The sequence below is a fragment of the Bos indicus x Bos taurus genome, chromosome 16 (genome assembly GCF_003369695.1).
Source record: "Bos indicus x Bos taurus breed Angus x Brahman F1 hybrid chromosome 16, Bos_hybrid_MaternalHap_v2.0, whole genome shotgun sequence".
Classification (NCBI taxonomy): Eukaryota; Metazoa; Chordata; class Mammalia; order Artiodactyla; family Bovidae; genus Bos; species Bos indicus x Bos taurus.
In genome coordinates, this window is record NC_040091.1 from 17,814,229 (window position 1) to 17,886,317 (window position 72,089).

Consider the following 72,089-nt stretch of genomic DNA (forward strand, 5'->3'; position numbering starts at 1 on the left):
AAAGAAATATGTGGGTATATGAGCAGCATCTATTATTAGGTACCGGGATCTGTGAACATCAAATACGAATAACTGGACCCTATGTTTCTAAGTGTAGAACAGAAACTTGTTAAGTCTTCTATTCTTCAAATCTGTGGTAATTCTAGAAACTTGGGACAGAGCAATCCTGAAAGCAGAGAATCCCACAGGGAAGAGGATGACAGATGATCCATTCTCACTATTTTTACCTTACTCAGAAAACAAGCTTATTTTCCTCTCTCCTCTACCTGCTACCCCAATTTTAACTGCATCAATCAACCGAACTTCAAACAAAGTAGGGTTATTTCTAAACTCTGTTTTAGATATTGTGTCAGCTTGTTTCAGTCAGATTATTTAAATCAAAATTAGCACTTATGCTGTTTATTCTGTCCTTCTTTATTTTGTGACTGCTTATTCAAGGGGCAGAAACTGTGATAGGGGCCAAGCATAACAGGAACTGCCTTTACCCTTAAGAATCAATTCAGTGGAGGGGCAGATGATGGGTTTCAGAGCCAGAGAACCCTGAAGTCAAAGGCTTACTCTACTGTTTGATATTCTGGAGTGATGAGGAAGCCACTTAATCTCTACCCACTGCTTTTCTTAAAAGCTAAATAAGTCTCTTTTCCTGGGAGTTATTTAGCTTAAATAACAATAACAATTTTACTATCCTGAAACTTTATTTTCAGATATGTTTTAATAAAGATACTATCTTCTTTTATATCATTCATAATTCTCCCAAAGAGCAGAACACGGAGCAGAGAGCATTCAGTTCTCTATTTAGATAAGAAAAAATATATACATATGTGTATTCAAAATTAAAATTGACATACGTATTAATAAATTTATAAATTTCACACTAGAGCTTGCCAGACTTTTTAAAATGCTTATAAAGTGACTTACAATATCTTCTGATATTTACTTTCTTGTCAATGCACAGAAATGTTTGGCATATGTACATCCCTATATATGTATATACTTTGAAAAAATACGAATGTTAACACTCCTGTTTCTTAATTAGCAAAATAACTACCATGTTTGGACACATCCTCAAATCAATCCAGGCAAAAGGATGGTTGTCATCACTAAAGCTAAATTGCTCTACTTTTCTTAGTTCTCTGTGGTGTCTGACTCTGTGACCCCATGCTCTGCAGCCTGCCAGGCTCCTCTGTCCCTGAGATTTCCCAGGCAAGAATACTAGAGTGGGTTGCCATTTCCATCTCCAGGGGATCTTCCAGACCCAGGGATCAAACCCAGGTCTCCTGCTTGGCAGGTGGATTCCTTACCACTGTGCCACTCAGGAAGCCCAAAATTGTGCTTCTACTTAGGTCTTTTTTTTTTTTTAACTTTACAATATTGTATTAGTTTTGCCAAATATCGAAATGAATCTTCCACAGGTATACCTGTGTTCCCCTACTTAGGTCTTAATTATTGCATTCAAAACAAAAACTATGAACTTTACTTTGCAAATGAAATAAAGTTACCTGCCATCTGATCACCTGATCCAACTACCTAACCCATAAGTTCTTTGTTTTTTTTGCATGATTATATACATTTATATATTGTTCAAAATGATGAAATGATCTATTCTTACTGGAGACACTTCAACCTTCTTGTCTTTCTGACATCGCTATAGCACTAAAATTTCACTTGGGAGATAGACCATTACCTAATAACCATCCCTTCTAAATTTTTCCTTTTCTGTTGTCTTCTGTTTACACTTCCTTGGGCAAATATTTATTGAGGTACTCTGGTTAATGCATTCCACTGTCCTGTGAACAAAGTATGCTGTAGAAGAAGGAGCAGTTCATGACAGTGAGGTTTGAACATGCCATATCATGTTAATGTCTTCTAAAAAATCTTGTTACTAAAAATGTAACTCCATGGACCCTTCAATCAGCATTACCATGGAAATTCATTGATCTAAATGGACCTATGATCCCTAAACTCTATAACCCTACACTGTACCTACTGCCTACTACTACCTACAGTAGTACCTACTGTCCCAACAGAAAGTGCATCTCCACAAAGTTTTAGTCGCTATTTACACAGATAAGTTATAACCACTGTGTAACAGTGAAGGTGTTATGCCCTAGACAGATTTTCTCCAGATGTACTGCATGAAATTGACATTTTCAAGTTTCTTCAGCAGGATATAAAGATTTTTATATAAATGGAAATTTTCTATTTCATAAGTGACATTCTAAAACGCTATAACTGGCTTATACAGATACCAGAAGAAAACATGCATTCTTACTCAAAATACATGCAAGGAATTATGTTGTAATAAAACTTCTAATTTTGGAGGTTTTGTCTATTCATTAAAAAGAATCCTTTTTTGATTAAATATGAAAATATCTAAATTTACAAACATTCTTCTATCTCTTTATTTCCTGTCCCCTTTTCCCAGTCATCAGAATAGTGTAACAAACTAAATTAACTGGATGAGGCTCAAGTCAGAAACTTGAGCAAATAGCATAAGAAAAGCATCAAAGAAGAAATTTCTGGTATGATTTGCTAGCAATGTATATGCTTTCTTTTAGAGCATTTAGCAACTGTTCCTAGTTATTTTGCAAATAGTATTAATAGGAAACAATTCATAGAATGAACTCTTCATTTTATGATGAACTAACTAAAAAGCCTCTTGATGAAAGTGAAAGTGGAGAGTGAAAAAGTTGGCTTAAAGCTCAACATTCAGAAAACGAAGATCATGGCATCCGGTCCCATCACTTCATGGGAGATAGATGGGGAAACAGTGGAAACAGTGTCAGACTTTATTTTTGGGGGCTCCAAAATCACTGCAGATGGTGACTGCAGCCATGAAATTAAGAGACGCTTACTCCTTGGAAGGAAAGTTATGTCCAACCTAGATAGCATATTCAAAAGCAGAGACATTACTTTGCCAACAAAGGTCTGTCTAGTCAAGGCTATGGTTTTTCCTGTGGTCATGTATGGATGTGAGAGTTGGACTGTGAAGAAGGCTGAGCGCCGAAGAATTGATGCTTTTGAACTGTGGTGTTGGACAAGACTCTTGAGAGTCCCTTGGACTGCAAGGAGATCCAACCAGTCCATCCTAAAGGAGCTCTGTCCTGGGTGTTCTTTGGAAGGAATGATGCTAAAGCTGAAACTCCAGTACTTTGGCCACCTCATGCGAAGAGTTGACTTTGGAAAAGACTCTGATGCTGGGAGGGATTGGGGGCAGGAGGAGAAGGGGATGACAAGGATGAGATGGCTGGATGGCATCACTGACTCGATGGACGTGAATCTGAATGAACTCCGCAAGTTGGTGATGGACAGGGTGGCCTGGCGTGCTGCGATTCATGGGGTCGTAAAGAGTCGGACATGACTGAGCGACTGAACTGAACTGAACTGAACACACCACTGTTTCTCTTCCAGTGAGCCCCCTTCTCTGGGGAGGCTCTGATATACAAGGCCTGTTGGTGCCAGTGGTCCTTCCCCTCTGATCATAGCATAGCTGGTTCATCCAGGAGTACATGCTGGTCCAAGCCAGGAAAATCATGTTCTTTTTCTTTGATATGTGAATCTTGAAAAAGAGAGGAAAAAGACTGATAAAACAGGATCTCAGAACATTAAAGGCCACATAATTTAAGTTGGCTCCATGCATCCCCATTCCAGAGACACGCAGGGCTACCCTAGTACTGCTGTACATGCAGCATTACATCAGGTCTCCCCTACAATTGATGCCCTAACTCCCAGAAGCCATTTCATATTGATTTTTACTCAAATTGTTTAACATACTAAGAATAAATTCCCACTGCCAGCTACCAAAAAAGAATATTTAGCCTTTAAACATCAAGCACAAAAATATTTCATTTTAAACCACTATTTGTTTTTCATTAGGGGCTTAATACTGCCAAAAGATGTCTACAGGAAGACAGAAACCACACAATGCCTAGGTACCATTTTGTAGGATCTGGCATCATCTGAATGCTCCTTTTAATAGCACTCTATAGTCTACATATAAATACAAAATTTTCAGTCATTTAAACCCAAAACATATTTCCCTGTGAACCTACTGGGTTTTCCTTCTTGTCACTGTAATTGACTTTTTTTCTTGATTTCACATCAAGAAAAGTGTTAGTTTCTCAGTCATGTCTGATTCTTTGCAACCCCATGGACTCAGCACCCCAGGCTCCTCTGCCCATGGGATTCTCCAGGCAAGAATACTGGAATGGGTTACCATTCCCTTCTCCAGGGGCTCTTCCCAACCCAGAGACTGAACTTGGATCCCCTGCACTACAGGCAGATTCTTTACCGTCTGAGCCACAGGGAAGTCTAGGACCTATACTATTATTATTTTACACAAATTTCCTGATTTTCATGGAGTATGGCTGAGCTGGAATCATCTCATTTTAGCATGATTTCTGGATATAAGACATTGTCACAGGAAAATCCAAACAAACATTTTGGCCAACAAATAACCTAGGCATTACTGTTTTAACAATATATATTTATTTAACATGATAAAGGAGAAGGCAATGGCACCCCACTCCAGTACTCTTGCCTGGAAAATACCATGGATGGAGGAGCCTGGTAGGCTGCAGTCCATGGGGTCGCTGAGGGTCGGACACAACTGAGCGACTTCACTTTCACTTTTCACTTTCATGAATTGGAGAAGGAAATGGCAACCCACTCCAGTGTTCTTGCCTGGAGAATCCCAGGGACGGGGGAGCCTGGTGGGCTGCCGTCTAGGTGGTCGCACAGAGTCGGACATGACTGAGTGACTTAGCAGCAGCAGTAATAGTATTACTAAAATTATTAACATGGGAAGCAAGCAATAACCCTTTCTCCAGATCACTAAGCTTAGCTGATATTTACTCTCTCTCTCCTTCCCTTTGTTCAACTCTTCTTTAATTTGGTTTATTTCTAAAGACTCAGAAAATAACTTCATCACTGGCAAACAAAATCTTTCTATGCTCATATCTCGATTTCTGCCTTTTTCTTGCCAGAATATCTCTTCCAGAAATCTCTGAAGACTTATGCACTAAATCTTCAGACAACTTTTATTATAGTATCTCTCAAAATTCAGAGTTGTGGGATTTAGCGTATTGAATTCTTAAAATCATCTTGGATTATGAAAGTGATAGAGGATCACTGTAAAACATCTAAAAAAATGGAAAGATGACAAAATATATAAATGGATGAAGTCCAGATAAATCATAGAAAATAAGAAGTACACAGGGTTCCCCCACCAGAGGGAAAAATTATTAATATTTCATGTGATTTCTATTCACAGTAACTCAATATTTTTCTTTATGATGACATACTATCATCCAGATTTCCACCAACTTCTTATCCACTTTCTTTAGTAACAGAATTCCCATATTTTAGCTGGTCAGATGACCATCTACCTAAAGATTGCAAGATCCTTACAACTGGGTAGCCAGGCTTCAATAGTAGGTGAATAGTGAACTTCCAGATGATCAAGCTTGATTTAGAAAAGGCAGAGGAACCAGAGAGCAAATTGCCAGCATCTGTTGAATCATTGAAAAAGCAAGAGAGTTCCAGAAAAACATCTACTTCTGCTTTATTGACTATGCCAAAGCCTTTGACTGCGTGGATCACAGCAAACTGTGGAAAATTCTTAAAGAGGTGGAAATACCAGACCACCTGACTTGCCTCCTGAGAAATCTGTATGCAGGTCAGGAAGCAACAGTTAGAACTGGACATGGAACAACAGACTGGTTCCAAATAGGAAAAGCAGTACATCAAGGCTGTATATTGTCACCCTGCTTATTTAATTTATACGCAGAGCACATCATGAGAAACGCTGGGCTGGAAGAAGCACAAGCTGGAATCAAGACTCCCAGGAGAAATATCAATAACCCCAGATATGCAGATGATGCCACCCTTATGGCAGAAAATGAAGAAGAACTAAAGAGCCTCTTGATGAAAGTCAAAGAGGAGAGTAAAAACGTTGGCTTAAAACTCAACATTCAGAAAACTAAGATCATGGCATCAAGTCCCATCACTTCATGGCAAATAGATGGGGAAACAGTGGAAACAGTGCTAGACTTTATTTTGGGGGGCTCCAAAATCACTGCAGATAGTGACTGTGGCCATGAATTAAAAGACAATTGCTCCTTGGAGAAAAGTTATGACCAACCTAGACGGCATATTAAAAAGGAGAGACATTACTTTGCCAATAAAGGTTCATCTAGTCAAAGCTATTGTTTTTCTAGCAGTTATGTATGGATGTAAGAGTCAGCCTGTAAAGAAAGCTAAGTGCTGAGGAATTGATGCTTTTGAACTGTGGTGTTGGAGAAGACTCTTGAGAGTCCCTTGGGCTGCAAGGAGATCCAACCAGTCCATCCTAAAGGAAATCGGTCCTGAATATTCATTGGAAGGACTGATCCTGAAGCTGAAACTCCAATACTTTGGCCACCTGATGTGAAGAACTGACTCATTGGAAAAGCCCCTGATGCTGGGAAAGATTGAAGGCAGGAGGAGAAGGGGATGACAGAGGATGAGATGGTTGGATGGCATCACCTACTCAACAGACATGAGTTTGTGTAAACTCTGGGAATTGATGATGGACAGGGAAGCCTGGTGTGCTGCAGTACATGGGATCACAAAGAGTCAGACACCACTGAGTGACTGAACTGAACTACAGTTGTGTGGGATCATGTGACTACTGTGGTGGGAGCAGAAGTGCTCCTTTTTTCCCTTGCAAGGTGGCATTTTATTCTCTCTTGTTTTCAATACCTAGCACAGGCTCCTTGCACACAGTGGGCCCTCAGCTAATATTTGGTGAGCTGAGCATTATTCTTAAGATCCATAAGGGCGTCTATATGACTGCTTTTCAATAGCAGAGCACAGAGAGACCCTGATCTTACCCCAAGAAAAGCTCAGAAGTGCTTCTTCTAAGACATCCCTAAAAAAGAACAAGTACACCCTCTTCCTGTAGCCTTTCCCTCACTGCCCTACTGCTAAGAGTCACTGAGAACTGGTTCAAACACACTGATCCACAAAAATAATGTGGAAGATGGAAAAACTGCTCTAAGAACTCTGGATTAACTCCTTCTGGACTATTTATTTGAAACAGGAAAAAAAAAATCTACCTTACATTGTTATATTAAAGTCACTATATTATTTTAAAAACTACACTCTATTCTACCTAATATAGAAATTCATACTAGAAGTGGTATATTGCTCTCACAAAACACTAAAATCTATGGCACTGGCTTGGCAGAGGAAACACAAGTTATTGTGTTGGAAGTCAGTCGTGATAATGTGGGGAAGCTGACTGTCTGCCAACCAAGTCAATCACACCAGACCAAGCCTAGTCTCCCACATGGACCCAAGGACACTGTACCAAAGTATTGGAGAAATGGAGAAACGGAGCACAGAGACCAATAAATGAGAGGCTTCAGGTTTGAGAACTGTATCAAGAGGGGATGGGGAGATGCTGGCAAAGGGCACAAACTTCCAATTAGAAGGTAAACAAGGTCTGGGGATGTGGTGGACGGCATGGTGATTATACTTCACAACTCTGTATTATATACTAGAAAGTTGCTAGGAGGGTAAACCTTACATGTTCTCACCACAAAAAAGAAATGGCAATTAAAGAGGTGATGGAGGTGTTAACCTCTAGCCAACACGACCGTGATAATCATTTCACAATATATAAGTGTATCAACTCAATGTGTGTACACCTTTACTTTACAAAATATCATGTGTCAATCAAATCTCAGTAAAGCTGGGAAAAAAAGAACAAGGATCCTGTTTGTCAAGGATAACACATTACTCAAATCCACTTTTTCAAACAGAATAAAAATAGAATTTGATAACATATCACGAGTCTAACAGTTCAACTATGAGACAATTAGACCACTAGACAACTCAGTTAATGACAATTACAGTCTTAAAGAATTGATATGTGGGAGGGATAAATTGGGAGACTGGGATTGATACATACAGTCCAGTATAGAAAAAAAAATATATACTAAGGACCTACTGTACAGCACATGGAACTCGTCTCAATATTCTGTAATAACGTATACTGGAAAAGAATCTAAAAAAGAGTGGATATGTGTATATGTATAATGGATCTACTTTGTGCGCAGCAGAAACAAATGCTTTGTAAATAGACTATATGCCATAAAAATTTTAAAACATTAACATGAACACAAAATAATTATCTAGATATAATGGGCACTGATGACTATTTTCAAATGCATCTGACAAGAAAGCAACTGAAATGCATCGCTAAGTAATGGAGGGCTTTTTATTGCCAGGGAAAGCACAGCCTGGCTTGAAATGCCTATAATTGTTTGACTCCTACAACTCTGCAGCCCCCAAACAGTACAAGCTACGCAGCCCTCAAAGAAGGCACATTTCCCAGTGCACACTTCATGGTCATAGAGGGAAATGGACAAAGGGGCTCCTCTGGAGAGCAGAACAAGAACTCAGCAAGCACACTGAGCAGTGCCAGCACTCGCCCAGGCTCTGACTATTGCTATGGGCGAGGGACTGCTCTGCCTTTCCCTTTATCTCTTTTCTGAATGTTAGTTTTAATTGAAGTTACATTGTTCTTTCTCCATGATAGTTTAATGTGTATAGGAAGGGAGCAGCTAATTTATGCACTAGTTTATAAGTCATCAAAACACCAGGAATCACACAGTGACATTGAAGAGAATCAGTCACCATCGAGAGATCTAGCACTCTAATATGGATAACGGAATCACTTTTCTGTCCACCTGAAAATAATATAACACTGAAGATCAACTATACTCCAATATCAAATGCTTCATTTTTTTTCATTAAAAAAGAGCTGCGACAAAGTTAAAAAATAAAAAAGCTAGAGACCTCGATGTAGAAAATAAATGTATGGACACCAAGGGGGTAAAGAGGGAATGAGAAGAATTGGGAAATTGGGATTGCCATATATATACTGTTGATACTATATGTAAAATAGGTAACTAATGAAAATCTACTCTATAACTCAGGGAACTATAGCCAGTGCTCTATGCTGACCAAAATGGAAGGGAAATCCAAAAATAAGGGGATATACATATATATATATATTGCTATTGCTAAGTCACTTCAGTCGTGTCCGACTCTGTGCGACCCCATAGACGGCAGCCCACCAGGCTCCCCCGTCCCTGGGATTCTCCAGGCAAGAACACTGGAGTGGGTTGCCATTTCCTCCTCCAATGCATGAAAGTGAAAAGTGAAAGTGAAGTCGCTCAGTCGTGTCCAACTCTTAGTGACCCTATGGACTGCAGCCTACCAGGCTCCTCCATCCATGGGATTTTTTATATATATATATATATATATATATATATCTGATTCATTTTACCATGCAGTAGAAACTAACACAACATACTGAAGCAACTAACTCCAATAAAAATTACTTAAGAAATGAACTCAAAGAAATAAAAAAATAAAAGAGATATATCAAAGATATAAATAAATAAAGGTATTAACCAGATGTGGCTTTGTCATCCATGGAGGTAACTCTGTGGGTTCTATGTATGGCAAGCAAGACACAGATGGATATAAACTGGCCACAAGGATCGATTAAGATATAGACTGCTAATTGTCCCCTGATATGTATCCATCCCTTCTTTAATAATGAGCCTCCCAAGTTTCAGCTGAGTTCATAACCACACACAGTTTACACTCAGAATACCTTGCAGCTTTGTGTGGACAGGTAACAAAGTTCTAACCATTAGGGTGTAAGCAAAACGGATGATGCTACTTCCTGACCATACCTCTCACACTGAATTTATGCCTACCGTTCTGGCCCCTTTTCATTTCTTCTGACTGGGTGTGGTGCAACGTATCAGCCACTTGAGATTCTGAGACAGAAGTCTTACACCGAGTACGGCAAGGCATTTATCTACTGGTCTGGAGTACTTACCGCCAAACTGTGATATGAGACAGAAATACCATTTAAGCCACTCTCTTGCTTATAACATATTAACCTATAATATTATAGGTTAACATTATTAACCTATAATATTAGTTTAGAATTCTCTTTTTATCATCAATTATTTTCCAAATCAACACACAAAAATATGGGCAATAATAACAGGGAAACAAAGGATTCTTTCTCATTAGAAGATGAGGAGGAACAAAGACAGGAGTATTTATGGATTTTTGGTTTTGCTTCCATCACAAACGCAGTTAATATTATGTTAATGTATAGTTTTGTGCTCTTTTTTTCACTCTACAGTTTTCCAAGTTACTAATAAAATGCATTCAATACCTTCATTCTGCATGACAAATTACTCCAGAGTAGTGACACTCACTGGATAGAAGCTGAATTTTGCAGACACATTTTCTAGGTAGTGAGAAGATGCCTGTACCAACCATTGGTTGGTAGATCAGAGTCTTTGGGCCAAGGGATGAACAGTATGGAAGAAGCAGGAAATGCCTTTTTTAATTGAAGGGTAGTTGCTGTACAATATTATGTAAGTTACAAATGTACAATATAGTAATCCACAATTTTAAAGGTTATATCCCATTTGTAGGTGTTACACAACATTGGCCTTGTGCCACACAATATATCTTTGAAACAACTGGTATGCCTAATACCTAATAGTTTGTACCTCTTACCCTACACCTATCTTGCCCCTTCCTCCTTCCCTTTCTCCTCTGGTTACCATTAGTTTGTTCTCTATAAGTCTGCTTCTTTTTTTGTTATAGTCATTTGCTATATTTTATAGCATATAAAACTGTATATATTTATAGTATATATAACATATGCTATAATTATATATGATTTATATATATAATTTATAGCATATATAATTATATAATTTATATATATAAATAATTATATATATAATTTACAAGCATATATAATTTATAGCATATATAACTGTATATATTTTATATATACAGTTTGCTGTATTTTTTAGATCCCACATATAAATGATATCATACAGTATTTGTCTTTCTCTGATTAACTTCACTTAGCTTAATACCCTCCAAGTTCATGCAAGATTTTGCAAAGGGCAGCATTTCATTCTTTTTTCATGGCTGAATAATAGTCCATTGTGTAAAATAATAATATATATTACATCTTCTTTATCTGTTTACCTGTTGATGACACTTAGGTTGCTTCCATACCTTGACAACTGTAAATAATGCTTCTATGAACATCTGGATGCATGTATTTTTTTTTTTTGAATTAGAGTTTCAGTTTTTTCCAGATATATACTCAGGAGTAGAATTGCTAGGTCATATAGTAGTTCTATTTTTAGCTTTCTGAGAGACCTCCATACTGTTTTCCACAGTGGCTGAACCAATGAACATTTCCACTGATGGCACACATTTCCACATCCTCACCATTTGTTACTTGTGGTTTTTTTTTAATGACAGTCATTCTGACAGGTGTGAGATAATATCTCACAATGGTTGTTATTTGCATTTCCCTAATGATTAGCAATGTTGAACATCTTTTCAGAGGCAGGAATCTCTCTTCTGCCTATAAGCAGTCAAGCTTGCTATTTCATGAGGTAAAGCATTAGTTAACAAGCCTTTTTCTCTTTCTATCAAACTTAAAATTAATTAAATTTCTTCTGAAACTGGTTCCCTTGCAGTCTTCATGTTCCACGTTATGAGGCTCCATTGTTTTCCCATCATTTCATGGTATTTGAATGGGAACTGGGAGCTATATACTTATTTTGTTTATTGTCTGTCTCTCCTGCTAAAGCAGAAGATCCACTGAGGAGGAAATTCTTGTCTGCTTTGTTTTTAAGATCATCAAATCCTGGAACAGAACCTGGCATGGGATAAGTCCTCAATAAATATGTACTTGCTAAATAAATGAATCAATCAATCAGATAACTTAGGAACCATTAGCTTGATGTCATTTGAAGCAAGACATCCCTTCTCTAAATTTTTACCTTGGATTGCCATCTCATATAATGTGAACAAAGTTAGATGAGAAATACTAATTACCCAGACAATTGTGGTATGGAGAGAGAGTAATGTGACAATTACAAAGAATGAAGACAGATTTATCTGAAACATCAAAAAAAGAAAAACTATCCACATTTTACCATATTTAGTGGACAATCACTCATGTTTTTCTGTACTGAATTTCCACTAAACATTTTACACAGAATATTGGATAAGAGTATTCCCAACCTTGCAAAACCAACATAATTTCACAGATTTCAGGTTTGATATATTCATTTTTTTCCCTTCTGCTACAGTAAAAATTCTTGAGCATGAACTCAAAAATGACCTTACACTGATTCACGCTGAATCAGTCAGTACAGCCCAACATGAAACACTTTCAAACAAACTTGGTCCCTACCTGTCTCATAAGTCACTTGCACAGACGGAAGTACGAGGGAACAAACAGTCCTTCCAGGAATGCACTCTGGGTTAACAGATGCTGGCTTTATCAAATGGATAAGAGGAAGTAAGTTTAAAGCTAATGGATCTTCAAAGAAGTATCTTCCTTTCTACTGCTCCTTAGAAAAAAACATCTAAAACATTAGGGAGAATGACAGACTGCAACTCAGGCTGTAGCCTATGTAACCAGAGGAAGGAAAGAAGTGAAGACAGTGTTTCTTAATCAGGAGCTCCTTGATTAAAATCATCATACACATCCAGATACAGTCACCCCTAAGACATAGTGATAAAGTATTGCACGCCTGCACGCTCAGTCGTGTTCGACTCTTTGTAGCCCCATGGACTGTAAACCTCCAAGCATCTCTGTCAATGGGATTTTCCAGGCAAGAATACTGGCCTGGGCTGCCATTTCCTTTTCCAGGGGATCTTCCTGACCCAGGGATTGAATCCACGTCTCTTGCATCTACTCATTGGCAGGTGGGTTCTTTACCAGCTGACTCACGGGGGATGCCCTCCTAGTCCACACTAAACATGAAAATGCATCAGTCTATTACATTAATAATCACCTTTTGTTTTCAATTTCCCAAAACACTTTGGCATTTCTTCATCAACTCTCTCTACTCAAATTCTGCTCCATTTACCAAAATAAAAGAGTTAAAAGACAAACTAACATAAACCTATTTCTAAATATAAAAAAATATTAAGCCCTGGATTGGATTGAAGAATTTGGGATTCAAAATGGACGGCTGCCTAGATTTGGGGCCTGGAATGTCTCATGTAATTATTGGTAGCCCATAAATTCCAGTTTTATACTGAAAATGCGACTTTTCAAGCATCACGTTGATAGGAGTAGGAGAAAAGCCTCTTCAGCAGCAGTGTTCTCCGTATAACCTTGTGTCCGCTCAGCGGACAGCTCACAGTGGTGTCCGCCGGTCTTCACGCAGCACTGACCCCAGGACCAATCACCCTGCTGGCTGAGTGTCTGGACACCCCGGCAGCTCCTCTGTCTGTCCTGAGTCTCATTTCCCCGTTAGCCTCAGGCCCTCAGTATGCACAATTTGTCTATCAAAACCAGCTCTCTGGAAATGATGAGAAGCACATTCACACAGGATATTTGACAAATAGCAGTTTCGCATGTGAGGTCTTTCCAGTTGTCTCTGAACCTAAATGCATCAAAGTCAAAAACACAGAGTCTCTACAGAAATCTCAACCAAAAATTTCAGTTTAAAAAAATTCACCCTCACCCCCTGGTGCCACAGTCCCTCTCTGCTCCTCCATCTGCCCATCCCCTCAATGCGGGGAGAAGCAAGTGTTCATGTTTGTGTTTGGAAATTGTGAAGGTGTGGTGTGCCTGTGGACAGCTGTGTGTGCACATGTATTTAATACCCTCTGGCATAAAGGGAGGAATTTGGGACACTTAGAATCGTGCCATGTAGAGCCTCTACCTTTGTCTTCCATACCACTGCAGTTTTCATAGTTGCCTGAAAAACAGTAAAGAAAATATTTGGGTAATATTCCACCTTAGGGAAGATATTGAAAGGTGATGTGAAAGTATTAATTGCTCAGTCGTGCTCGACTCTTTGCAACCCCATGGACCATAGCCTGCTAGGCTTCTCTGTCCATGGAATTATCCAGGCAAGAATACAGGAGTGAGTAAGCCATTCCCTTCTCCAGGGGATCTTCCCAACCCAGGGATCAAACCTGGGTCTCCCACATTGCTGGCAGATTCTCTACCATCTGTGCAACCAGGGAAGCTCATTGAAAGATAATGCTTATAGGTAAATGCTTATAATTCTCAAAGGGTATGCTGTTCAAATTTCCTTGCAACTTCTTTTCCACCTCTTACATTCCCTGGATTATTTTACGTCATCGGGTCTATATCTTATGTAATACATAACAATTTGGTTATCTAGTGTTTTCATTGAAATTTAAACTCACTTCTTGCAGTTGATAGCAGCTCTATTCACAACAGTCAAGACATATAAACAACCTAAATGTCCATAGATGCATGAATGGATAATGAATATGTGGTACATACATATGAAATACTATTCAGCATTAAAAAGAACTAAATAATTCTATTTGCAGAAACATGGATGAACCTACAGATCATACTCAGTGCAGTAAGTCAGAAAGAGAAAGACAAATATGCTATGACCTCATGTACATGTGGAGTCTGAAATATGAGAGAAATGAACTTATCTATGAACCAGACTCACAGACACGGAGGACCGACTTGTGGTTCCCAAGGTGGAGGGTGTTGGAGATGGGTGGATTGGGAATTTGGGGTTAGCATACGCAAACAATTACATATAGAATGGATAAACACCATAGTCCTACTGCTTAGCACAGAGAGCTATATTTAATGTCCTATGATGGACCATGATGGAAAAGAATGTTTTAAAAAATATAAACTCACTTCTCTCAGTAACAAGGTCTTGGGAAACCTAGCTTGCTCCACACATTTTAGGGGGAAAGCTGGCTTCACGTGCTATCCCCTTGACCTGTGGGGTAGTGGAGTGGTCGTCAGGACGCCATCCTTTCCATCTAGAACTCCATCCTCTGCCGAGCACCCTCATGTGGTACCTGTTTTCAAGGAGTTTTATCAGTGCAGGCAGCAGAGGAAACGCTGACATGCTGACAGAGGGAATGGGAATGCCGCAGAAATTTTAAGAAGCTAAGTGAAGGACTGGCAGCTCTGTCAGCCCAGTAGTTACCTCAGAATCTAAGAAGAGGCTCAATCTGCAGTCATGTTTATGATTCTCTGATTAGGTATCACAGGCAACCCAATCCCTTCTAGAATACAGGTACAATACTGAGAGGTAGGTATTAAAATTGTAACCAGTAACAGTTGAGGTAAATGTATATATATACACACATATAGGCATGGGCTTTCCTGATTACTCAGATGGTAAAGAATTTGCCAGTAATGCAGGAGACCCAGGTTCGATTCCTGGGTTGGGAAGATCCCATGGGAAAGGGGATGGCTACCCACTCCAATAGTCATGGCTGGAGAATTCCATGGTCAGAGGAGCCTGGTGGGCTATAGTCCATGGGGTCATAAAGAGTCAGGCACAACTGCGAGACTTAACACTTTCACTTTCATATTTAGGCAGAGCAGAAAAGACACAGGCAAAGGAGTTTGGGAAGAAAACCAACTTGGATGTAAATTTGTGGTCTTCCACTTGCAGGGTGAATGACCTTATGAAAATTACCCAATTTCTATAGGGCTTAATTTCCTTATCTGGAAAATGGGCATAAAATATTTACTTCATAGAGCAGTTGTGAAACATACTTGAGGAATTATTGCAAAGAACAAACCCAAACATTTACAAGCTCTCAATGAATTGCTGCTGCTGCTGCTGCTGCTAAGTCGCTTCTGTCGTGTCCAACTCTGTGCGACCCCATAGACGGCAGCCCACCAGGCTCCCCCGTCCCTGGGATTCTCCAGGCAAGAACACTGGAGTGGGTTGCCATTTCCTTCTCCAGTGCATGAAAGTGAAAAGTGAAAGTGAAGTCGCTCAGTCATGTCCATGGACTGCAGCCCACCAGGCTCCTCCGTCCATGGGATTTTCCAGGCAAGAGTACTGGAGTGGGTTGCCCTTGCATTGCTGGGAAATAGTTATTTTTGGACCACCATCCAAGTCTGCTGTAAATACTCCACTTCATTGTCCCCATGGCACTGGTTCTAACGTCTATCATCATCACAGCTTTGGATGTGTGTGTGTGATCTGTTTCTTGTCTGTTTCTTAACTTCTGCGACTTACTCACATGTTTTTATACCCAGGCACTATGGTACGATCTTAAAAAGGTAAAATTAAAAAACAAGAGATACATTAATTGGATGTTTATTAATTGCCAGACATAAGTGCCTTTATATCTTTTTTTTTTCCTTAAATTTTCACAAGAATATGAAAAAGCAGTTACCATTGTTACCATCATTTAGATGAAGAGACATTCTCCAGGTTCTCGACTGTCACAAAGCTTAATAAATTTCAAAGCCTGGATTCCAAACATGAGCGTCTGGGTCCAACCCCGACTTTTGACCACCACAGTTACACTGCAGAAGCCAGAGTAAAGGAAGAAAAGAAAATCCGAAGAAGGTGGCAGAGTGCCACCCAGTGATAAAGCCTTTGAACAGCAGTGAATTAACCAGAAATCTGGGCAGATAGAAGCAAATCATTCTAAGACTAGAAGGAAGAAAGCTCCCGAAAGAGAGGGAGAGAGAGACAGTACTGCCTGTGGTTGAACTGCATTTTTCATCCACTAAGAAACGGAATAATCAGTGGGAGTTATATGTTTTCAAGCAATAGCTGATCTACTTCACTGGCTTACTTGGAACCTATACCTAGACCACTAATCAAAAGTAATTTTAAGAAGTAAAATATTTTAAGAGTTTCAACAGTAACAGAAAAAAAACGTTTAAATGTCAACCCACTCCAGTGTTCTTGCCTAGAAAATCCCATGGACAGAGGAGCTTGATGGGCTACAGGCCACGAGGTCACAAAGAGTTGGACACGACTGAAGCGACTTAGCATGCTGACAAAGAGATGTTCCAGGTATGACAAAGAGATGTTCCACACTGCAATCCTTCGCCCACGTCTGGGGCTGCAGGAGACACATAAAGGGACAGAGCTCGTTTTCTGATCAAAAGTTTCATGAACACTCTTGGCACTAAACTCTGAGAGGAGTTAAATACATATTGATTAATAATTAATGGATAGACGTGTGAGTGGATCAGTGAAAATGAGGCCTATCTGACAATGCTATGAAGTGACTGAACGCTGATATCCGCCACTGCTGCTGTAAGCAGAGAAGAATCTTGCTGCTGTCTAGTGAGGGGGTTGTCTTCTACTCAGGTATAATCGGGAAGTTATTCTTTCAGACAAAAGGCCAGAGGCTTATAAAACTCTTCTAAGCACTATGGTCTTTTTTTAATATATTAATTTATTTTTAATTGGAAGATAATTACTTTACAATCCTGTGTTGGCTTCTGCCACACATCAACATGAATCAGTCATAGGTATACACATGTCCCCTCCCTCTTGAACCTCCCTCACACCTCCCGCCCGATCCCACTCCTCTATGTTGGCACAGAGTGCCAGATTTGAGCTCTCTGCATCGTAACAATAAACTCCCACCCCCCTCTCTATTTTATATATGTTAATATATATGTTTTGAGAAGGAAATGGCAATGCATTCCAGTATTCTTGCCTGGAAAATCCCATAGATTGGGGAGCCTGGTGGGCTACAGTCGATGGGGTTGCAGAGTCAGACATGACTTAGAAACTAAACAACAACAACATATATGTGTCAACACTACTCTCCCTATTCATTCCATCCTCAAAACTGAGGTACATATATGCAATGGAATATTACTCGGCCGTAAAAAGAACACATTTGAGTCAGTTCCAATGAGGTGGATGAACCTAGAGCCTATTGTACAGAGTGAGGTAAATCAGAAAGAGAAAAACAAATATTGTATATTGACACATATATATGGAACCTAGAAAGATGCAGGGAAGTAATGAACACAGAGATGTGATGAACAAGACTTTTGGACACCATCTCTTTTTTAAAAAAGTGTTTATTTATTAATTCAGTTTGGCTGTGCCAGGTCTTAGCTGTGGTATTCGGGATCTTAGTTGTAGCATGCAGGATCTATTTGGTAGTGGCATGTAGTATGTAGTTCCCTGACCAGGGGTTAAACCCAGGCCCCCTGCATTGGGAGTGCAGCCCCTGGATCAACTGGGAAGTCCCTAAGCACCATGGTCTTAGGACAGGCCACAATGAGCATGGGGAATGTGAGCACGAAAGAGCCGGCACAACATCAAAACCAAAACTAGAGAAGGACCTCCTAGACAATGTGTAACTAATGGCAAGCATTTAAGAAAAAGCAGTGTTCCTGAGAAATCTAGTGAAATGGAGAAAATATGTACAGCTACATATTCACTTTAGTACAGCTGTCATAGGACCACAATACCAGGAAACCGTCTGAAGAAGGGAAGCCAAGCCCAAAGGCTCTAACTGCATCACAACAGTCTATTTCCTTCCCTGCCCCCCAGTGTGTTCACTTACACTCCATGATCCACATGTCCTGCATCTAAGCAGGCTTTTCTTCACTGCACCAGTGTGTATGCAGGATGGAATCACGGACATTCCCAAGTCTAATCATTATCAGTTCATCTTTCCAGTGGCTCATAAGAAGCATAATTAGGGAGAACCTGAATCCATGTGGATGGACCCTAGATGATGATCAAGGCTTGCACGCCCAGGCGAGGTAAGTGATGTGTCTTAGAGATCTCTGCCCTAGTCAGGTCATCCTTGTCAGTAACAGTCAGTTCTCAAGAATGCAGCACTTACTGTGTGTCTGGAAGTGCTTTCCCCAAATAGTTCTCATTTTATACAACATAAACCTTTTCACTTAATTACTAAAGAGAAAGAAACCAAAGCTCAGAGTTGGGAGGTAACTTGAGCTTTGGTGAGCTGAGGCACCCAGCTAGTAAATGTGAAAGTCTCAAAGACACCAACTGAATAGGCATTTATCAAACAGGGAGTTAGTAAATGCAGAAGGTAAGATACAAGGGCCAGGGGAATTCCCTGATGGTCCAGTGGCCAAGACTCCATGGTTCCAGTTCAGGGGGCCTGGGTTTGATCCCTGGCTAAGGAACTAGATCCCGCATGCCCCAACTAAAATTTAGCGTTGGATTCTGCGTACTCCAACTAAGACCCAGTGCAGCCAAATAAATAAATAAATAATACTTTAAAAATACAAGGACAGAACATACAGACTCTAAAGGGGAAGACAAAGAAGGAAAGGGAGTGTGAAATGATATATCACAGACTGTTTGCTGATAAACTAAGCACAGGAGTAGAATACCGGGAAGCTACAGAAAGAAATAACCAACATGTCCAGAAATCCCATCATTGAAATATCTAAGATTTCAAGTAATTTAAAAAAAAAAAAACAAACTGGACTACCATCCAATGAGGATACATTCTCCAAGGATAATCTTAATTATGATACTTTAAAGGGGGAAAAATGTTAAGCTAAGCAGTGCAGCTACAAATTCAACTCTTGAACTAGCTAAATAAAAAAAATCAAACAAAAAAAGAAAGGTAACTGGTAAATAGTGTTCGTCAGTCGTATTGGACTCTTTGCGATCCCAAGGAATGTAGCCTGCCAGAGTCCTCTGTCCATGGGATTCTGATGCAAGAATACTGGACTGGGCTGTGATTTCCTTCTCCAGAGGATCTTCCCAACCCAGGGATTGAACCCGGGTCTCCTGCATTGCAGGCAGATTCTCCATCTATCGCAGAAGTGATAAGCCATTTATTTGCAAGGTTATTTGATTAATGATCACATTATCTATTCTCCTATATATTCCAAGGTTATTGGAACCAGTTGACTTCTTATTACAGTTTCTTCTGTTTTGTTTGACAAGTCACTGTACCAGGTACCCACAGATGTGCTTGGCACATAATTGGAGCTTCATAATTATTTATTGAACTAATGATTGACAGAGCTACACAAACCTTTTGAAGAAAGAACACTTACAACCTCAACCACTTCAATATGCCTATTTCAAGGTGAGGTTTTATGTGTTCTTTTGCCAAAAGGTTTGTGATGTTCATCTGACTTTTTTTGTGAGTTTATCAGCTGATGGTACTGGTTTAAAAAAAAAAAAAAAAAATGAGAGCCAACAGACCTACAATGGAGTCACTTGGACTAATCCTGTATCATCAAACTGAGACTCAATCCCCAAACTAATTGTAGTTTCAACCTTCCCCAGAAATGTAATTGTAAGTGGTTTTCTAAAATTTCCTGGCCAGCATTAGTGAAGAAACCTACCTGACAGACCTATCCGTCTGCCAAAGAAAGATGAGGCAACCCACTCTTTTCTTGTCCCCTCCTTCTGCTGTCTGAAAAATTCTGTTACTTCGTACAGCTCCCAGGGTTCCTTTCTAACTGCCAGATGAGATGTGGCCCAATTGATTAATCAATAATTAAATAAAGCCAATAAGCTCTAACATTTACTCAGTTGAAAAGACCCTGATACTGGGAAAGACTGAAGGCAGGAGGAGAAGGGGACGACAGAGGACGAGATGGCTGGATGGCATCACTGACTCAACGGACATGAGTTTGAGTAAACTCCAGAAGTTGGTGATGGACAGGGAAGCCTGGCGTGCTGCAGTACATGTGGTTGCAAAGAGTCGGACACGACTGAGCAACTGAACGACAACAGCTGAATTTGGGGTTTTTAATAGTATTTCTTTCCTACATCTATCAATTCAAAACTCTTTGTGAAAAAATAGATCATATGTTATTATATATCTTTTTTTAGTATCATACTTATAATTAGAACATACTTATAAGGCAATAAACAAACTTATTTTGCCTTTTATGAATATGTCTCTCCCCCTCCCTGCCCCCACTCAAGTTGGTTTGTAAGAGAACGGAACCTTTATGTACTGCAGTATTTCCATCAAATCACCATTGAATCTAACCTCTACATTCAATATTTAATAATCACCCCAATCTTCATGTGATTGTCTCTGCAAATGCTTCTGCAAACTAGTTTTTTTGTTTTGTTTTGTTTTGTTTGGGGTTTTTTGTTTGTTTGCTTTTTAGCTGCACTAGGTCTTCACTGCTTTTGCACAGGCTTTCTTTAGTTGTAGAGCTTGGGCTTCTCACAGCAGTGGCTTCTCTTGTAAGCATGGGCTCCAGGCATGTGGGCTTCAGTAGTTATAGCGCATGGATCTGGCATAGTTGCTCTGCAGCATGTGGGATCTTCCTGGACCAGGGATTGAACCCGTGTTCCCTCTACTGGCAGGCAGATTCTTATTCCCTGCACTACCTGGGAAATCCAAACAGCTTTGTTTACAATGGTGTCATGAGTGATTCGTTTGCTGTCTTTGTGCTCTATTTTTAGGTGGGTGGCGGGGGCGGATTTTGGAGAGTCAAACCTTTCTGTACTCACCATCTTCTCAGATTTCCCATATGTGTTTAAATTTTGGCATGGCACCCCACTCCAGTACTCTCGCCTGGAAAATCCCATGGATGGAGGAGCCTGGTAGGCTGCAGTCCATGGGGTCACTAAGCGTCAGACACGACTGAGCGACTTCACTTTCACTTTTCACTTTCATGCATTGGAGAAGGAAATGGCAACCCACTCCAGTGTTCTTGCCTGGAGAATCCCAGGGACGGGAGAGCCTGGTGGGCTGCCATCTATGGGGTCGCACAGAGTCAGGAACGACTGAAGCGACTTAGCAGTAGCAGTAGCAGTCTAATATTCAGCCCTATTTCTCCATATATCCTATGTTATATATCCCATCTTACATAGACTTAAAAAGTAGTCAGTGAAAAATTTTTAAACAATAACAATAGCCATCTTTGTTATCTAGTAGTTTACCTGTATTAAGTGCTTACCATGTGACAGTCTGTTAAGTGTCTTCCATGCATTAACTCAGGTCTATATCAAGAGGGCCATAAAAAGGCAAAATGTAACAGAGCATTCTAAAGCAATTAGCTTGGAACAAAGAAAAGTCATTTAGAAAACACAGATACTGGGCTTAGAGGGAAGTATGCCAAGACTTTGGTTCACAGAGAAAGAGAAATAGGGCAAGTGAATGACTTTAAGTACATTCTGCACTTGGATTTCAAGCGAGGTTTCAAGATGGTTAATGTTTGGCCTCTAACATTAATATTCTTTAATAGATACTTTGGACACGGGTATTGAATGATGAAAATAAACAGATACTTCTCCGATATCTCTATCTTTAGAATAAAGCTCCCATAACTAAAACTTCTGCCAGGTAGGTTAAAAAGTATTGTACAAAGGATATTGCAACTCCCTCTGATGCAGCCCCAAGACTGAATCAAATCTTTCTCCACCAGAAATTGAGAATCTCCTCAAGGACCTTGAAGTGCTCTCTTCAAATGTGAAAATCCTTGAGAGGAAGGTGTAATCTGTACACTTAGAAAGGGAATCCTGACAATAACATGAACAGAATCAATTTGCAAATCTATCTGTATACAAACACTCTGATGAAATATTGAATAAACTTATTTGTGACACATTTTTCAAGGATATGCTATGAATATTACTCAATAACTTGACTTACCATATAACCATCTGAGCTTTCCCTTGCTATTACTAAATGCCCAAAGTTTTACTAGCTCACGATCTTTTCCTTCTTGATGAGCGCCTCAGGAACTACTCATTTTGAGGTTCTGGTCAGATAAGTTTTACTCAAAACCTAACTGTGACACAAGTGAGCAACTGAACTGATAACTCCTTTTATTGGTTTCGTGCTGAAGGAGAGATGTAAAAAACGAAATCTGCATTAGATATTGATCTCACAGGTAATTAACTTCTGTCCTGAAGTTAGTATTTCCCTAATTGATGATGTACATCATTGTAAAGAAAGATGTTTTCTGTAATAGATGCTTATTTGATTCTTTACCTTTTTACTCTAAGGGAAGACTGTGTAAATGTTAAATTCCTTTTCTCTAGCTTTCAAAGATTACCCCTAATGTCATTCCTCATGTCAATTTTAAAAGTTAACAACTTATTTCTTCACTTAAGTCTGAACATTTTCAGTGGGCTACATATCAAGATATGTAGAGACCAAGATCTTCTGGTCTTTACATAACAAATTCTTTTTCCTTCTAAGGGTTACCTGGATTCCTACCCTATTTTTCTGAAACTTAATGTGATTCATAAAAACACATTATAATTCACTTTTTTCTGTCTTCTCAAGAGCTTAAGTTATTAATGTTTCAAACCTGTTACTCATAGACTTAATGAGGAAAAACATCACTCACTTTTTAATAACTCCATTACTTATGAAAATGTCCCAAACTATTTGTATTTCTGAGACAGTCAACAAAATATTTAGGTTGAAAAATCCCAATAATTTTAAATAGTGACTCTCAATGGACTATAAGTGTTATTTACTGCTTTTGGCAGCCAAAAAAAGAAAAGAGAAAGAGATTAAGTCTTTTTAAGATACTTGTTTTGTTTGTTTTTTGAGTTCAACAGGCTATGAAACCCCTGAATCAGTCTCAAGATATGGAATCTTATCACACCTGCATTTTTTAATAATGAACATCATTGACTACTGTGGATTAAAGGTGTATTCACAATATCAAAGTGATACAGAAAATGAACATGGTAAATTGTCTCCAACTATGTAATACCAAGGACAGCCTGAGGAGTCAGATGACTTCAGACTTCAAAATGAATTTGCTTACTTTCTGTAATTATTTAGTGCATATGTAACTTGAAACATTCACATGATTTCTAGATAAACAATATTTTGGGGGAGATCTCACTTATCAAATTTTGCCTATTCAGGATACCAGAATTTTAAAGGACTTGTAGGCTACTTCACAGCTGTTTATCAATTGACAATGCCAGAAACTCCAGTACTTTGGCCACCTGATGCTAAAAGCCCACTCATTGAAAGACTCTGACGCTGGGAAAGATTGAGGGCAGGAGAAGGGTACAGCAGAGGATGAGATGGTTGGATGACATCACTGACTCAATGGACATGGGTTTGGGTGGACTCCGGGAGCTGATGATGGACAGGGAAGCCTGGCGTGCTGCAGTTCATGGGGTCGCAAAGAGTCGGACACGACTGAGTGACTGAACTGAACTGAATGGGTTGTGAACCAGCACAGTGAAATTAGTCAGAAAGCATACTACCTGTTAGTTCATACAGCACTGTATTTCAGAACTACAGATAACCTACAGGAGTTATGATCTGAATTGTTGTATTATCATGTGGTGATCTGGTAGAAACCCATGCCTATGAAAATGTTTTTATCTTAAGATAGAGCAAATTTCTCTTCTCTCATTTTTCACATTTGACTACCTTTCCAATATAGGTCTCTAAATACTCCATGCATTTCTGGTACTTTAGAAATTCCTTTGTATCAAGTAGCTAAATCATTGCTACATAATATCAGCATCTCTTTCCTCTATTCTAAAAGTTCAGCATAAATCGTTGCTACATAATATCAGCATCTCTTTCCTCTACTCTAAAAGTTCAGCTTTTAAATAGAGACATTATATTTATACAGAGACATTATATGATGAAGAGAGATATTATATTTAAATAGACACATTATACCAATCAGCTACACTCATAAGTGGAAATCTGCCCCACTGCTCCGATCAGTGCCTGGTGACAGCTATTCATGTTCTTGCCTTCATCCTCCATTAGTAGCATTTCCCTGTGTCTGTCCCTTTTGAAGGGCAAATGACACCGTCCAGGTTCCCAGATGATGATCTTAATTATTCTACAGGCTACACACCAGCTACATCACTAAACATTTTACATTCATGTACTTTTTTAATTATTATCAAAACCCATAAAATAGATGCAATTACTCCTAATAGATTAGGAAATTCAGGCTCTATGCAGTTGTTTAACTTGTCAAAGGTTTTGTAGATTAGAGACACAGTAAAGGCAAAATAAAGTTTTATGGATCAGTGATGTCAAGGGGCTAGTTTCAGGAATGCCAGTACAGAAAAGTACTAAGTACATAGATTCTGGTGTCAAATTGTCTGCATTCAACTCCTGGCTCCCATCCTTTCCTAGATTTGTGAACTATTATAATTATTTAACCTCCCTAATCTTTAGCGCTTTCATCATTGTAATAAGCATAATGTTTGCTCTTAACTCATAAAAATATTGTGAGGATTTGATGACATTATCCATATAGAGGTTTTAGCTTGGTATCTGGTATATGATACATTCTCAAAAATTTTAGCTATTGGTCATCCAGTTCTGTTCAATTCAGTTGCTCAGTCGTGTCCAACTCTATGTGACCCTTGGACTGCACCACATCAGGCTTCCCTATCCATCGCCAATTCCCAGAGATTGCTCAAACTCATGTCCATCGAGTCGGTGATGCCATCCAACCATCTCATCCTGTCATCCCCTTCTCCTCCTGCCTCAATCTTTTCCAGCATCAGGGTCTTTTCCAATGAGTCAGTTCTTCATATCAGGTGGCCAAAATATTGGAGATTCAGCTATAGCATCAGTCTTTCCAGTGAATATTCAGGACTGATTTCCTTCAGAATTGACTGGTTAGATCTCCCTGCAGTCCAAGGGACTCTCAAGAGTCTTCTCCAACTCCACAGTCCAAAAGTATCAATTCTTTGGCACTCAGCTTTCTTTATAGTCCAACTCTCACATCCATACATGACTACTGGAAAAACCATAGCTTTGACTAGATGGACCCTTTGTTGGCAAAGTAATGTCTCTGCTTTTTAATATGCTGTCTAGGTTGGTCATAGCTTTCCTTCCAAGGAGCAAGTGTCTTTTAATATCAAGGCTGAAGGCTCCATCTGCAGTGATTTTGGAGCTCAAGAAAATAGTGTGTCACTGTTTCCATTGTTTCCCCATCTATTTGCCATGAAGTGATGGGACCAGATGCCAAGACCTTAGCTTTTTAAATGCTGGGTTTTAAGCCAGCTTTTTCACTCACATTAATTGATCTTATTTTCCCATGAAATTGGTGCGAGAGAGTTATTTTCCTCTGCACGTTTTGACAAACAGTAGAACTTCCAGAGTGAATCTGAGTTCAAAAGCTTTCTGCAGTTCACAGAAACATGGGTAGCATCATTGAACGGTCCTTCTGACTGCATTCCTCCATAATTTTTTTTTTCAGAAGAAAGTTGCCACTATAATGCAGACTACACACATACAAGGAAAAGTAAACGCAAAAACCCAAGCATCACTGGATTTTTGCTTTTAAATATTTGCTGTGTGAAGCTGGAGGGGAGTACAGGAATGGACTGGGAGTTTGGGACTGGCAGATGCAAACTATTATATTTATGATGGATAAACAACAAGCTCTTACTGTATAACACAGATAACTATATTCAATATCCTTGATAAACCATCATGGAAAGGTATGAAAAAAATGTATATATGTATGTATAATTGAATCACTTTGCTGTATGGCAGAAGTTAACACAATATTGTAAAGCAATTATACTTCAGCAAAATAAATGTTTAAAAAATATTAGCGGTGTAAAACAAAACTTGACTTCTCATTTTGTTTTTAAACTACTGAGAGTGTAAGTTGTTCAGTCGTGTCTGACTCTGTGAACCCACTGACTGTAGCCTGCCAGACTCCTCTGTCCATGGAATTCTCCAGGCAAGAATACTGGAGTAGACTGCCATTTTCTTCTCCAGAAGATCTTCCCGACCCTACAATCATTTACAAATTAAATTAATCCATAAATACATACTTGCTGCTGCTGCTAAGTCGCTTTAGTCGTGTCCGACTCTGTGCAACCCCATAGACGGCAGCCCACCAGGCTCCCCTGTCCCTGGGATTCTCCAGGCAAGAACACTGGAGTGGGTTGCCATTTCCTTCTCCAATGCATGAAAGTGAAAAGTGAAAGTGAAGTTGTTCAGTCATGTCCGACTCTTCGAGACCCCATGGACTGCAGCCTTCCAGGCTCCTCTGTCCATGGGATTTTCCAGGCAGGAGTACTGGAGTCTAATTAATTCGTACAACTAAAACTAATAGCAAAATGATAATGAAGAAGGAATTCTACTCTTGAATTTATAGATCTCATGAGATGGAAGTTATATGTTTTTAAGGCTTTCAAAATCCTATACCCCAAATTCTCCAATTTCTATTCCTTGGGTAACAGTCTGAAAATGAAAGTCTTGTAAAGGGTCATTGATTCTGCTATGCAATGAGACATTTTCATTCTAAATTAATCCACCTACCTCTCTACCCAACAACTTCCCCTCCCTGAGAATTATCCTTCTTGATCATAATGTAATATAAATTTCCTGAAAATAATAGAGTCATCAAATTTTAGGGGAAATGGGATCATAAAGAACATGTGATTTAAAACTGTAATATTGCAGATGCATGTTGATGTATGGCAAAACCAATATAATATTGTAAAGTAAAAAATAAAATAAATATAAATAAATAAAACTGTAATATTAAAGATTCTGAAGCTAAAACACTGAAATTATGAATGGCCTAATCAAAGTCACAGAAGTGAAACAATCAAATTTAGATTTCAGTTTCTTGATGCAGTCAATATTTCTTCCAAAACTACTCAGATAAGACAGTGTTAGACCTGCAAGAGATTTTCCTCCATAGAGGAATTTGCAGTATAAATGAAAAGAAAAGACACACATAAGTAAATTTGTTTAGTTAGTTATGACAACTTCTCCATTATACAATGTTACCACAGTGATAAATGCATACATATATTAAGGATGTTACTACTAAGGGTATAAATGCCATACCAAAAAAATGATGTGGCATAAAATACAAATTCCATATCTATGAGCATCTTGAAATATAAAAGTAAAAGAATTGAGTAATGATTAAAGTTGGAGCGAAAACAGATAACCATGTAGAATGAGGGATCCAACCCATCCCCCTGCAGTGGAAGCATGGACTCTTAACCACTGGACCATCAGGAAGTCCCAATAGTGCCTTCATTCAACTCCCTTTGTGTGAGTTTTGACTCACTAAGTCCTGTCCGACTCTTTAAGACCCCATGGACTGTAGCCTGCCAAGCTTCTCTGTCCATGGGATTTTTCAGGCAAGAATACTGGAATGGGTGGCCATTTTCCTCCTCCAGGGGATCTTCCCAACTCAGGAATCAAAACTGCATCTCATGCTGAGTCATCAGAGGTGCCAATTGCCAAAAAAACCCAATGACAGGGAGCAGAGGCCACCTCCCCCCTTACTCAGAGAAGATCCCTTGCAGCTTCTAGATACAAGAACTTAGCTCTCCTTTAAAAGTTGCCTAAGAACTTAGGGGAAAAAAAAAAAAAACCCTAGGATTATGATTCTCTCACAATATGCCAACTCATTTGCAGCCATGTGATTATTGGAACAAATTGACAAGAAACATTAAATGTCTCCATTACCAGTAAAAGTGTAAAAAGTATGAGAAACTTGTCACCCTCGAGTGGCTCAATCATTTAAGCATTCCAGTAAATGTTGTCTCAAAATGTTACACTGAAGATCTTTAACTTCCTCTGACAGCCTGACATGCATCCGCCATCAATTAATTTCTCTGAACTATTCTTGAATCCCTCTTTTTAACAACATCATCTTTCTGGGAAAAGGCTTTTAAGTGTTTATAATCCCTTTCAAGTGTGAAAGGAAACCCTTATTCTAGTAATTAGAGATCAAATAAAGAGATCTGAAGTTACTGTATGCACGTCCTTCACACTGTTTTAGACTTCAATCATCTCCCCTCTCTGCTTTTATCTTCTGAGGTTAGATTCCCTTTTTTTTTCTTCTTTTTTTGTGCATCATTATATGGGAACTGGTCAATCCCATTTCATCTGCAACTCTATTGAGACAGCCAATATCTTTTAAAAATATAATCACTAACTGGAAAACCACTAAAATCTATGAAAATCCCTTTTGAGGCAAAAGCATTTTAAAAACTCCAAGTAATAAAATGTCCAGAAACACTCAAAGTACCTACTATCATGTTTCCTGTTTTGCTTTGTTTTTTGAATATTGGATAGGCAGCTGACAAAGAGCTGAAGTAGAGTAAGCTAAGCTGGAATGGAGCCATCTACTTGTAGGAATTATTTTCTCATCCTCAAAGAATCATTTTGTCTACATATGATACTGACCACTCAGCTGCTCAACACCGACAATATTGGTAACAACTTCTCCTAGTATGTTATGAGTACCTGAATGAAAATTCATCTTGAAAGCACAAAAGGTAACATTAATGATGAATATGATATTGATAGGATTACTGTGTGCTGTAACGTTAATTTCAGTTTAATAAAAAATTACTAGCAAGTGTATTAATTTTATGTCCCTTTTCCCCAATGGGAGTATCACATTCAGACATAGAAAACAAACTTATGGTTATCAAAAGGGAAGCAGGGGGCAGATAAATTAGGAGTTTGGGATTAGCATATGCATACTACTATATGTCTATATGTCCCTGGCAATGGCACCCTACTCCAGTACTCTTGCCTAGAAAATTCCATGAATGGAGGAACCTGGTAGGCTGCAGTCCATGGGGTCGCTAGGAGTTGGACATGACTGAGCGACTTCACTTTCACTTTTCACTTTCATGCATTGGAGAAGGAAATGGCAACCCACTCCAGTGTTCTTGCCTGGAGAATCCCAGGGACGGGGAAGTCTGGTGGGCTGCCGTCTATGGGGTTGCACAGAGTTGGACACGACTGAAGCAACTTAGCAGCAGCAGCAGCATATGTCCCTAGAGGAGGAAATGGCAACCAACTCCAGTATTCTTGCCTAGAAAATTCCATGAACAGAGGAGCCTGGTGGGCTATACTCCACGAGGTTGCAAATAGTTGGACACGACTGTGCATACATGCACTACTATATGTAAAAGAGATAATCACCAAGGACGTACTGTATAGCACAGGGAAATATACTCAGTATCTAGCAATAACTCGTAATGGAAACTGTGAAAAACAATATATACACACACACACACACACACACACACATATAACTGAATCACTGTGCTGCACACTTGAAGTTAACAAAATATTGCAAGTTAGCTACACTTCAATTAAAAAAATGATAAAATTAAATATAGCATTGATTTTATCACCAGAATTTTCAGGAAATATTTATAGAATCATCAGGCAGAGCTGAGGGCCTGATGTACTGTGGGGATTCTTTAAATATGTTTGAATGAGCAAATGAGTACTTCTAGGCAAGCACAACACCCGTTCAGTACAGGTATAATAAGTAAAATTTCATTTGAGTAATTAAACAGTTAAATGCTTCAAACACTAATCTGAGACATTAAATTGGTCAAGAAAGGTGCCTATTCTCAAATGAGAGGTTAATATTATTGATAGATATTGAAAATATCTCTCCACCACATACTAAGTCAATACAGACAGAAAAAAATCAATTATCTTCATAGCTACCCACAGAAACCCATTGCTACCCATAGCTACCAGAAGAGATGCTTTTGAACTGTGATGTTGGAGAAGACTCTTGAGAGTCTGTTGGACTGCAAGGAGATTCAACCAGTCCATCCTAAAGGAAACCAGTCTTGAATATTCATTGAAGGACAGATGCTGAAGCTGAAACTCCAATACTTTGGCCACCTGATGCGAAGAACAGACTCTTTGGAAAAGACTTGGGAAAGATTGAAGGCAGGACAAGGGGATGACAGAGGATGAGATGGTTGGACTGCATTACTGACTTGATGGACATGAGTTTGAGTAAGCTCTGAGAGTTGGTGATGGACAGGGAAACCTGGCGTGCTACAGTCCATGGGGTCGCCAAGAGTCAGATATGACTGAGAGACTGAACTAAACTCATAGATAGGTATCATATAGGTTTAACACTTCTGCTAGATCATTATAACTAAACTAGGGACCACCTAGAGGGCTGAATATATAGAGGGTAAAATACATGGTTTCTTTTTTTGCTTCTTGGTAAAATATATGATCACAGAAATTGTGATCAAATCTTTTTTATTGTTTTCCTGGTTCCTCTGAGTTTTAACAAATACCATGCAAATCTAGTTAACTCTTTTCAGAAGTCTTTAAGGCATATTTATAACTAATTTCAATATAATTTTAATTGTCTTCCAAAACAAGGGAAGCACTAATTATTACTTTTGGTCATGCATCAATGCATTAAGTACCAACTGTGTGCCAACTTCTCCAAGAATGACAACTCATTCACAGCCATGGTCAATCAGTTTTGTTTATAATGTCAATATTTGGGGAAAATTTTAAACAATGTTAAATTGTCTAAATAAATGCTATTTAACAGAATCATTGCAACCATTAATACTTAAAATTTATTCAGATAAATAATTTTTCATGTCTGACTCTATAACCCCATGGACTATAGCCCACCAGGCTCCTGTGTCCAGACAAGAATATTGGAGTGGGTAGCCATTCCCTTCTCCAGGGGATCTTCCCAACCCAGGGATTAAACCCGGGTCTCCTGCATTGCAGGAAAATTCTTTACCATATGAGTTATCAGGGAAGTCCCAACACTTGCGGCCATATATGTAAAGAAAGCAAAATAGGCACTATGAATAGATAACAAAATGCATATATTCATGAACTAAAAGTAAAACTTTTCAAAACTATTTTCAACTTTTGTTGCCTCTTAGCAGTACACTTAGTGAACTGCTTTACTGTTTTCATTATTTTTCCATATTTTCAATAAATATTTATTTGACACTTAGCATATGTCCAAAGGGCTTCCTCAGAAGTTCAGTGATAAAGAATCTGTCTGCAATGCAGGAGACTCAGGAGACGTGGAGTCCATCTCTTAATCAGAAAGATCCCCTGTAGGAGGAAATGACAACCCATTACAGTATTCTTGCCTGAAAAATCCCATGGACAGAAGAGCCTGGTGGGCTACAGTCCATGGGGTCACAAAGAGTCGGATGTAACTGAGCACATATGTTCAGCACTAAGCAGGGGCTGATGACACAGAGTAAACAAGACACCATCCTGAGGCTCCAAGGCCAAAGTCTTGGGAATAATTAAATGTATTAACAGCATGTTTTATTAGGATTTGGTAGATGATAAAGAACCTGTCTGCAATGCAGAAGACCTGGGTTCAATCCCTGGGTCAAGAAGATCCCCTGGAGAAGAGAATGGCAACCCACTACAGTATTCTTGCCTGGAAAATTCCATGGACATAGGAGTCTGGTGAGCTACAGTCCAAGGGGTCGCAAAGAGATGCCTTTGAGAACAGTTTAACTTTTTTTTTTCCCCCAAGAGGGACAGAAGTAGAGGGTGCATGGAAGAGGGGCCTGAAATTACATCTTAGGACATAGATAGCATGTAATACATAGGTAATATCTGGTCAGCAATGAATGTCTATGTGTAAATTTCAGAAAATATTATAGAGTGTGTTCTGAAAGATTGAAGAAAGAAGGAGCACTTATGCTTACATTCTATTAGGAAAGTCTGAGAGGTGGATTTAAGTATCAACTAAACAATCCATATTCTACAGTTTCGTTGTTTACTGTCGCTAATCGTGTCCAACTCTTTTGTGACCTGATTGATGGTAGCCCGCCAGGCTCCTCAGTCCATGGAATTTCCCAGGCAAGAATACTGGAGAGGGTAGATATTTCCTTCTCCAGGGGATCTTCCTGACCCAGGGATCAAAGCACTGTCTCCTGCATTGGCAGGAAGTTTCTTTACTGATGAGCCACCAGGGAAGCCCATTCAACAAGTGGCCAATGACAAATTCTTCAGGAAAGCTAAAATTTATTTTAAAATAAAAGAGAGAGATAATTTCTTAACAACTATCCTAGTGATCTGAATTCCATTCTCAGCTCTGCAAAGGGACCTCATCGTTTCATGTTAGATGAATCACTTAATCTTTCTAAAGTGCCAACAATCAAAATATCTTGATAGTAATTTATATGTTAGGTCCCAGAGGAAATTTGAGGGGATGAACTTAAATTTCTTTCTCTGCCAAAATGGACAGGAGAGATCAGGAAAATGTCTTTACTTATTATTTTATGTAAAAGATAAACAAAGAATGGAATTTATTTTTTCTAAGAACATTTCAGTTTAAAAGTAAAATTCCATTTTTTCAACATTTTAAAAGTTCATGTAAAATTCCATGGACCTTAATCTTTTCCTGATTAGTATTTGCATGAAAAATATAGATGATTTTCTGATATATGTTAAGGCAAATCTTTTCTCATCTTATTAGGTCGAATCAAAGGAAGATTTTAATTTCTTTCTCTTCAGTGTTAATTCAGCATTTCTCAAGTATGGTGATTTTTTAAGAGGGGAATATCATAATTAAATATTCCTCTACCACAATAAATATTTAGGATCCAGTTAAACTAATTACAATACAATATTACTCAGCCATAAAAAAGGAATGGAATTGTGCCATTTTCAAAGACAAGGATGGACCTAGAGTCTGTCATACAGAATGAAGTAAGTCAAAGAGAAAAACTAATATCATATATTAATATATATGTGGAATGTAGAAATATGGCTAAGACGAACCTATTCGCAAAGCAGAAATAGCGACACAGACATAGAGAATAAATGTATGGACACGAAGGGGGAAGGGGGATGAACTGGGAAATTGGGATTGACATATTTACACTATTGATATTATGTATAAAATAGATAACTAACAAGAGCCTTCTCTATAGCTCAGGGAACTCTACTCAGTGCTCTGTGGTGACCTAAATGGGAAGGAAATCCAGAAAAAGAGGGGCTATATGTATATGTATAGCTGATTCATTTTTGCTGTACAGTAAAAATTAACACAACATTGTTAAGCAAGTTTATTCCTTTAAAAATTTATTAAAAGTTTATTACAAAGAAAAAACATAATTCTAATAGTGCATTTTAGGCTTGTATAGGTAAACTAGAATTATGACATAGAGTATGCATATATATATGTTAAAATAAATATTTTCAAATATATGCTTTGCATAAATGTTAAATTTAGAATAAACATTCATCAGTTTTCTGCTGAATAGACTCCAACATGTTTTGCAGAGGATGGTGGTGGTGGTGGTTTAGTCCCTAAGTTGTGCCTGACTCTTGAGACCCCATGGACTGTAGCCCACCAGGCTCCTCTGTCCATGGGATTTCCCAGGCAAGGATACTGCAGAGAGTTGCCATTCCCTTTTTGGAAAGGATAGGGCTCTATTTTAGATGTATTTACTTCACTTTATTAAGGAAAAACTTGAAGTCTCTAGAATTTAACCGTCCTGTTCAAAATCATGTTGCTGTTAGCTTCATGGCACATATATCTATCAAAAAATCCTTGAAGACAGGTGTCCTGTCCGACACCCAGCATGGGTAAATAAAGGTTGGCGACTCTTGAGAAGCCCATCTCAGTGTCTGATTCCTTTCACTTGATAGTCTGCTGTCTTCCTAGTCACTGGCTCTGAAAGGAAGGAAAGTAAGTTCAGGTAATATTTTTTTCACGCTCTCTAAATATAATTTTGGGCTTCCCTGGTGGCTCAGATGGTAAAGAATTTGCTGGCAATGCAGGAAACCCAGGTTTGATCCTCAGGTTGGGAAGATCCCCTGGAGAAGGTAATGGCAATCCATATTCGTCCCTGGAAAATCCCATGAAGGAGCCTGGGTTACAGTCCATGGGGTCACAGAGAGTCAGAAATGACTGAGCGGCTTCAAGGGTATCTGCAATTTTTGTGTTTGCTTTCATTCTATTTTATCAAAGTAGAGTTGATTTACAATGTTGTGTTAATTTAAGGTATACAACAGCGATTTGGTATACATACATACACACACATGGTTATATATTCATGGGCTCCCCTATATATATATATATATGGGCTCCCCTAGTGGCTCCGACCGTAAAGAACCGCCTGCAATACAGGAGACATGGGTTTGATCCCTGGGTTGGGAGGATGTCCTGGATGAGGGCATGGCAACCCACTCCAGTATTTTTGCCTGGAGAATCCCATGGACCGAAGAGCCTGGTAGGTTATAGGTCTGAGGGTCGCACAGACTCTGACATGACTGAAATGATTTAGCATGCACACACATATGTGTGTATACACACACACACTCACACACTTTTTCAGATTCTTTTCCTTTAGAGATTATTACAACATATTGGGTTTAATTCTCTGTTATTTATTTTACATATGCATGCATGTTAAGCTGCTTCAGTTGTCTCCGATTCTTTGTGACCCTAGGACTGCAGCAAGCCAGGCTCCTCTGTCCGTGGGATTCTCCAGGCAACAATACTAGAGGGGTTTGCCATTTCCTCCTCCAGGGGATCTTTCCGACACAGTGATCAAATCTGCATCTCTGTCTCCTGAATTAGCAGGCAGGTTCTTCACCACTAGTCCCACCTGGGAAGCCTATTTTATATATAATACTGTGTGTATGTGAATTTCAAACTTCCAACTTATCCTTCCGAGGCATATACAATTTTTAAAACAGGGACCATATATTTAGATATAGCCCTGATTATATTTAGGTATAGTCCTGATTAAGATGGAAGGGAAAAAAATAAAACTTCAACTCAGTGTTCAAATTCTGAACTTCTGAGAGAGTATTCCATCCTGAAAGTCATTATTTTTGCAAGTACATTAAATGAGGAAGTTAAATATGGTGCAGAAATTCAAAGACAAAGAGGAAATAAAGTAATTTATGCAAGAGAACCATTATGCCATGGTCATGAATATATAACGATCTAGTTAATATCTACCTTGAAGATCCATTTTCCTAAGTTGAAGTGCATCTTTCAATTTATGGATTTTTTAATTTAGAAAAACAATAAAGTAGAAGTTCTCCTCTAAGATGTTGGATCTGACTTGCCCATAGTTAGCTCTCTAGCTTTATCTTTATCCCTGTCCTATTCAAACTGGATGCTAGGTTAAATGCTAGGTTAAGCTCACAGCTTGAACAATCCCACAGCTTGAGGTCTCCTCACAGCTTGACTTTTCTTGTTGATGCCATGCCCACTCTTTAACTCACATTCCCTTCCCCTTTCCTACAGCCTTCCTCTTTCTCTTGCCTATTTGTGTTAACTTGTACTTGAAGCTACCAGTACAGATACTTGTTCAGTTTAGATATCAGGTCACCCAGGAGTCCTCCACCATTTTTCTCCTGCTTCCTATACCGCTGCCACCTATGCTGGGTACCCTTTTTTCCCCCTTTGGCTGAGCTGGATCTTCACTGCTACACGCATATTGTCTCTAGTTGTGGCGAGCAGGGGCTACTCTCTGGTTACGGTGCGCAGACTTCCTGTTGCAGAGCACGGGCTCTGGTGTGCAGGGCTTTAGTGGTTTTTGACTTTTGAACTTAGCTGTCCTACAGTATGTGGGATCTTAATCCCCTGACCAGAGATTGAACCTGTGCTCCCCACACTGGGAGTGTGGATTCTTAACCACTGGACAGCCAGGGAAGTCCCTCGGACACCCTTTTTAAAGCCACTTAAATCTCCTTTGCTTATCTCTGTCATCATATCCGGTGGCCTTTACAGCTATGTGGCAGTGTCCCTTATTAGTCTTGACCTCCTTGAGCGTAGGCATTATCTTTTTCATCATTGCTACATGGATGCCAAGCTCAATACCTGAATACTGGAGTGGATTGCCATTTCCTTCTCCAGGAGATCTTCCCGACCCAGGGATTGAACCCAGGTCTCCCGCATTGCAGGCAGACGCTTTACCCTCTGAGCCACCAGGGAAGTCTAAATCAGCCTCTAAAAGGACACAATTAAGTTACAGAGGTAGGGGTTACAACGAGGGAAGAAAGGTGGATCAACACTACCAGAATGATATGATTTGCGAAAAAAGTGTTCCCCAAAGTCTCTTTCCTTACAATGTTCGTATTACAAGTTTTTTTCTATAGAATCAGGCATTCAAAAAGCACCAGTTAAAATGCTAATGGGTTGCCCACAAGGCATAATGTATCAATTCATTAACATTCACTCTCAAATAACAGAGAGTATGCTTGAGTTTAAAGAAATGGGTCTCAAAATAGCTAAGTTTAGATCATATATCTATGATCTAAATTTACCCGAGCATAAGCTATTGCTCCAGAGGGAAAAGAGTGGTGGGTCCCCCAGTGGAGGCTAAATATGAAAGAGTTGAATAGGAAAGCCATGAAAATAAATGTCAATTTCAAGAGCGTGTTTAAACTTGACTGTAGAGAAAGCAACCAGAATTTTTAAATCATGAGCAAAGACTGAGGAAAACTATCCTAGAGGGACAAAGAAGGTATAGGGGAGAGCATTTTAATAACAAAATTAAAAGGATTAAAGAATGGTGGTACTCATACACAAAAACAAACTCAAAATGGATTAAAGATCTAAATGTAAGACCAGAAACTATAAAACTCCTAGAGGACAACATAGGCAAAACACTCTCTGACATAAATCACAGCAGGATCTTCTATGACCCACCTCCCAGAATATTGGAAATAAAAGCAAAAATAAACAAATGGGACCTAATTAAAATTAAAAGCTTCTGCACAACAAAGGAAACTATAAGCAAGGTGAAAAGACAGCCTTCAGAATGGGAGAAAATAATAGCAAATGAAGCAACTGACAAACAACTACTCTCAAAACTTTACAAGCAACTCCTGCAGCTCAATTCCAGAAAAATAAATGACCCAATCAAAAAATGGGCCAAAGAAAAAGAACTAAACAGACATTTCTCCAAAGAATACATACAGATGGCTAACAAACACATGAAAAGATCACTCATTATCAGAGAAATGCAAATCAAAATCACAATGAGGTACCATTTCACACCAGTCAGAATGGCTGCTATCCAAAAGTCTACAAGCAATAAACGCTGGAGAGGATGTGGAGAAAAGGGAACCCTCTATGGAGAACAGTGTGGAGATTCCTTTAAAAACTGGAAATAGAACTGCCTTATGATCCAGCAATCCCACTGCTGGGCATACACACTGAGGAAACCAGAAGGGAAAGAGACACGTGTGCCCCAGTGTTCATTGCAGCACTGTTTATAATAGCCAGGACATGGAAGCAACCCAGATGTCCATCAGCAGATGAATGGATAAGAAAGCAGTGGTACATATACACAATGGAGTATTACTCAGTCATTAAAAAGAATACATTTGAATTAGTTCTAATGAGGTGGATGAAACTGGAGCCTATTATACAGAGTGAAGTAAGCCAGAAAGGAAAACACCAATACCATATACTAACGCATATATATGGAATTTAGAAAGATGGTAATGACAACTCTGTATGCGAGACAGCAAAAGAGACACAGATGTATAGAACAGTCTTTTGGACTCTGTGGGAGAGGGCGAGGGTGGGATCATTTGGGAGAATGGCACTGAAACATGTATAATATCATATGTGAAATGAATCGCCAGTCCAGGTTGGATGCATGATACAGGATGCTCGGGGCTGATACACTGGGATGACCCAGAGGGATGGTATGGAAAGAGAGGTGGGAGGGGGATTCAGGATGGGGAACATGTGTACACCTGTGGTGGATTCATGTTGATGTATGGCAAAACCAATACAATATTGTAAAGTAATTAGCCTCCAATTAAAATAAATAAATTTATATTTAAAAAAAAATAAAAGAATGGTGGTCCTAAATCTGAAGGCAACAAATGGGAGTTTTCAATTTTCCTTCTGTTCTTTCTCATCTCCCTTTCATATTCACTTCCTGCTGCAACACAAATAATCACAGAAACACTGTTGGCCTGCATCAGAGAGTAGCCTGCATGTTCTGCTTACCCATCAGAGGCCTCTGCTTCATGTCAGCATTTGAGACTTGCTATGAAATAATATAGGAGTGCCAACCTCTGGATTCTGGGCTTCTTGCCAGCTACTCCCTTGTCCTTCTCCATCTACAATAGCAATGAGGATCCATCTGCTGCCCCTGACCTTGTTACTTTCCTTTCCCTCATTTTCTACTTACAGCTTACAGCATGTCCTTAACCAAAAAAAAGAAATAGATAAAGATTTATAATCACTGGCTATACTCTTTCTTCTACAACTAAAAATTATGAATTAGAATGTTGTAGAATGTAAGATTTCCCTTTACCTGAGTAACAATGATCATACATGGTGAGGTGAGTATCAAGGGGTAGGACAAATTGGGAGATGAGGATTGACATACATACACTACCATGTGTAAGATAGATAGCTAATGGGAACTTGCTGCAAAGCAGAGGGTGCTCAGCTCCGTGCTCTGTGATGACCTAAAGGGGTGGGATCTGAGATGGGTGAGACGGAGGTCCCACAGGAAGGAGATATACATACACATATGACTGATTCACTTCATTGTACAGCAGAAACTAACACAACATTGTAAAGCAATTATACTCCAATAAAAAATATTAAAAAAAAAAGATACAGTGACCTAAGTTCCCATGGATGAATTTTATAACATATAGCCTTAGCAAACAGCAAAGCATTTTCTTTTACTTTTGTTTATGCATGCCCTTCCAACATTCTTTTTTCTGTGGAGTCAAGGCTTTCATTCCGGAAAGTCAACATAAAATTTTAATACTAAAATAAAAGTTGATTTTTGGCAACATCTAAGATGGCTCCAGAGTCAATTCTAGACATAAGCTTAATGAATTAAAATCCAGACTCCTTCACCAATCAGCTGGCAAAACTTAACAGCTTGCGAAACTAACATCAATGAATTTCTCCAGTTTTTGTTTCTTGATGTATAAAATGGACTTCAGGTCAGTGGCCATCATCCAATTGCTGAGATTTTCTCTGGCAAACATTAGCAGGAGGTGAGGCCACAACATATACAAATTGTCACAAATGGATTAGCAATTGTATCAATGGCCCACTCTAATCTCAACTCAATGATGACTTAATAGTGTCAAATTTGGCAGATCGTCTAAGTGTCTAAATCAGCACTGCCCCCAAAGACCATTAATAGATTATCTACTTCTTTACAAAGCGCTTCTAAAGAGCTGTCACCTAGAAAGTTGAAGGACATCCTGAATTTTTGGAAAGACGTTTGCAATTATTGAAGTATCAAGGGAAATTAAGTAGGTAATAAAATGCATAAATATTTGCTTCCTTTCATTTTAGTTTTCCAGGTATACAAAGATAATAGTTTAATTAAATCCTACAAGTCTTTTGAAAATAACTTCTTTGTGATAATCAAAAATATGAACAAGAGACTTCATTCTACTCAAGAAGATTATGTCCAATCTGAAATACTGCTTTTAAATACTCATAAGCATAGACACAGGCAACATACTCTGAAGAGGAGCATAAGCTCTGAAGCTTACTTGAAATCCCTGCTTCATCATTTGCCTCTCTGCCTCTATTTTCTTATCTGTGAAATGGGTATAATAAAACTGTATCAATGGATGTATTGTATGATTTATTTAACTTATTTAGCTGATACATTCAGAGATCTTAGAAGAATGGGTGCAGATAATAAATATCATAAAATCAGTTAAATTATAAAATGAATATAAGGCAGCAGTTGAAAAGTGCTGTAGCAGCAGTAATGGAGAACGATAACAGAAACAGAAGATGGGACCATCTGTTTCTTCCATATTCTGGAAGAAAACACATGATATAAAGATAAGATAGATCATTTAAGTACCCAGAATTTAACACAATATTTATATCATGTATATTATTATTAGAATAGTATAAAAATAGACATCTAATTAAAAATATATCATAACATTATGCTTTATTTAATATGAGTTTTAAAATCCAGTAACATGAGTTTGGAGATAAACCACTTGCTCTTTTCTACTTGTGTGACCTTGACCAAGTTACTAAAACTCTGTTTTTCTGTCTCCTTGGTTGCAAAAAGGGAATAGTAATACCTGTCTCAAAGGAATGTTGAGAGGATTAGGTACATTAATTGATGCAAAGTGCTTAGAAGAAGACCTGATGCATGGTAAATATTCAGTAAATGTTATTAAAGGGTATGTTTTCATGCACCATTACAGAATTGTATATAAATCACTGTAACCATAGCTTTCAGTTCAATTAATTAGCATCTGTCAACCAGTAACATGATCTAATTAGTATAAACTCACTACCTTGCCGTTATCTCTTCTCTTGCCAAGAAAAATCTCAGTGGTCCCAAAAGGTAAGGTATAGTTTACAAGGTGAGGAAATCTGGAAAAGTTTTACTGCAAAAACTAAAACATACACTGTTAAAAAAGAAAAAAAATTAGAACTTCCTTGATCTGCCCTTGAGCAAGAGAGCAAGAGAAGCGACTATATTTTCTCACTAAATTAGCTGTAGCTGGAATTGAAGAAATTGTATCATCATTTTAAAATATTGAGGAAATAATAAGGTACAGTGTGCTTTCTGACAGAATTTTGATGTGTCCTTATTCCACATATTTTTCAGCATAGGAAGGGTGTCAAAGGGTCCTTGCCAAACCCTTCTATGTTATATATCTTCCCAACTTGCAAAGAGAAAAAGCATCACTATAATAACCATACTGAAATTTCATTTCTGATTTTTTTCTTCTCACACTTTTTCCCACTTAGTATTTCAGTACTTTAAAAGAACTGTAAGTTGCTTTTTTTTTTTTTTTTTTTTTAGGAAGATTCCTTTCTCCTATTTAATAGTTCTATTCATTTTAATTTAAAGTTATTGATGCCCTACTTATGTCTGACAGTAAACGGTCATTGAATGTGGGAGGGGTGTAGGTTAGCATGAATTTCCCCATGGAGATAATACCTGAGCTGAGTCTTAACAAATAAATATTGGGAAGAATTTTGAGACAATGTGAGGAAATGAACTGAGACATTTATAGCAGTCCACTTAAAGAGCAAATAGTTCAATAGTACTAAATTGCAAGGGAAAAAAGTAGCTGATATAATGTAGGAAATTAACAGGACCCAAGTCACATGTGCCTATATGACTTCTAAAGAACTTACTGTTCACTCAGTAAGGGACAGGAGGTCACTGAAACAATGAAATTGACCTGGAGTTAGAGTGAAGGTGAGATATATATGTGAGAGAGAGGTCACTTTGTTACAAGAGTGGAGGATAGACAGGGGGTGGAGGAAAAATCATATTACAAGAAGTAGCAATAGATCATATAAAAGAAGAGCATCCTAACTGAAGAAGTGGCACTAAGGATAAAAAGAGAGGATTGTTATCGGGAAGCTTTGTAGAGGCAAGATTTGCTACACTGTTTGTGGGAACGTAAACAGCGCAGCCACTGTGTAAAACAGTATGCTGCTGCTAAGTCGCTTCAGTCGTGTCCGACTCTGTGCGACCCCATAGACGGCAGCCCACCAGGATCCCCCGTCCCTGGGATTCTCCAGGCAAGAACACTGGAGTGGGTTGCCATTTCCTTCTCCAGTGCATGAAAGTGAAAAGTGAAAGTGAAGTCGCTCAGTCGTGTCTGACTCTTAAAGATCCCATGGACTGCAGCCCACCAGGCTCCTCCGTCCACGGGATTTTCCAGGCAATGGAGGTTTCTAATAAAAAGTTAAAAATAGAACTACCATGAGCTCCAGCAATTCCACTTCTGGCTATATATCTAAAACAGCCAAAAACACGAATGCAAAGAGAGACACACACCTCAGTGTTCACAGCAGCATTTATAATTGCCACAATACGGGAGCAATCTAGGTGTCCATCAACAGTTGAATGGATAAAAAAGATGTGGTATATAACATACACACACATGCGTATTACATGCAATGGAATACTACTCAGCCATAAAAAGAACACAATTTTTGCCATTTTCAGTAACATGGATGGACTTGGAGGACATTATGCCAGAAGTAAAATAAATCATACAATGAAAGACAAATTCTATATATTACTTATATATAGAATCTAAAAAGTACAATGAAGTAGTGAATATAACAAAAAAGAATCAGACTCACAGATATAGAGGACAAACTAATGGTTACCAGTGAGGACAGGGAAGCTGAGGAGAGGCAATATGAAGGCAGGGGAAAAGACTTACAAACTATTAGGTATACAAAAAGCTACAAGGATATATTATATAACACAGGGAATCAGGTCAATATTTTATAATAGCTATAAGTGAAGCATAACCTTAAAATTACATGTATCTGTAATATATAATAGTGTACAAGAACTCTACTTAAATGTAAATTAATAAATAAATATGAAATTTTTAAGATGAAAAAAAAAAGACTTGGTGATTATTTAGAGTAAAGGAGAGGGGGATGTGGAGAAGACTCACAGAATATGGGCTTGGGAGGCCACATGACTCTTTGTACCACCTTCAGAGATAGGATAACAAGGGAGAAAAGGACCTTTGGAAGGAAGGTACAGATGATGGACATATGATGTCTTCACAGTCTGTTTAAAATCAAGTGGAGATATCCACTCAGTGGTTAGATATCTGAATTTGGAAGTCAGAATGGGTTCTTGTGTAACCAGCATTATGGAATACAGATAAGCTCTTTGTAAGAGTGTGACTAGAATATAAGAAGAAAAGGTTAAAAATATTAAAGTGATGACCAGAAGCACAGAATCCAACAGAGGAGGTTAGGAAGCAATTGGTGAGGAGGGATGAACAGAGCCAGGTACGTAATCTGTCATAGAAGCCAGTAGAAGAAAGGATTTTAAGAAGGAAGAAATTAACAAAGACAATACAGCAATGAGTTTGAGTAAGAAATAAGTGTCTAACATATTTGACAGTTTGTAGTTTATGGGTGATAATATTTAACAAGAAAAGCTTAAGTGGAATGATTTGGTAATTTGAGGAAGCGAGAAAATTAAATGGAACAGAGTGGGAACCAATCATTGAAAAGATTTGGATAATAAATAAGAAAGGTTGGTAACTAGAGGACTAGAAGGATGTGTGAGGAGTATGGGATAGCTAAGCATTAGTACAGTCAATAAGATGACCCAATAGACAGAGTTTTAAAACGTTAGAAAAACTTGAGATAACTTAAAAATTGTCATAGTAAAAATTGCACTGGACAAAGTTAAACAGGTAGGAAGGACTTCATTCAAGGCAATAAGGGAGAGAGAACAGAACTCAGTTTGAGCTCAACTCCACTGCAACAAAGGACTGGAAAATTTAGAAGGTCTGGAGAAGGGAGATCATAGGCCATCAATTCACAGATTTTATACCAAAGGGAAGTAAACTTTCTCATATTTCATCAGAGGAGGTAGTTTTACAACTCGAAGCAAGACTCTCACCAACCCACAGAAACTGGGGTAATGGGACTATTTCCTGTGATGATTACAATTCAAAGGGATGCTGCTCAAGTCCTTGAGAAAGATATGCCCAAGTTGTAGAACTGGCAAGAAGTTTTAAAAAGATTTGCATCATGGAGGAGCAGAGAAAGTATTTACAGTGATGAGCTTCATAAAGTAGACGCTCTAAGAAAATTGAGGTCAGTGGCCGAAGGTCAGAAAGAAGTCTTTCCAGAGGTTCGTCAAGCTGAGAAGAATATTAAGGTCATCTAGGTCAATCTAAAGATGGAGTCCTTGTCGAAGACGGAAAAGAATGAGATCAAGGATAATGATGGAGCTGATGAAATTAAAACCAGAAAGTGTCCACCATCAGGTGAACCTATAGTATTGGAGGTGAGGCTAGGGTGGATAAAAGTCAGTCCACAGGGATGGGACACACAGTTGAAAGAATTCAAGCCTGGGAATCTCAGTTTTCTCAACAAAGTAGAAATAAAGAGAAATAAAATGACCTTCAGTTCTGTGCAGTTCAGGTGCTCAGTCGTGTCCAACTGTTTGTGACCCCATGGGCTGCAGCATGTCAGGTTTCTCTGTCCATCACCAACTCCCAGAGCTTACTCAAACTCATGTCCATTGAGTTGGTGATGCCATCCAACCATCTCATCCTCTGTTGTCCCCTTCTCCTCTCAACTTCAATCTTTCCCAGCATCAGGGTCTTTCCCAATGAGTCAGTTCTTCGCATGAAATGGCCAAAATATTGGAGTTTCAGCTTCAGCATCAGTCCTTCCAATGAATATTCAGGACTGATCTCCTTTAGGATGGACTGGTTGGATCTCCTTGATCTTAGTAGGACTGGGTGAGCAGAATCAGTTCCTTCTTAGGAAATGGAAGAAGCAAAGATCAGGAAAACCTACAGATGGTGTGGAGAGGGTAGTTAATCAAACCATGTCCCCTTGAATTATAAAAAAGCATTTATATAAAGAGAAACACAATGTTTTCCCCAAAAAAACTATTGCCCATGACCCCAGCAGCATTTACAAAGGGCTTACTATGCCTCCCAACTGTCATTATCTCGGTCACCCTCTTAAAAGTGCCACACGATTATATTTTTTCCTTTTTTTTTTTTTTGGCTAATGGTGCTTTCTAGTTCAGATTTTTTAAATCTTCTGTGTCAAAACCACTGTAAAGATTTCTTGCCAAATTGCCGCCTCTGAGTACAGAATGTGAAGAAGAGGCATCAAATTTTCTTACCAACTTTTCTGAGCTTTAGTTATCACAGAGACACTAGATCTGTGCATTTCCATGCTTCTTTTCACAGTGCATTAACTTTAAAATAACATCTAAGTCCCTATCTAGCTATTTTCACTTTTTACTTCTTCTTTTGCCAGCCAATGTATTGTTCAACTTTTCAGTCTCTCTTTTGGGACTCTACTTTCATTGACTATAAGAGTTATTAAGATCTGTGTATTTGATTTATATCCTCATTTAGATCTGTTTCTATTTCTCAGGTAACTTTTTATAAGCACAATTCCAATTATTTTATTTCTGTACTGTCCTTTCTTTGTACCAAAATTTGATTTTTTTCATTCTTATTCTCATGTAATTGGAGAAGGCAATGGCACCCAACTCCAGTACTCTTGCCTGGGAAATCTCATGGATGGAGGAGCCTCGTAGGCTGCAGTCCATGGGTCGTGAAGAGTCAGACACGACTGAGCGACTTCACTTTCACTTTTCACTTTCATGCATTGGAGAAGGAAATGGCAACCCACTCCAGTGTTCTTGCCTGGAGAATCCCAGGGACGGAGGGACACAACTGACATGACTTAGCAGCAGCAGCAGCAGCATTCTCATGTAATGGAAGCTTGGACAATACTTGTTATTTTCGTGTCATGGCTATTCACGATGTTTTTTTTTTTTAAGGTTTTCATGGCCTGAGATTAAAATCTACTTGCAAGTTTCAAATACATATTCCATTTCTGGAGGAATTTGGGGGGTTTTGTTTTGTTTTTCCACCTGGAAATCTCCTCACAGTTATTCTTTAAGTAATGTTTTTACTCACACATAAAACTGCATTTCATAAACATAATTAAAATTTCATATCTTTATTTATATAAATATCACAATGATATTTTTTAAATCTTTCTTCTTTCAATTACTTTATTTGAATGTGAGGAAGAGACTGGATTAGGTAATTCACAAGGCCCTTCACATCTGAAAAAATTCTTTGTTATAAAAATGCTTATAAACTTTATCTTGATATTTAGATTCAGCCTCTTTTGCTGAGTTAGACCTCAGGAGAGTAATCAGTGTCCAATCAGTGATGATCTGAAGGCTTTCCAGACTTCGACATGCTTCACACTGACCTGTCTTGATATCCTTTCTTCCCCAAACTGGATGAAATTCAAATTATGACTGTGCTTCCTTAGGTATAAAATGTAACTTTATATCTCTGAAATTCCAACAGCTGTAAAAGGCAGGTTGCTAGGCCAGGAGTGAAATTCATGCCTTCAAGTCTGTTGGAGTGGGGATGTGGATACAAAGATACTAATGGGAAAGATATTTTTTAAAAAGAGACCAACAGGAGCAAGTGTTAAAGTCAAGTCCAGAGTTAGTCCCACTCCTATGTTACAGATATGAATACTTATTATGATATTAAGTTCCATATTCTTTTGGTTGTTAACCTGTCAACCTAATACTATGATGTGTGAAAACAGATTGTCTTTTTCTGGAGGTTAAATCATTTTGCACTGAGAACAAAAGACAAGCATATTTAGCTCTTCTATTTAAATCACACTTGAATAGATTACTGAAAGATTTTCTTCACTGTACACTCTTACGTTTTTATTAGAGCATTTACTCTCACTTTAATAACAGGGGTACAACTTCAACATAAAAGGAAACAAAGGCATTGAATTTCCCTTAGCAAATAAATGAGCACATTAAAAAAAAAAAAAAAAGACAGCCACTTTTGTGGTCAACAGCAGTGAAATTTGTGTACCCCCTCTAAAAAAATATTTCTGAAAATTTAAAACCACTAATTATCATGCTGCAAAAGATAAACCTTTACTTAAACAGGTGAAGCAGATTCCAGACAGTAGGATAATCCTAAAAGGAGGAAATAAATAGCAGCTAAACAAGGAAAGTAGGTTATTGCAGTAATTTTCTTTTTTCAGCCTGGTGGTGCTAATTAATCAAATATCTAGACATTAAAATCAACATTTATTTTGTTAGAACACCAGCCATGAAATATTTATTGTCCAGATTTGGTCTTTTAAACAATGGAAAACAATTTTTGTGCTTTATGCTGAAGATTTATAGTTTAAAGTAAACAGTAACAATAGCAAGTATTTGTGTATTTTGATCTCATGAATTCCCAGTATTCCGTAGTGAATTCACGAGTTGTACAAAAGACATTTCTGTTAGACATAAAAACTGACCTAGGGCATAATTGTTCACTTATGTTTAAAATAAATGAAGAATAAACTATTGATACTATGTATTATATAGACAACTAATAAGAACCTACTGGATAGTTCAGGGGATTCTAGTCAATGCTCTATGGTAACCTAAACGGGAAGGAAATCCAAAAAAGAGGAGATAATGTATAACCAGTCCATTCTAAAGGAGATCAGTCCTGGGTGTTCTTTGGAAAGAATGATGCTAAAGCTGAAACTCCAGTACTTTTGCCACCTTTTGTGAAGAGGTGACTCGTTGGAAAAGACCCTGATGCTGGGAGGGATTGGGTGCCGGGGTCCAGCCCCTGTGGATCCAGGGAATTCGAAGCAGGGACGGCATCGGTGAGGATCAGGAAACAATTGCTTAATTAAACGTTAATTAAGGATATAAAGAGTGGTTAAATAAGGATAGCTCAGTGAGGAAATTCAGTGGAGAAAAGAGGCTGAATACTTCAGCCAGAAGGTGAGAGAAAGAACAACATGGGGAGACCAAGTTTCGGTGAACAAGGCCCGCACTTTATTTTCCAAAGTAGTTTTTATACCTTAAGTTATGCATAGAGGATAATGGGGGAAGGGATAGAGTCATGCAGTAAGCCAGGCTTTCTTCCTGCAAACTTACCATATGCAAAAGTTTAGGTGATTTGCATCATCTTCTGGCCCGGAGGCCTGTTAACATTTTAAGACCCTTTCTTCAGAAAACTTATTTTTCTCTAAAGGTGATTAGTCAGGCGCCACCCTCCAAAAGCATTAGATAAAGTTGCATTCCTACAGGGCAAAGGTGTGGTGGGCTATAATAAGAAAAAGAATTAACTCAAGGGTCCAAGGTTACAAACATTAAAGCTACTGCTTACACCAATTATATTAATACACTGCCAGGGACACAGCAGGTAAGGGATATGGAAACTTAGCAGCAAACATTGGCCCAACAAGTGAAAAACCCTTCACCAATACAATTTCTAATCAGTCTTTCAACTGCTCAAAGGAATCTGTATTCAGACAGTTTAGAACATCTCATGCCTCTCATGGTTGTGAACTAAAACACTCTTGTCACGCCCAGGAACTTTATTAACTGGAGCTGTAAGTTAGCTCTTTTTCAGAGAGAGAGAGAGATGGTGGTGGGGGATAGCCCCCTCCTCCCCCCCGCACCCCCCCCCCCCCGCCCCCGTAAAGTCAGAGATGTAGGTGAGAGCACAAAGCAGTAAAGTAGGCAGACTCTGGTTTGGGGGTAGATGCTCGAGAATTTCCAGGGGGACTCCTGAGGCTCGATCCAGCCTTTGCGTATGCCAAGCCTCCTTCCTCATGACCTTTGCCATGGGCGGAGTTCCTCACACTGGCTCCTGGCAATTGGGGGCAGGAGGAGAAGGGGACAACAGAGGATGAGATGGCTGGATGGCATCACTGACTCAATGCACGTGAGTCTGAGTGAACTCCGGGAGATGGTGATGGACAGGGAGCCCTGGCATGCTGCGATTTATGGGGTTGCAAAGAGTCGGACACGACTGAGCGACTGAACTGAACTGAACTGAACTGAATGTATATATATGGCTGATTCACTTGCTGTACAGCAGGAACTAACACAATAGTGTAAAGCAGCCATACTTCAATAAAAATTAATTTTAAAAGGAAAAATAATAAATAATAATATCAAGTATTTGTGTATTTGATTCCTACGGTACTACCAGTATTCCCCAGTGCACTCATGTGTTGCACACAAGCCACTTTTGTTTAACATAAAAAACTGACAGAGAGCATAACTGCCCACTTAAATTTAAAGTAAATGAAGATCAATTTGTTTTTTTTATATTAAAAAAATATACATTCTCACGTTTTCTTTCCCTGTTCCACTGGGCCATCTTGCACTGACGCAGAGGTCCAGCGAAGCTCTAAGCTTGTGAGATCATGTGTGTATGCTCAGTCGCTCAGTTGTGTCCGACTCTTTGCCACCCCATGGACTGTAGCCTGTCAGGCTCTTCTGTCCGTGGGGATCTCCAGGCAAGAATACTGCAGTGGGTGGCCATGCGCTCCTCTAGGGTATCTTTCCAATCCAGGGATCAAACCAGGGTCTCCTGCATCTCCTAGGAGTCATCATTTTGACATCTAAAATTGTGTAAAGGAATAATCTTTGATGGCAATTTTACTACCTGTGCAATAGTACTGTAAAGATGTATAAGCATTTCACTACTATCAAAATACACAAATGTGTGCATAATGCTCTTTGTATGAAGGGTGGCACTGTCGCTTAATGCCACCCACAAATGGTGGCATGTTTTACAAGTCCTCTTTTCCCTGTCCAGTGAAGCACATAGGCTTGCCATGTGCTTAGAGGTGATATTCTAAAGTCAGTGCCTATGAAAACTATATCTGAACAAAATTTCCTTAAAAATAGCTTGTGAAGTGTTTAAATTAGAGAAGGGTATATCTTTCAGTCACCTTATTCTCTCAGCACTGGGTGAAATGATTACAGCAGTTAGCTTGCTTTTAGGAATGGTTTTGTGAAAGAGTATATTTCCTCGCACTTTGAGAGCATGGTGGGTGCCTGAAGATGGAGATGATCTCCCTACAAGATGCCTAGGACTACAGCTGCATCCCAGCTCCCAAGTCACGTTCACTCCGGAGTACGTTCTCATCGTATGGCTCATGCTTTTGGAAGGGCGTGTTTCCCATTCTTGCTCTTTTCCTCTCTCCACCTCCGAATAGGAGCCCTTGGATTCTGTCATTTAAATGTTACATGCTATTGACTGGCCTAGATCTCAACATGCACTTACAGCTTCTTCTTCTGGCAAATGGTACAGTATTTTGGCTCAGAAAACAGCTGTCTGTAATGCATATAGGTGGAATCTAGAAACATGGTATAAATTTGCAAAACAGAAATTTCGACACAGAGGTAAGGAACAAACACATGGATACCAAGGGGGAAAGTGCAGCTGGGGTGGGATGAATTGGGAGATTGAGTTTGACAATATTTACACTATTGATAACTATGTATAAAATAGGTAACTAATGAGAACCTACTATGTAGCACATGTACTCAGTGCTCTGTGCTGACCTAAATGGGAAGGAAATGCAAAAAGAGGGGATATATATGTATACATATAGCTGATTCATTTTGCTATATAGCAAAAACACAACAGTGCAAAGCAATTATATGCCAATAATTTTTTTTAAGAGTCGTCTGCCTTGCCTATAACATGTTTTGCAAATGCGTGCTAAGTTGCTTCGGGCATGGCTGACTCTTTGCGACCCTGTGGGTAGCCCCCAGGCTCCTCTGTTCATGGGATTCTCCAGGCAAGAATACTGGAGTGGGTTGCCATGCCCTCGTCCAGGAGATCTTCCCGACTCAGGGATGGAACCCACGTTTCTTAAGGCTCCTGTATTGGCAGGTAGGTTCTTTACCACTATCTGCAGTCTAAAAAAAATTCTACCTGCAAGCTTAGCTGCCATCATGTCCTATATCCCAGGACCAGGATTGTACTGAATCTTTGGAGGCTTGCTCCAGCATGATTTCTCTCCAACTTCTTGCACCTCTCTGCCTTTATCTTGTCAAGCAGCAGCTGCTGACAAATCCCACTGTCCTCTTAGAGAATTCACTGTGGGCAGGAACTAAATAGCTTGCCCACGGCGGGCCAAACACCCTCCATAGACTACATATCTAGGCATGCACAGGGAAGACTAATCTGCTTTGTCTCTCGGCTCCTTTTCAAAAGGGTTTTATCTTAAGCTTCTGCTGGTCACGGCAATCTACACTTAAAATAGTGCATTGCCAGCCATCACCCCCATCCTGAACACACAGGGGAAGAATGAATTTAAGTGGTATTGTGCCAGAAAAGATCAAAATGGGAGGCTTTTACATTGCCAGCATGAATAAAGCAGAAAGGGAACACAAAGTCATTTTATACTTCAATTTTGCTTTTCCATTTCTCTCAGTGCTGCTGTTCCCTAGATATCCCAATATTAGGACAGCTACTATTACAGTCAGCAGCAACTGGACTTGAGCCATTTTGATTGCCACTGTCAGACAAGTTAATGTCATTCATAACCTGGACTGCAAACAATTGGTGATTCCAGAGAATAGAATTTTCTCTAGCATGAGGGCTGCCAGATATTGCTCTTCATGGGTTTCTAGGCTGGCATCTGTTCCCCTACCTCATAAAGATGCTCATGGATGCTCTCCCTCCCTCTAGGCAGGAAAAGATATCTCACAACACTTTTTGCTTAAAGAAAAATGCCTGATGATGGGGATTGCATTCAAAATGCAATTTGAAATTGTGATAACTAAAAGAGATGTAAAAATTATTCATCTATGTCTCTGGTTACTCCCATCTTTCTCATCTCTAAAATAATGTTGATCTTAAGAAGAAAATATTCTGTAGAAAATAACAAGAATTCTTTTTCTTAAAAAAAAAGCTTAGACCTTTGAGGTTAGAAGAAGTACACATACAGTAATTATTTTTAATGTTTGAAATTTACTCTTATATAGGCTAATCCCCTCTATTCGCACAAAATAAACTCTGGGCTTTTTTTCAATTAAATTCTGATTTGGGTAAATTAAAATGTCATGTTATGTTTTTCAATAGTCTTTGCCACATGATTTAGCATACAGGTATGATATAGGGAAATATGAATAGACAAATGTAACAGAGTAACTGGAAAATTTTAATGGGGTATCTAATGGAGCTGACTGTGGCTCAGGCCATGAATTCCTTATCGCCAAATTCAGACTTAAATTGAAGAAAGTAGGGAAAACCACTAGACCATTCAGATATGACCTAAGTCAAATTCCTTATGATTATACAGTAGAAGTGAGAAATAGATTTAAGGGCCTAGATCTGATAGATAGAGTGCCTGATGAACTATTGACGGAGGTTCGTGACATTGTACAGGAGACAGGGATCAAGACCATTCCCATAGAAAAGAAATGCAAAAAAGCAAAATGGCTATCTGGGGAGGCCTTACAAATAGCTGTGGAAAGAAGAGAAGCGAAAAGCAAAGGAGAAAAGGAAAGATATAAGCATCTGAATGCAGAGTTCCAAAGAATAGCAAGAAGAGATAAGAAAGCCTTCTTCAGCGATCAATGCAAAGAAATAGAGGAAAACAACAGAATGGGAAAGACTAGGGATCTCTTCAAGAAAATTAGAGATACCAAGAGAACATTTCATGCAAAGATGAGCTCGATAAAGGACAGAAATGGTATGGACCTAACAGAAGCAGAAGATATTAAGAAGAGATAGCAAGAATACACAGAAGAATTGTACAAAAAAGATCTTCACAACCCAGATAATCATGATGGTGTGATCACTGACCTAGAGCCAGACATCCTGGAATGTGAAGTCAAGTGGGCCTTAGAAAGCATCACTACGAACAAAGCTAGTAGAGGTGATGGAATTCCAGTTGAGCTATTCCAAATCCTGAAAGATGATGCTGTGAAAGTGCTGCACTCAATATGCCAGCAAGTTTGGAAAACTCAGCAGTGGCCACAGGACTGGAAAAGGTCAGTTTTCATTCCAATCCCAAAGAAAGGCAATGCCAAAGAATGCTCAAACTACCACACAATTGCACTCATCTCACATGCTAGTGAAGTAATGCTCAAAATTCTCCAAGCCAGGCTTCAGCAATACATGAACCGTGAACTTTCAAATGTTCAAGCTTGTTTTAGAAAAGGCAGAGGAACCAGAGATCAAACTGCCAACATCCGCTGGATCATGGAAAAAGCAACAGAGTTCCAGAAAAACATCTATTTCTGCTTTATTGACTATGCCAAAGCCTTTGACTGTGTGGATCACAATAAACTGTGGAAAATTCTTCAAGAGATGGGAATACCAGACCACCTGATCTGCCTCTTGAGAAATTTGTATGCAGGTCAGGAAGCAACACTTAGAACTGGACATGGAACAACAGACTGGTTCCAAATAGGAAAAGGAGTACGTCAAGGCTGTATATTGTCACCCTGTTTATTTAACTTATATGCAGAGTACATTATGAGAAACACTGGACTGGAAGAAACACAAGCTGGAATCAAGATTGCCGGGAGAAATATCAATAACCTCAGATATGCAGATGACACCACCCTTATAGCAGAAAGTGAAAAGGAACTCAAAAGCCTCTTGATGAAAGTGAAAGTAGAGAGTGAAAAAGTTGGCTTAAAGCTCAACATTCAGAAAACAAAGATCATGGCATCCGGTCCCACCACTTCATGGGAAATAGAGGGGGAAACAGTGGAAACAGTGTCAGACTTTATTTTTCTGGGCTCCAAAATCACTACAGATGGTGATTGCAGCCATGAAATTAAAAGACGCTTACTCCTTGGAAGGAAAGTTATGACCAACCTAGATAATATATTCAAAAGCAGAGACATTACTTTGCCAACAGAGGTTCGTCTAGTCAAGGCTATGGTTTTTCCTGTGGTCATGTATGGATGTGAGAGTTGGACTGTGAAGAAGGCTGAGCACTGAAGAATTGATGCTTTTGAACTGTGGTGTTGGAGAAGGCTCTTGAGAGTCCCTTGGACTGCAAGGAGATCCAACCAGTCCATTCTGAAGGAGATCAGCCCTGGGATTTCTTTGGAAGGACTGATGCTAAAGCTGAAACTCCAGTACTTTGGCCACCTCATGTGAAGAGTTGACTCATTGGAAAAGACTCTGATGCTGGGAGGGATTGGGGGCAGGAGGAGAAGGGGACGACAGAGGATGAGATGGCTGGATGGCATCACTGACTTGATGGACGTGAGTCTGGGTGAACTCCGTGAGTTGGTGATGGACAGGGAGGCCTGGAGTCCTGTGATTCATGGTGTCGCAAAGAGTTGGACACGACTGAGCGACTGATCTGATCTGATCTAATACAAAACTTTAGAATGTTAGAACACCACTAGAGAAGGAAATGGCAACCCACTCCAGTGTTCTTGCCTGGAGAATCCCAGGGTTGGGGGAACCTGGTGGGCTGCTGTCTATGGGGTCGCACAGAATCGGACATGACTGAAGCGACTTAGCAGTAGCAGCAGCAGCAGCAACAAAACATTTGGGTAAGTTTTGCTCTTCACAAAGAGGGTATTATAAAAGCAACAGATCTAATAAGGCTACTTTTGTTGCAAAAAGAAAAAAAAAAAAAGAGAGAGAAAGAGAAAAGAAAGAGACAGAAAGAAATGACTAGTTCAGATAATGGTGTTTGTAACAAGCAGCAAGGGAATTGAGACACCTCTGAAATTGCAATGCCCAAAGTCCTAATGCAGCCATTCTCAAGGAAGATAAGAGTGGGAGGAGGAGTGTGGATTTAGCATAGCGGCAATAATCTTAGCAAAAAAGAAAGGTATAGATTTCATTCTCAGTTCATACCATTAAGCTGATTAAATTACATTCTGATTGTTTCCTTTCTTTCCCACTAAAAATAACTTTCTTCTCTTACCTCCTGCTCTCCAGTGACTTCAACTTTTATGTGAAACATCATACATTTTTTAAGCTGAACATCCCACTCCAGTACTGTTGCCCGGAAAATCCCATGGATGGAGGAGCCTGGTAGGCTGCAGTCCATGGGGTCGCTGGGAGTCAGACACGACTGAGCGACTTCACTTTCGCTTTCCACTTTCATGCATTGGAGAAAGAAATGGCAACCCACTCCAGTGTTCTTGCCTGGAGAATCCCATGGACAGAGAAGCCTGGTGGGCTGTAGTCCATGGGGTCGCACAGAGTCGGACACGACTGAAGTGACTTAGCAGCAGCAGCAGCAGATCCCATTGAGTCTTCCCTGGTGGCTCAGCCCGTAAAGAGTCTGCCTGCAATGAGGGAGACCTGGGTTCAATCCTTGGGTCAGAAAGATCCCCTGGAGAAGCAAATGGCTACCTGCTCCAGTATTCATGCTTGAAGAATTCCATGGACAGAGGAGCCTGGTGGGCTACAGTCCATGGGGCCACAAACAGTCAGACACAATGAGTGACTAACACTTCACTTTCAGTTCCCATGAATTAGCAGTTGTAGCTCGTAAAACTCAAATTCCTACATGCTTTTAGTCATCCTAGCAGAGAAAGTCTAATTACCTCATCAAATTAATTAGATCTTTGGTTTACTGTACAACATACACGTTAGTTTTTCTTGAAACAAGTGAACAAGTTTTTCTTGGAACAATTTCTATTCCCAGATAGAAATATCTGGGAATCTCCAATAATTTGGATTTTATGCAACATATTTCTAAATAATACATGAGACAAAGAAGAAATTTCAGGAGAAATAAAATATTTTGAACTAAACAAAAAGGTAAACACAACTTACTAAAATGTGTGGAGACAGTGAAAGCAGTGTTTAGAATGAAAGTTATAGCATTGAATGCTTATTTTAGAAAAGAAGTCTCTAAAATCAATAATCTATTCTTATATTAGAGAGAAAGAAGAGCATATTAAATGTGAAGTGAAAAGAAAAAAGTAAGTAACCAGAATGGGAGCAGAAACATGAAACTGAACACAGAGAATCAATATAGAAAATCAATGAGGCCAAAAGCTGTTTTAAAAAAAAATCAATAAAATTAATAAGCCTTTAGACAGGGAAACTAAGGAGAAAAATAGAGGATATAAATTACTGAAGTAAACTATAGATATGAAAAAGGTATATCACTACAGATCCCACAAACATTGAAAGGATAATAAGAGAATCCTATGAACAACTCTTGGAGAAGGAAATGGCAACCCACTCTAGTATTCTTGCCTAGAGAATCCCATGGACAGAGGAGCCTGGTGGGCTACAGTCCATGGTGTCACAAGAGTTGGACATGACTTTGTGACTAAACCACCAAACCACAAACAACTCTATGCCCACAACTAATAATCCATATGAAATGGACCAATTTCTTAAAATAAAAATCAAAACTTGTGTGTCAAAACTCACACAAGAAGAGACAATCTTAAGATGTCTGTGTCAAAGAAATTGAATCAGCAATTAATACACTTCCAAAACAGAAAGCCCCAGGCCCAGATGGACTTGCCGGTGAATTCTACAAAATGCTTATGGAAGAAATTATGCCACTTTCCCACAATCTCTCTCAGAGGATAAAAATAGAGGGAGCAACCCCTAACTTATTCTGTCAGGTTCAGTTCAGTTAAGTCGCTCAGTCGTGTCCGACTCTGCAATCCCATGAATCGCAGCACGCCAGGCCTCCCTGTCCATCACCAACTCCCAGAGTGCACTCAGACTCACGTCCATCGAGTCAGTGATGCCATCCAGCCATCTCATCCTCTGTCATCCCCTTCTCCTCCTGCCCCCAATCCCTCCCAGCATCAGAGTCTTTTCCAATGAGTCAACTCTTTGCATGAGGTGGCCAAAGTACTGGAGTTTCAGCTTTAGCATCAGTCCTTCCAATGAACACCCAGGACTGATCTCCTTTAGGATGGACTGGTTGGATCTCCTTGCAGTCCAAGGGACTCTCAAAAGTCTTCTCCAACACCACAGTTCAAAGGCATCAATTCTTCAGTGCTCAGCCTTCTTCACAGTCCAACTCTAACATCCATACCTGACCACTGGAAAAACCACAGCCTTGACTAGATGGACCTTTGTTGGCAAAGTAATGTCTCTGCTTTTCAATATGCTATCTAGGTTGGTCATAACTTTCCTTCCAAGGAGTAAGCGTCTTTTCATTTTATGGCTGCAGTCACCATCTGCAGTGATTTTGGAGCCCCAAAAAATAAAGTCTGACACTGTTTCCACTGTTATCCCATCTATTTCCCATGAAGTGATGGGACCAGATGCCATGATCTTCATTTTCTGGTTAGCATTATTCTAATACTAAACCCAAAGACATTACAAGAAACAACAGATGAATATCACTCATGAACACAGAAGAAATCAATAAGGTATCAGCAAATTAAGTCCCAAAATATACAAAAACAATTATACACCACAACCAAGTGGGTTTTATCCCACATATGTATGCAAAGTTGGTTTCAACATTTAAAAATTAAAATCAGTCATATAATAACTTGAAGAAAAATTACATGATTATATCAGTAAAGGAAGAAAAGCATTTGACAAAACCCAACTGCTGATTATGATAAAAATTCCTAATAAACTAAGAATAGAGGGGAACTTCCTCAACTTCATAAAAGGTATCTGCAAAACAAACAAACAAAAAAAAAACCACCCATAGCTTACTTCATACTGAGTAGTGAAAAGCTCTAAACTTTCCCAAAAAGATAAGGAACAAGGCAGGATATCCCATCTCACTATTACTTTCATCATCATACCGGAAGTGTTAGAAAATGCAAGACAAGATAGAAAATAAAGATATTTTGGAAGAAAAATATAAAACTGTCTTTGTTTACAGATAATATGACTAACTAGGTAGAAAACCTGAAAAAAAAATCAACAAAAATAAATCAGCTATGAAACCATGAAAAGATATGGAGGAACCTGAAATCATATTACTAAGTGAAAGAAGCAAATCTGAAAAGGCAACATGAGGTGTAATTCCAACAATGACATTCTGGAAAAAAGAAAACTATGGAGACAATAAAATTAGTGACTGCCAGGACTTGGGAGGGAGGGTGTGTGAATAGGTGGAGTACAGAGAATTTTCATAAGAGAAACTCAAGGTTTTGTTTGCTTCTAATAATATATAAGTATATTATATATCAATATATATAATTTAACAAGTATACTTTTGGTGTGATAGGAAATTTGTGATTTTTCTTTTAGTTTACCTTACTTAATATCTCATTGTGAATTTTTCCTAGACATGGAAAGCATATATATATAGGTATCCATTCTCTCCCAAACCACCTTCCCATCCAGGCAGCCACATAACATTGAGCAGAGTTCCCTGTGCTATACAGCAGGTCCTTGTTGGTTATCCATTTTAAATATAGCAGTGTGTACATGTCAACCTCAAACTCGCTAACTATCCTTTCCTCCCATCCCTCCCACCTGATGACCGAAAGTTTGTTCTCTAAGTCTGTGTGTCAGTATCAGTTCAGTCCAGTGGCTCAGTCATGTCCAACTCTTTGCAACCCCATGAATCGCAGTACATCAGGCCTCCCTGTCCATCACCAACTCACGGAGTTCACTCACACTCATGTCCATCGAGTCAGTGGTGCCATCCAGCCATCTCATCCTCTGTCATCCCCTTCTTCTCCTGCCCTCAATCCCTACCAGCATCAGAGTCTTTTCCAATGAGTCAACTCTTCGCATGAGGTGGCCAAAGTATTGGAGTTTCAGCTTTAGCATCAGTCCTTCCAATGAACACCCAGGACTGATCTCCTTTAAGATGGACTGGTTGGATCTCCTTGCAGTCCAAGGGACTCTCAAGAATCTTCTCCAACACCACAGTTCAAAAGCAGCAATTCTTCAGCGCTCAGTTTTCTTCACAGTCCAACTCTAACAACCATACATGACTACAGGAAAAACCATAGCCTTGACTAGACGAAACTTTGTTGGCAAAGTAATGTCTCTGCTTTTGAATATGCTATCTAGGTTGGTCATAACTTTCCTTCCAAGGAGTAAGCATCTTTTAATTTCATGGCTGCAATCACCATCTACAGTGATTTTGGACCCCCAAAAAATAAAGTCTGACACTGTTTACACTGTTTCCCCATCTATTTCCCATGAAGGGATGGGACCAGATGCCAAGATCTTCGTTTTCTGAATGTTGAGCTTTAAGCCAACTTTTTCACTCTCCAATTTCACTTTCATCAAGAGGCTTTTTAGTTCCTCTTCACTTTCTGCCATAAGAGTGGTGTCATCTGCATATCTGAGGTTATTGATATTTCTCCCGGCAATCTTGATTCCAGCTTGTGCTTCTTCCAGTCCAGCGTTTCTCATGATGTACTCTGCATAGAAGTTAAATAAACAGGGTGACAATACAGAGCCTTGATGTACTCCTTTTCCTATGTGGAACCAGTCTGTTGTTCCATGTCCAGTTCTAACTGTTGCTTCCTCACCTGCATACAAATTTCTCAAGAGGCAGGTCAGGTGGTCTGGTATTCCCATCTCTTTCAGAATTTTCCACAGTTCATTGTGATCCACACAGTCAAAGGCTTTGGCATAGTCAATAAAGCAGAAATAGATGTTTTTCTGGAACTCTTTTGCTTTTTCCATGATCCAGTGGATGTTGGCAATTTGATCTCTGGTTCCTCTGCCTTTTCTAAAACCAGCTTGAACATCTGGAAGTTCACAGTTCACGTATTGCTGAAGCCTGGCTTGGAGAATTTTGAGCATTACTTTAATAGCGTGTGAGATGAGTACAATTGTGTGGTAGTTTGAGCATTCTTTGGCATTGCCTTTCTTTGGGATTGGAATGAAAACTGACCTTTTCCAGTCCTGTGGCCACTGCTGAGTTTTCCAAACTTGCTGGCATATTGAGTGCAGCACTTTCACAGCATCATCTTCCAGGATTTGGAATAGCTCAACTGGAATTCCATCACCTCCACTAGCTTTGTTTGTAGTGATGCTTTCTAAGGCCCACTTGACTTCACATTCCAGGATATCTGGCTCTAGGTGAATGATCACACCATCGTGATTGTCTTGGTCATGAAGATCTTTTTTGTACAGTTCTTCTGTGTATTCTTGCCACCTCTTCTTAATATCTTCTGCTTCTGTTAGGTCCATACCATTTCTGTCCTTTATCGAGCCCATCTTTGCATGAAATGTTCTCTTGGTATCTCTAATTTTCTTGAAGAGATCTCTAGTCTTTCCCATTCTGTTGTTTTCCTCTATTTCTTTGCACTGATAGCTGAGGAAGGCTTTCTTATCTCTTCTTGCTATTCTTTGGAACTCTCCATTCAGATGCTTATATCTTCCCTTTTCTCCTTTGCTTTTCACTTCTCTTCTTTTCACATCTATTTGTAAGGCCTCCCCAGACAGCTATTTTGCTTTTTTGCATTTCTTTCCCATGGGGATGGTCTCGATCCCTGTTGCATGTACAATGTCATGAACCTCAGTCCATAATTCATCAGGCGCTCTATCAGATCTAGTCCCTTAGAATTAACACCCAAAAAAAGATGTCCTTTTCATTATAGGGGACTGGAATGCAAAAGTAGGAAATCAAGAAACATCTGGGGTAACAGGCAAATTTGACCTTGGAATACGGAATGAAGCAGCACAAAAGCTAACAGAGTTTTGCCAAGAGAACGCACTGGTCATAGAAAACACCCTCTTCCAACAACACAAGAGAAGACTCTACACATGGACATCACCAGATGGTCAACACTGAAATCAGATTGATTACATCCTTTGCAGCCAAAGATGGAGAAGCTCTATACAGTCAGCAAAAACCAGACTGGGAGCTGACTGTGGCTCAGATCATGAACTCCTTATTGCCAAATTCAGACTTAAATTGAAGAAAGTAGGGAAAACCACTAAGCCATTCAGGTATGACCTAAATCAAATCGGGTCAGTATCAGAGAATTTTTAATGGAGTGAAACTATATTGTATGATGTCATCACGGAGGATATATGACATCATTCATGTCCAAATCTGTAGAAAGCTCACCATCAATAGTGAATCCTCATGTAAACTGTGACCTTTGGATGATAATGATGTGTCAGTGACAGTTCATCATCTACAACCAGTGGACCACTCTGGTAGGGGATGTGATAATAGGGGAGTCTGTGCATGAGTAGGGAAGCAGAATATAGGAAATATCTGCATCCTCTGCTCTATTTTTCCTGAACCTAAAACTGCTACAGAAAAGAAAACTTTTTTTTTTTTAAAAAGAATGAATAAAAGAAATGAACAAACGTACCCTTAAAATGAAAGAAAGAAAAAAACAGGACCCTAAGCTACAAAAGATGTCCTTTTTGATAGGAATTAAAAAGATCTGCTTTACTTTGCTCAAGCTGCCTTAACAAAAATACCATCAACTGGGAGGCAACAGCAATAGAAATTTATTTTCTCACAGTTCTAGATCTTGGAAAGTATAAGATGAAGGTTCCAGCAATCTCTTCCTGGCTTACAGATGGCTGCCTATTGAGAAAGAGGGAGTGTGTGTGTGCGTGTATGTGTGTGAGTAATAGAGAGAGCAGGCAAAGGGTCAGGGGGGAGTCTGACGTTTCTTCCTCTTTCATAAGGACAGGTGTTCTATGAGATCAGGGCTCCACATTCGTGATCTCATTCAATTTCATTTCTCCTTAATCATCTCCTTAAAAGTTTTATCTCTAATAAGGGGGGTTAGGGCTGGACACAGTTCAATCATAGCAGAGCCCATGGTACACAGATGAATAATAACTGGTGGTGACCTGAAGTTAATGAGAATCTTCATCTCAGGGAAGATTAAATGAAAACTTGGACAAGTATATTCCTTTGTTTTGACAAAGACCAGTATTGTTTTCAGTTATTATAAATTGACTTAAAAAGCTGAAACTTCAAAATTGCCTTTTTTTTAAGGCAATTCACCACTTTTTATTATCGGTTGATAATAAACATCCTTATTATCAATATAGGAAAAAATGTAGATGTGAAATATAAATAAATGATAAAATTGCTTATGGTGCATTTGGCTACAATGTAGGCAGCTATGCTCCAGTTTTGCCTGTTGGTACTGTTGATACTGAAAAGAATTCCTTCACTTATATTTTGAAATCTATATACTAGTTATTTTAGCATCAATATTTTATAAATCATTACATTTTTCTTTTTACAAACATCATCACTTTAAAGAACAAGATTGCTAAAATTGATGAATATTATTGGCTTTCATGAGTTTTCAAATACAAAGTTAATTCATTAATTTCCTCACATTGAACTTAAGGTTGCATGTCAAAGAATAAAATGAAATATGGAAAATCAAATAGCTCTAACATCTGAGCAATAAAGCATAAGACAGGGACTTCCCTGGTGGTCCAGTGGCTAAGACTCCATGCTCCCAGTATAGAAGGCTTGGGGTCAATCCCTGGTCAGGGAACCAGATTCCACATGCAACAACCAAGAGATTCCACATGCCGCAACTAAGACCCAGTGCAGCTAAATAAATAAATATTTTAAAATTAAATAAAGCCTCAGATATGAGTTGAGTGAAAGGGCCAGAGGGCAGCTTATTTAGTGAACATTTCCACAAAGAGGAACAGTCTCAATCAACAGTGTAAAAGAAAGCCAAATATTTTTCTTATTTATTTTATTGGTTGTTTCCCTAGATCAGAGACCTTTGAGTCAGACAAGGAAACAAGATGGTTACAGTGAAAATTAAATTTAAGAGACAGAGATGTTTGACTTGCTTGAAGTAATAGTAGTTCATTTTGCACGTGAATATGTACAGCATTAGCAGTGAAACAGGTAATATTATCAGGTAACTTCCTTCACTGAAAAGACTTCCATGGTCATTTTTCTGAGACTGCTGATCAGAGACCCTTAAGTCAGCCATGTAAAGACACAAACAACTTGAACTCTCAGAAACAGATGACACTTACCCTCTGAATCTCAGCTGCTGCTGCTGCTGCTGCTAAGTCTCTTCAGTCATGTCCGACTCTGTGCAACCCCAGAGACGGCAGCCCACCAGGCTCCCCCGTCCCTGGGATTCTCCAGGCAAGAACACTGGAGTGGGTTGCCAGTTCCTTCTCCAATGCATGAAAGTGAAAAGTGAAAGTGAAGTCACTCCGTCATGTCCGGCTCCTAGCGACCCCATGGACTGCAGCCTACCAGGCTCCTCCGTCCAAGGTACTTTCCAGGCAAGAGTACTGGAGTGGGGTGCGATTGCCTTCTCCGCTGAACCTCAGAAGAACCCTTAAAATGTTCCTAGTCCCCTATGTAGGCCCCCTTGGCACCTGGCAACTTGAATGCTCTGTCAAGTATTACTGAGGGCATTTCAGTTTGTGAGGCGGGAGCTATATTGTTTGCAACTTAAAGGTCTACAGAGCTGAAATTCTCAAAGACTTGCCAGAGGAGCTGAAGATATAAATGATAATCTTCTATTCCATGCAAGAACAAAAATGAAAGATACAAAAATTATTTCATTTGTAACATACACATTCTGTACATGATTGTATTAGTCAGTGCTTGTAAAAGACTAAAGAATCCAACATTTCCATTTTAGCCAAGAAAAAACCTTATTGCTAAGGGGAAAATCTTTTTTTTTTTTCTCTTTATTACTTTAAAAAAAAACCTCTACTTCACATTAAGGTATACATCATTTTCTTAGAGTCATGACATGCATATTCTTCTTAGATAATATATGGGCGATAGAGTGGAGTAGAAACAAAGTGTCCATTTATGTATTGAAAATGATTGATGAAAATGATAATTCAAAGGAAAAAATGGGTAACCAACGTTTCCGCTCCTCATGTTTTCATATTCCTGAATGGAAGGATTCAGTATGTGAACATTTATCATTTGAACACATCGCTCTTCTACTTAAGTGCAATTTTCTCTTCCACAGGGCTAATGGGAATTAGTAGACCAACGGCTGGAATAAACTGGCTAAATGCGCCCAGAAAAATATTCTAAATTGGAGAGGCAGTGTGGAATTTGCTGATGCAGCCATAATTAAAGTTAGATCAGAAGAAGGTATATTTTAACAACCTGCACTACAAGAGATAATGCATCTCTTTACAGAAGAGGGAGGTTGCGTGTGCCCTTAGTTTATTACTCAAACCCATAGTTCGTATTTTCAGAAGTGTCCCATGAGGGAATCTCCACCACAATCCAGATATTTGACCTGTGCATTCATATTCTCAATCATCAATGAGGTACATTCGACAGTTAATCATCACTATGAATGTGCCAAAATCCCTTCCCTTTTTAATGTAAATGTGCAATTTTATACTTTTTAACTTATTTAACTATATTTCATGCTGAGAGACTGACTATGCAAATGCACAGATGATATAAGACAACAGAACTCTGATCCAAAACTTCCTGCCACCCTCAGTCCAAAAAGACCAACCACAGGTCTGCAGCAGTTTGTTCATAAAGGTCAGGACTTGGTCAGTGGTTGCCAGCTTCTGCTTGTCTCAGAACCAGCCACAGAAAGCTAGATATGCTCCCCAAATCCAACACAGAACATGTGCCCCCCCTTTCAGTTAGCCTGCCTCCAGCTTCCTCTTGTCCACAACCTCCAATGAGAGGCGCCCTGAAGCCTTCACTTTTATTCACCACAACGCTTTCCCACTCCAATACCTGTCTTTGCTTCAGTGACAAATGCTAATGACAGTGGCTGATGTCGAGTGAATAACCTCACTTTGCTCTCATTTTGGCAGTCTGGATTTTTACAAAACCGTAAAGTGTCACTAGTCAGGAAATATTATTTATGCTACAAAATATCTAAGACGTCTGTACCCTTTGAAATACTATTTAAAATGGGTGAAAAGGCAAGATCTTAAGGACTCAGATTTTAAGGACCTTACCTAAGTATATATTATATATTCCTCTTAATAAGTCAACTTATATTTGCTACCAATTAATTGTCAGGCATTGAGATGTGTATTGAATATTCCAACAAAGATTAATAAAGTGATCCCTGTTTTAGAAGCCGCCTGCCAACGCAGGAGACAAAAGAGACATGGGTTCAATTCCTGGGTCAGGAAGTTCCCCTGGAGAAGGACATAGCAACTCACTCTAGTATTATTGCCTGGGAAATCTCATGGAAAGAGGAGCCTTGTGGGCTATAGTTCATAGGGCCCCAAAAGAGCTGGATACAACTGAAGTGACTTAGCACGCAGGCAATAGTTATGAGTGGGATAATATGAATAAGTTGACTAATAACCTAATATAGTCTTACATTTGGGCATGTACTATATGTTAAGAACAAAATGTAAGGGGGAAATCTGACCCTTTACCTAGTAGGGAATATATGGGCTGGGAATGATTAAGCTACACAACGATCATCTGAGGTGTCATCAGTATACTTTGGAAATGTCTATAAGATCTCAACTACTAAACAAGTTATTTAGACACTCTATTTTGTAATGAAGATAAAAGCATATTTTTGAGAGCCTATATTAGTCAGAGTTCTCCCAAAAGAACCAATAGAATATGTGTTTGTGTGTATGTGCAGAGACAGACAGAAACAGACATACACAGAGAGAGATTTATTATAAGCAATTGGCTCATGCAATTATGGAGGCTGACAAGTCCCCAGACCTGCAGTTGGCAAGCTGATGACCCACGAGAGAGCTGCTGGTGTAAATCCAGCATGAAGGCCAGTAAACTTGAGATCCAGGAAGACCCAATATCTCAGTTGAAGTTCAAAACAGGAAAAAAGATCAATGTTGCAGCTCAAAGACAGTCATGCTGGAAGAATTACTTCTTATTTAGGGAAGGTCAGCATTTCGATATACTCAGACTTTCAGATGATTAGTTGAGGCCCATTCACATCAAGAGGGCCAATCTGAGTTGCTCAGTCTATGGATCTAAATGTTAAACTCATCCAATCACCCAGAATACTGTTTGACCATGTATGTGGGCATCCCATGGCCCAGTTATGCATATGTATGTGAAAGTCGCTCAGTTGTATCCAACTCTTTGCAACCCCATGGACTATACAGTCCATGGAATTCTCTAGGCCAAAATACTGGAGTGGGTAGCCTTTCCCTTCTCCAGGGGATCTTCACAACCCTGGAATCAAACCCAGGTCTCCTGCATTGCAGGCAGATTCTTTCCCAGCTGAGCCACAAGGGAAGCCCAAGAATACTGGAGTGGGTAGCCTTTCCCTTCTCCAGTGGATCTTCCCAACCCAGGAATCGAACCGGGGTCTCCTGCATTGCAGGTGGATTCTTTACCAACTGAGCTATCAGGGAAGCCTCTTTGCCCAGTTAGGCTGACAGAAGACAACAGTCAGCAGTCCACCCCTTGTCAACCTGGCACCCACGTGCAGCTTCCCAAACCGCGCTTCACCTCCAGATGAAGACAGTAACAAAACCGTAATTCCATTTGGTATGACACAACTACGCCATGTACAGACAGACAAATACTGGCCCTTTCTCTAGAAGAGGAGGTAAATTCTTTGAGTCATATTTACTATTCTCCTTAATATTCTGTAACATAAAAACTATAATGTAGACAATACTTAATACTGTGACATAAAATTAATAATCTTATGTTACATAAATAGTGATAAAGGAGAGAAGAAAACAAAAACATTTGTGTTTGTATATACATTATACTACATGTAATATTATATATATTATAATATATATACATATTGTATATATATTATATATGTGTGTATAATATATATGTATATAATATATATATAATATTACACGTAGTATATATATATATATATATGGACTTCCATATATATATATATATGTATATGGACTTCCCTGGTGGCTCAGATGGTAAAGCGTCTGTCTACAATGCGGGAGACCTGGGTTCGAGCCCTGGGTTGGGAAGATCCCCTGGAGAAGGAAATGGCAATCCACTCCAGTACTATTGCCTGGAAAATCTCATGGACAGAGGAGCCTGGTAGGCTACAGTCTATGGGGTCACAAAGAGTCAGACACGACTGAGCGACTGAGCGACTTCACTTTCACTTTTTATATATATATATATATATATATATATACACACACACACATATACACACACACACACACGCACACACAAACATATTCATAATGAAGTATGGAGGAAATATAACTATTACAGTCCTCATTTCTGTAATTGCTCACACAGTCATAATGGGTACATATAACTATGTTTTGTGACTACCCAATCTGTATTTCCCATCATCTTCCTTCCAAACCCCTAACCACTCATCCAAACCATTGGCCAGGAATGAGTGTGTGGTCATACATCTGGCTACTTATCCTTCCAAGTGAAGTGAACAACCAGGTGCACTGCTCAACTCTCTGCCCACTGGGAGGGTTTCCCTTTACTGTTCATTCAGAAATGTCTCAGAGATTCATTGGGGTGTTGCAGCTGTCTACTTGCCAGTTATGCAGAAGTTTCTATAAACCAGGCTTTAGTCTCCTCTTCCTCTGTCAGCTGATCACAGGGAACTCCTCATAAAGCCACAGATGCAGGTTGGGAAATAGAAGGCAGTATAAAAGGAGAGGGGTCCATGGGCATTTGAACCACTTCATGCAACTTACCTGTTACATGTACATTCAGAGCCTGCTTGAGACCAACCGCATACAGCCCACTTCCATTTGATTATGAAATGTTGACATGTATGCCCAACTTTATGGCCTGGTGGACCAGATGATACCCTGCTCATATTGGGTATCTGTTCGTGTCACATGGTAACTTGGGGGCCCAAGGTTAAGGACTTAGCCATTATTAATGCCCAATCACAGGCCAGAAACTGTTTCCCAAAAGGAGAGTCATTGCCCACAGAGGGTAGTAAGGTTTTGCTCCAAAATCATAAAGGTCTGCACTATGATTCACTTATAGAAGGCTGCCATATCTCCAAACAGCATCCCTAGCTGCCTCTGACACTTCAAGTATCATAGGATCCTCTGGATAAAATTTCAAAGCCATTTGCACAGCAAGCTGGACCCACTGCTGAGTCCTCTCGTGCTGGGCCTCACTTAAAACTAGCAGCTTGCTGGGTCACTCAGTGAATAGGCCAGAATAACACACCTAAATGAGGAATATGTTGCTTAGAGTGTCACTAGGCATTGAGCCTTTTCCAACCAAAAAGAAGAGCTAGTTGCAACTAATTATTCCTCATCTTTGAAGGGATATCTAAACATGTCCCTATTACTGGACCCCCAGAAAGTTTTCATTCCAATCTCAAAGAAAGGCAATGCCAAAGAATGCTCAAATTACCACACAATTGCACTCATCTCACACACTAGCAAAGTAATGCTCAAAATTCTCCAAGCCAGACTTCAACAGTATGTGAACTGTGAAATTCCAGATGTTCAAGCTAAATTTAGAAAAGACAGAGGAACCAGAGATCAAATTGCCAACATCCACTGGATCATAGAAAAAGCAAGAGAGTTCCAGAAAAACATCTACGTCTGCTTTACTGACTACACCAAAGCCTTTGACTGTGGATCCAAAGCCTTTGGATCACAAAAAAATGTGGAAAATTCTTCAAGAGATGGGAATACCAGACCACCTTACCTGCCTCCTGAGAAATCTGTATGCAAGTCGAGATGCAACAATTAGAACCAGAAATGGAAAAATGGACTGGTTCAAAACTGGGAAAGGAGTATGTCCAGGCTGTACATTGTCACCCTGCTGATTTAACTTATATGCAGAGTACATTATACAAAATGCCAGGCTGGATGAAGCATAAGCTGGAATCAAGACTGCCAGAAGATATATCAATAACCTCAGATATGCAGATGACACCACCCCTATGGCAGAAAGCGAAAAGGAAATGAAGAGCCTCTTGATGAAAGTAACGAGGAGAGCGAAAAAGCTGGCTTAAAACTCAACATTCAAAAAACTAAGATCATGGCATCCAGTCCCATCACTTCATGGCAAATAGATGGTAAACAATGAAAACAGTGACAGACTTTATTTTCTTGGGCTCCAAAATCATTGCAGATAGTGACTGCAGCCATGAAATTAAAAGATGCTTGCTCCTTGGGAAAAAAGTCATGACCAACCTAGACAGCATATTAAAAAGGAGAGACATTAGTTTGCCAACAAAGGTCCATTCAGTCAAAGCTATGTTTTTTCCAGTAGTCGTGTATAGATGTGAGAGTTGGACCTTTAAGAAATCTGAGTGCTGAAGAATTGATGCTTTTGAAGTGTGGTGCTGGAGAAGACTCTTGAGAGTCCCTTGGACTGCAGGGAGATCCAACCTGTCAATCCTAAAGGAAATCGGTCCTGAATATTCATTGGAAGGACTGATGCTGAAGCTGAAACTCCCATACTTTGGCCACCTGATGGGAAGAACTGACTCATTTGAAAACACCCTGATGCTAGAAAAGATTGAAGGCGGGAGGAGAAGGGGACAACAGAAGATGAGAATGGACATAAGTTTGAGCAAGCTCTGGGAGTTGGTGATGGACAGGGAGGCCTGGCGTGCTACAGTCCATGGGGTTGCAAAGCGTCAGACATGACTGAATGACTGAACTGAAGAAAGGTAGAAAACTCCCGCACTTTCACATTTATTTCCCATCCTCTTATATACAAATGTCTTACTCATAAGTCTAGAGTAGTTGCTACCTCCTGCTTACTAAGTTCAGTACACATAAAATCATCAGTGTAACTGACCAGTGTAATACCTTATGGAAACAAGATCCCCATGAACTAAATTATGATATAGGACTAGAGAGTTGACATATCCTTAAGGTAAGACAAGGCAAATGTTTTTTGGATTTTGCCAGCTGAAAGTAACCAGTCTGGGGGCCTTTATTAACAGAGAAAGAAACGAAAGCTTTTGCCAGATGATACCTGCATACAAGGTACATGGGGATGTCTTAATTTGTTCAAACAATGAAACCGTATTTGGCACAGCACCTGCAACTGAATTCACAACCTGGTTAAGCCTACAATAATCCACTGTCATTCTTCAAGATTCATCTTTTTGTTGTTGTTGTTTCATTGCTAAGTCATGTCTGACTCTTTGAGACCCCATGGACTGAAGCACACCAGGCTTCTGTCTTTCACTATCTCCCGGATTTTGCTCAAACTCACTGAGTCGATGATGCCATCCAACCATCTCATCCTCTGTCATCCCCTTCTCCTCCTACCCTCATTCTTTCATAGCATTAAGGTCTTTTCCAATGAGTTGGCTCTTCACATCAGGTGGACAAATACTGGAGCTTCAGCATCAGTGAATATCCTTCCAGTGAATATCCAGGGTTGATTTCCTTTAGGATTGACTAATTTGATCTCCTTTAGGATTCCTTTAGGACTGACTTGTTTGATATCCAAGGGACTTTTAAGTGTCTTTTCCAGCACAGTTTGAAAGCATCATTTCTTCAGTGCTTAGCACTCTTTAAGGTCCAAATCTCATATTCATACATGACTACTGGAAAAAACCACAGCTTTGACTCTACAGATCTTTGTTGGTAAAGTGGTGCCTCTGCTTTTTAATATGCTATGTAGGTTTGTCATAGCTTTTCTTCCAAGGAGCAAGGGTCTTTTTATTTCTTGGCTGCAGTCACTGTCCACAGTGATTTTGGACTCCAAGAAAGTAAAACCTGTCACTGTTTCTATTTTTTGCCTACCTATTTGCCATGAAGTGATTGAACCAGATGCCATGATCTTAGTTTTTTGAATGCTGAGTCACAAGCCAAATGGACGACTTAAATAGGAATGAGTTAGATGCCACCACCTCTGCATTTTCCAAATCCATAATGGTGGCCCGAACTGCAGTCCCTCCAAGAATCCAGTATTACTTTTGGTTACTGTTCTCTTAGGTAGAGGCAGTTGTAGTGGTGAAAACTTTTGGCTTTTCCCACCATAATAGCCCTCAGTCTACTGGTCAGGGCACCCATATAGGGATTCTGCCAGTTGCCAAGGATGTCTATTCCACCTAGGCATTCCAGAACTGATGAAATGGTTACAGACTGAGTTCAGGGATTTTCTGGGCCCACTGTGAGAGGGACCCTATCTAAAACTCTGTTGATCACCTGACCTTCATAGTCCCTTCTGTGGCTGAAGGGCCACAGTGATATTTTGGATCTTTTGGAATTAGTGTCCAATATTTCCCCAGAGATTCAATTATTAATATTTCCTTTACCACAATGTACCCTGGTAAAGGTCATGGATCCTTCAGGCTGAGATAAAGATGAACAGTGTACATTTGTGGCAATGTACAGGGGTCCATCTTTAAGGACCTTCTCCTTCCCCTTCTTCATTCAAGGGGTTTGGGGTCTGAAAATTCGCTCAAGTCTGAGACTGATTGAGGGGTCATGACTCTTTTTTTTTTTTTTTTTAACTTCCATTAGACTTTTGTTCACTTGGTCTAAAATATTTCTGGTTCTACCGATCAAGTGAGGAGGTAATAGGCTTCCTATCTGTTTCACTTCATGGATCACCATGAGGAAGTCACCAGGCCATGTCTGCATGAGTCAGCCTATTCTGACCGCTGCTTCGTTACTGTAGGTCATGACCATAGCCACACCCACCTTGCCTGTGGTGGCTTTTGGCCACCAACTGGCCCTTGTTATCCAAGATCCAATTATTCCAGTGTCACTGAGGGTTCCCAATTCAGAGACTACAGTTCCCACTGTGAGATCTGGTTACAGAGAAGAATAATCATGGAGCTCTTCCAAGGTGCTGGGCTCCCATCACAAATTTATTTTTCATCATCATGGTGAAAGTTCTGTCTTCTGGATGCTCTAAGTATGAGTAAAGATGTCTTAAATGACAAACACCCTCTAACATTGCTGTTTCCCTAAGTATTTACATCCCTTCCTCTTCACTAAACAAGGTTGGTTGGGCACTTTCAGCTTGTCCACTATGGTTCACCTTGCAATACCTGCTTTAGTCAATCAACCAAAGAAACTGTCACAGTCCTCAGTAATGCTCTGATCTGCCCCACGAAACACAGAATCCTTGCTCAGTGAGTCTGTATCAGTAAATTCAACCTGACTCAGCTCTACTCTCCTCCCTCCTTTGCCCCACACTTTTGATATCTACCCCTGCATAGGTCCCTAGACTTCTGTCTGTATAAATTAGAAAACTCAAGTAGTTCTCTTACAGTGTAGCACATCTATGATTCACACTCTATAAACCTCACCTGTACAGACCTACTGAGACTGGAGTCTAGTTACAGGTGTAGAAGCAAAGGGGGGTGATGGGTGTGGGTCCCATTTCTTGCATGGCAACTGCCTCAGGA